Genomic DNA, 72089 nt, shown 5'->3' with positions numbered 1-72089 from the left:
GAAGAAATCAGAAATCTAAAAAATACTGTCAGGAATCTACAGGATACTCTTAAAAAACCCAACATTCGGGTTCTAGGAGTACCTGAAGGCATGGAGAGAGAGAAAGGATTAGAAGGCCTTTTTAGTGAGATACTAGCAGAAAATTTCCCAGGTTTGGAGAAAGACAGAGACATCCTAATACAGGAAGCTCATAGAACCCCTAATAAACATGACCAAAAGAGATCCTCACCACGACACGTCGTAATCAAACTCACCACAGTGAAACACAAAGAAAAGATCCTAAAATGTGCAAGAGAGAAACGCCAGATTACTCTCAGAGGATCTCCAATTAGACTCACAGCTGACTTCTCTTCAGAAACCCTGCAAGCTAGGAGAGAATGGCGAGACATAGCCCAGGTGCTAAGAGAGAAAAACTGCCAGCCCAGAATATTATATCCTGCAAAGCTCTCATTTATGAATGAAGGTGAAATAAAGACCTTTCAAAGCAAACAGAAACTGAAAGAATTTGTCGCCACTCGTCCAGCCCTGCAAAAGATGCTTAAAGATGTGTTACATACAGAAACACAGAAACACGGTCACCAATATGAAAGAAGGTAAAGGTAGGAAACCTCACACCAAAAGATCACAGGAATCTCAAACCATATATTAGAAAGTATCTTTGGCTAATGGCAGGGCAAAGTTACTCCTTCTCAATAGTCACATTGAATGTTAATGGCTTGAACTGTCCAGTTAAAAGACACCGATTGGCTGATTGGGTTAAGGAACAAAACCCATCCTTTTCCTGCTTACAAGAAACCCATCTATCCAACAATGATCCATACAGGCTGAGAGTGAAAGGCTGGAAAAAGATATACCACGCCAACAGAAATGAAAAGAGAGCGGGCGTAGCCATCTTAATATCGGACAACATAAACTTTACCACAAAAACTGTTAAGAAAGATAAAGAGGGGCACTATTTAATGATTAAGGGATCAATTCAACAGGAAGATATAACGATTATCAATGTATATGCACCTAATTACAGGGCACCAGCTTATTTAAAAGACTTGTTAAGGGACTTAAAGGGAGACTTAGACCCCAATACAGTAGTACTGGGGGATTTCAATACTCCACTCTCAGAGATAGACAGATCAACAGGACAGAAGATCAACAAGGAGACAGTAGATTTAAATGACACTATAGCCCAAATGGATCTAACAGATATCTACAGAACTTTTCATCCTACATCTAAGGACTTTACATTCTTCTCAGCAGTACATGGAACCCTCTCTAGGATTGACCACATACTAGGCCATAAAGCAAGTCTCAGCAAATTCAAAAGAATTAGAATCATACCATGCAGCTTCTCAGACCACAAAGGAATGAAATTGGAAATTGGCAACTCAGGAATCCCTAGAGCACGTGCAAACACATGGAGATTGAACAACATGCTCCTGAATGAACAATGGGTCATAGAAGAAATTAAAAGAGAAATCAAAAATTTTCTGGAAGTAAATGAGGATAACAGCACAACATACCAAAACCTATGGGATACAACAAAAGCAGTGTTAAGAGGAAAGTTTATATCAATAGGTGCCTACATCAAGAAATTGGAAAGGCACCAAATAGATGAGCTTTCAAGTCATCTCAAGGATCTAGAAAATCTGCAGCAAACCAAACCCAAACCCAGTAGGAGAAGAGAAATAATTAAAATCAGAGAAGAAATCAACAGGATTGAATCCAAAAAAACATTACAAAAAATCAGCCAAACGAGGAGCTGGTTTTTTGAAAAAATAAACAAAATTGACACCCCATTGGCCCAACTAACTAAAAAAAGAAGAGAAAAGACCCAAATCAATAGGATCAGAGATGAAATGGGAAACGTAACAACAGACGCCACAGAAATAAAAAGAATCATCAGAAATTACTACAAGGACTTGTATGCCAGCAAACAGGGAAATCTATCAGAAATGGACAGATTCTTGGACACATACAACCTCCCTAAATTGAGCCAGGAAGACATAGAAAACCTAAACAGACCCATAACTGACACAGAAATTGAAACAGTAATAGAGGTCCTCCCAACAAAGAAAAGCCCAGGGCCAGATGGATTCACTGCTGAGTTCTACCAGACATTTAGAGAAGAACTAACTCCAATTCTTCTCAAACTATTCAGAGCAATCGAAAAAGAGGGAATCCTCCCAAATTCTTTCTATGAAGCCAGCATCACCTTAATTCCTAAGCCAGAAAGAGACGCAACATTGAAAGAGAATTACAGACCAATATCCCTGACGAACATAGATGCAAAAATCCTCAATAAAATTCTGGCCAATAGATTGCAACAACACATCAGAAAGATCATCCACCCAGACCAAGTGGGATTCATCCCCGGTATGCAGGGATGGTTCAACATTCGCAAAACAATCAACGTAATACACTACATTAACAGACTGCAGAAGAAAAACCATATGATTCTCTCAATAGACGCAGAGAAAGCATTTGATAAAATACAACACCCTTTCATGATGAAAACTCTAAGCAAACTGGGTATGGAAGGAACATTCCTTAATACAATCAAAGCAATATATGAAAAACCCACGGCCAACATCCTATTGAATGGGGAAAAGTTGGAAGCATTTCCACTGAGATCTGGTACCAGACAGGGATGCCCTCTCTCACCACTGCTATTCGATATAGTTCTGGAAGTTTTGGCTAGAGCTATTAGGCAAGAAAAAGAAATTAAAGGGATACAAATTGGGAAGGAAGAACTCAAACTATCCCTCTTCGCAGATGATATGATTCTTTATTTAGGGGACCCAAAGAACTCTACTAAGAGACTGCTGGAACTCATCGAAGAGTTTGGCAAAGTAGCAGGATATAAAATCAATGCACAAAAATCAACAGCCTTTGTATACACAGGCAATGCCACGGCTGAGGAAGAACTTCTAAAATCAATCCCATTCACAATAGCTACAAAAACAATCAAATACCTTGGAATAAACTTAACCAAAGACGTTAAAGATCTCTACGATGAAAACTACAAAACCTTACAGAAAGAAATAGAAGAGGGTACCAAAAAATGGAGAAATCTTCCATGCTCATGGATTGGAAGAATCAATATCATCAAAATGTCTATTCTCCCAAAAGCAATTTATACATTCAATGCAATACCCATCAAGATCCCGAAGACCTTCTTCTCAGATATAGAAAAAATGATGCTGAAATTCATATGGAGACACAGAAGACCTCGAATAGCCAAAGCAATCCTGTACAACAAAAACAAAGCCGGAGGAATCACAATACCTGACTTTAGGACATACTACAGGGCAGTTGTTATCAAAACAGCATGGTACTGGTACAGAAACAGATGGATAGACCAATGGAACAGAATAGAAACACCAGAAATCAATCCAAACATCTACAGCCAACTTATATTTGACCAAAGATCCAAATCTAATCCCTGGAATAAGGACAGTCTATTCAATAAATGGTGCTGGGAAAATTGGATTTCCACGTGCAGAAGCTTGAAGCAAGACCCATACCTATCACCTTACACAAAAATTCACTCAACATGGATTAAAGACTTAAATCTACGACCCGAAACCATCAAATTATTAGAGAGCATTGGAGAAACCCTGCAAGATATAGGCACAGGCAAAGACTTCCTGGAAAATACTCCAACAGCACAGGCAGTCAAAACCAAAATTAACATTTGGGATTGCATCAAATTGAGAAGTTTCTGTACTTCAAAAGAAACAGTCAGGAAAGTGAAGAGGCAACCAACAGAATGGGAAAAAATATTCGCAAACTATACTACAGATAAAGGATTGATAACCAGAATCTACAAAGAAATCAAGAAAATCCACAACAACAAAACAAACAACCCACTTAAGAGATGGGCCAAGGACCTCAACAGACATTTTTCGAAAGAGGAAATCCAAATGGCCAACAGACACATGAAAAAATGTTCAAAATCACTAGCAATCAGAGAAATGCAAATCAAAACCACAATGAGGTTCCATCTCACCCCGGTGAGAATGGCTCACATTCAGAAATCGACCAACAACAGATGCTGGAGAGGATGTGGGGAAAAAGGGACACTAACCCACTGTTGGTGGGAATGCAAACTGGTTAAGCCACTATGGAAGTCAGTCTGGAGATTCCTCAGAAACCTGAACATAACCCTACCATACAACCCAGCCATTCCACTCCTTGGAATTTACCCAAAGGAAATTAATTTGGCAAATAAAAAAGCCATCTGCACATTAATGTTTATTGCAGCTCAATTCACAATAGCTAAGACCTGGAACCAACCCAAATGCCCATCAACAGTAGACTGGATAAAGAAATTATGGGACATGTACTCCATAGAATACTATACAGCAGTAAGAAACAACAAAACCCAGTCATTTGCAACAAGATGGAGCAATCTGGAAAACATCATGCTGAGTGAATTAAGCCAGTCCCAAAGAGAAAAATATCATTTGTTTTCCCTGATCGGTGACAACTGAGCGCCAAACGGGAAACCTGTTAAGTGAAATGGACACTATAAGCAACAATGAACTGATCAGCTCCTGTCCTGACTTTAAATGTACAATGTAATACTTTATCCTTTTTAGTATTTGTTGTTGTTGTTGTTGTTCTAGTACTATTGGTTGAACTCAGTAATTAACACACAATTATTCTTAGGTGTTTAAATTTTAACTGAAAAGTGATCCCTGTTAAATCTAAGAGTGGAAAAAGAGAGGGAGGAGACGAACAATTTGGAACATGCTCAATCGGACTGGCCGCAAATGGTGGAGTTAGAAATGTGCCAGGGGATTCCAACACAATCCCATCAAGATGGCATGTACCAATGCCATCGCACTAGTCCAAGTGATCAATTTCAGCTCACAATTGATAGTTCTGATAGGTCTAAGAGTCAAAGAGATCACACAAACAAGACAAGTATCTGCTAATACTAACTGATAGAATCAAAAAGGGAGAGAAAGATCCAACATGGGAAGTGGGATACACAGCAGACTCATAGGATGGCAGATGTCCTAAACAACACTCTGGCCTCAGAATCAGCCCTCAAGGCATTCAGATCTGGCTGAAGAGCCCATGAGAGTATAGCAGGCATGGAAAGCCAAGATATCATGGAAAAAAAAAAAGACCTAAATGAATGATCTCTGTGAGTGAGATCCCAGTGGAAAGAACGGGGCCATCAAAGAAGGAGGTACCCTTCTCCGAAGGGAGGAGAGAACTTCCACTTTGACTATGACCCTATCGGAATAAGATCGAAGTCAGCGAACTCTAAAGGCTTCCATAGCCCTGGCAACTCATGACTAGAGCCTAGGGAGATTACTGACGCCATGAACAGGAGTGTCAAATTGTTAAATCAGCAACAGGAGTCACTGTGTACTTACACCCCATGTGGGATCTGTCCCTAATGTGTCGTCTAAAGCGAAGTGATGCTATAACTAGTACTGAAACAGTATTTTTATACTTTGCGTTTCTGTGTGGGCACAAACTGATGAGGTCTTTACTAATTATATACTGAATTGATCTTCTGTATATAAAGAGAATTGGAAATGAAAAAAAAAACAACCTGGTGTTAAAATGGAAATGGCATAGAAAATTAATTAATTTGAAAAAAAAATTATGTAGGATCTCTGTCTTTAATGTGCTGTACATTGCTATTTAATGCTATAATTAGTAATCCAATGGTAGTTTTTTCACTTTGTGTTGCTATATGGGCAAAATGTTGAAATCTTTACCTAATATATACTAAACTGATCTTCTGTATACAAAAAAAAAAAAAGAAAGAAAAAAAAAATAAAACTAAAACACAACCGGTGAAGAGACAGACTCCTGAAGAAAGGCAAAAGCTTTACATTTTAGTATCTTTTATAGATTATTTATTTGAGGGGTAGAGTTACAGAGAGAGGAAGAGAGAGAGAGAGAGAGAGAGAGAGAGAGAGAGAGAGAGGTCTTCTATCCTCTGGTTCATTCCCCAAATGACCACAATGGCTGGACTTCAGCTGATCCGAAGCCAGGAGCCAGGAGCCAGGAGCTTCTTCCGAGTCTCCCACGTGGGTACAGGGGCCCAAGCACTTAAGCCATTCTCCACCGCTTTCCCAGGCACATTAGGAGGGAGCCGGATCAGAAGAGGAGCAACTGGGACTTGAACAGATGCCCATGCAGACGCTGGTGCCGCAGGCAGAGGCTTAGCCTGATACACCACAACATGAAAAGGTCACAGTAGATGGTCTTCCAAGGTAGTGGCTCAGGAAACCTGAATTCCAATTCTGCCTCTGTCACTGACTAGCTGACAGATCTCCAGAATGTTGCTTGCCCTTGGGGATGCTGTTTCCCCATCAGTGGACAGAGTATGTTCAATTACTCTAGCATTTTCAGAGTGTTCTTGAGCTTCTGGAGGGGTCCCCCAGGGAGAGAGAAGTGAGTTCTAGGACATGGGTACCTCATAGTGAAATAGAAATGCGATGAGGGCAAGAGATTTGACCTGGGTGGTAGACAGCTGAGAATTGTAAGGACAATGAAAGAAAAGATGTTCAGGTTCCCTGTGGGGTACACTGTCAACAACAAAAAACATCCAGGAAAATAGGTAATTCAGCTGGAAGCTGGTACCCGGCGGGGGGTGGGAGGGAGAGATTTTCTACCTTCCCTCCATTAGACAACAGGATGTAACAATGCCTGTTGAAGATAATGTACAGAAGAGTGAAGAAGGTCAGCTGTGGAAGACTTTTCACTCTGGTAATTTTTTTTTAACTTTTATTTAATGAATATAAATTTCCAGTGTACAGCTTATGGATTACAATGGCTTCCCCCCCCCCATAACTTCCCTCCCACCCGCAACCCTCCCCTCTCCCGCTCCCTCTCCCCTTCCATTTGCATCAAGATTCATTTTCAATTCTCTTTATATACAGAAGATCAATTTAGTATAAAGATTTCAACAGTTTGCAACCACATAGAAACACAAAGTGAAACATACTGTTTGAGTACTAGTCATAGCACCAAATCACAATGTACAGCACATTAAGGACAGAGATCCCACATGAGGAGCAAGTGCACAGTGGCTCCTGTTGTTGACCCAACAAATTGACACTCTAGTTTATGGCGCCAGTAACCACCCTAGGCTGTCGTCATGAGTTGCCAAGGCTATGGAAGCCTTCCAAGTTTGCCGACTCTGATCATATTTAGACAAGGTCATAAAAGACAGGTTGAGGATAGTAACCAATGATCCTAAGAGTGGCATTTACCAGGTTTGAACAATTATACAGCATTAAGTGGGGAAGAGGACCATCAGTACACACAGGTTGGGAGTAGAGCCATTGGTGGTAGAGTAGAGGTTATGATTACAAAGGAATGAGGCCCAAGTGCACTAGACAGGGCCTAGAACAAAGGACAGAGTCATATGTTTTTTTGAGTCTATACCAGCTAACTAGGCTGTATGCCAGATCCAGGGTGGAAGAAGGAAATTAACCACACGTTACTCCATCCCTCCATAGGGCTTTGGTCTAGGTGGACAAAATGGAAATTCAGAAAAAATGCACAGAATATTTCATTAGAAGCCATATCACATAACATTAAACTCGACATGCAAAGTGTAATGGGAAAACAGGATATGGATACACATTTCCCTCTGGAAATTAGTAAAAGTGCTTAGAAAAGAAGATGGAATTTAAGTTTGGGCTTAAACGTGAATGGGACTTAGAGAAGACATGGAGAAATTTACATACCATATTTGCGAATTGGGAATTTATCATCTAAGAAAAGAGAGACATGGAAAATTTTAAGCAATGTGAAGAGTAGGAGAGGGCTGAGGTTAGATCTACATTTAAACTATCATGGTGGTTTCATGGAGGAGTACAAAACTGTTTAACTAATCTTAGTAAGAAAGGCTTACTGCTTTGATTTGGGATGGTACCAAGGGAGAAACTAACTCCAGAGGAATTTGGGGAGAGAATTGAAAGGACTTGGCAATTGAACTCAGAGAGCTGTGGGAGAGACAAGTGTCAAGGATTGACTCATAGGTTTCAGGCTTAGAAAAGAGAAGTAGGGCTGGCATTGTGCTCCAGCTGGTTAAGCTGCCAACTGTGATGCTGACAATCCATATGAGTGCTGGTTTGAGTCCCAGTCACTTCATTTCCAATCCACCTCCCTGCTAAGGTGCCTGGGAAAGCAGCAGAAGATGGCCCAAGTGCTTGTGTCCCTGCCACCCACATTGGAGACCTGGTTGGAGTTTCAGGCTTCTGGCTGAGGCCTGGCCCAGTCCAGGCTGCGGTCATTTACAACGTGAACCAGAGGATGGAAGATTCTCTCTCTCTGTCTTTCTCTCAAGTAAATAAATGAATAAATCTTTAAAAAAAGAAAACTGAGTTGCCATTCACTTATGTGGGCCAGGGGAAGACGTGGAGCAGATTTAGAAGGGCTCAGCTTTTGAAAAGACAAGTTTGAAGTGCCCAAGCAATTACCAAGTGGAAATTCCAGCTGGTACCTGGAGAAAAGGTTCCAGAGCTCAAAGAGAATTGGTTTTCACATGGCTGCCATGTTATCCACAGGCCCTCCCTCATAACTAGGATTTAGGAGTTCTTAGAAGATGGCTCCTAAAACTACACAGTTGCCGGAACAAGAGACAGTAAAACTATCATTGGAACCCAAACATTGTGTCTGTCCTGTATGTAGATACCTACTACTTTCTGGTTTTCCTTGTTGCTTGAGCCAGTTTGATTATTTCTCCCCAACCATTTTTTTCTGGTTGCTTTCATATTTCTAGGCTTTAATTTCTTCATTTATAAAAGATACTAAGGTTTTGTATCCTTCAGGTTATAGGAGTATATGGTTTTATGTGTATGGATAGCTTTTTGTTCAATGTACTTTGACAAGATAGCAATATCCATGAACTCCATGCATTTTTAAAAATTATGAAGACTGGAGACAGACTAACAAATTAATTGGGGTTATACTTATACTTGTGTTGCCTGTTGGAGATATATTCAAGAATAGCAACAAACTAGGCCAAGAAATTGCACACAAAATAATTGTAGCTGCAATTCAGACCTGGAACTCCCACTAACCAAAGATATACTGTCCTTCACAAAAGATACTCAAACTCTAATTGGTGAACTTAATCTATTGCTTGACCGAGTATCACCCTAAGATTTTCCCCCTATAAATCTCAATAAATGCACATGAAGGGGCAGACACCTGACACAGTGGTTAAGATGCCAGTTGATTTACCTGCATCCCACATTAGAGTGCCTAGGTTTGAGTATCTGCTCTGCTTCTGATTCTAGCTTCCTGTTTATAAATACCCTGTGAGGTAGCAGATGAGGGATCAAGTGCTTGAGTCCCTGCCATCCTTATGAGAGACCCAGATTGAGTTTCTGGTTCCTGGCTTCAACTCAGCCCAGCCCCATTTGTTTTTGGGCATCTGGGGAGTGAAACAGCAGATGAAAGATTTCTGTCTTATCTCTTCCTCTCTGCCTTTCAAATAAGTTAAAATGTAAAGAGTAATAATTGCACCTGACAATTCATGTACACACTCACATTTTATAGACTTACAGCAGTAGTGGTGGTGCAGCATTTGGAGGATACACATTTAGGAGTTTCCTGAATCCTTATGAGATATATGGACTGAGCTTAATTCAGTTTATAAACACCAAGTAAATCCTTGCTGTATGTACATGCACAGTACAAAAGAGTTATTTTTTGTTCCAGTTGCAACCCATGTTCTCTTCTATAACTTACATTGTTTTCTAACTTTAGTTTCCACTTGGAATTATTTTAACTCATGACTAATATTACCATACAGGTGTACTATTGGAATTGACATATTTATACACACATACTTCCACATTTCCCTCTTAAGTATTTCTTACCAGGCAATTGTTTCAGAAAGTATGCATTATTTTGTCTAAATAATTTCCCCCATACTCTCTTACTGTTGATCTAAACAACTACAATATTCTATCAGTATCCATGGGGGACTGGTTGCAGAAACCCCCACGGATGCCAAGATCTGCAGATATTCAAGCCCCTTATATAAAATGGCAGAGGGTTTTCATGAACCCTCCCCACACCCTCCTATAATATTTTCAATCAATCATGTCTAGATAACTTATGATGCTTGATACAATATAAAGACTATGAAAATAGATGCTATACTGCATTGTTTATGGAGTAATGACAAGAAAAAGTCTGTACACATTTGGTGCAAATACAATTTTTTTCTTCCAAATCATTTTGGTCTGTGGTTGGTTGAACAGGAGGGTGCAGAACTTAAGGATCAATTGTATATCTAAACACTTTGACAGAGCAATCAAATTGTTTTTAGTAAGGCCTCCTTGGCAGTCAGGAAAAACATTGGATGACACTGTGAGCAAATTTTCATAGAACACGTTACATGATTGAGACTCACAATCGAAGATTAGGGACTGTTCCACAATGTTTTTTGTAGGGCTGCTTTGACTTCCTGGTTTCTCAAACTGTAGATGAGAGGATTTAACATGGGAATCACCATTGTATAAAACACCGAGACCATTTGATTTCCTGCCTGCAATCCATGTCGTGATGGCTGCAAATAAGTGTACATAGTTGTTCCATAGTACAGGCCAACAGCAGTCAGGTGGGAAGCACATGTGGAGAAGGCTTTCTGTTTTCCGGAAGTTGAAGGAATTCCCAGGATAGTTATGAGGATGGACATATAGGAAACAAGGATCACCACAATGGAGGTGACCAGGGTGAATCCCCCACACCCAACAACCAAAATCTGAGTGACCCAGGGATCGGAGCAAGCAAGTGCCAGCAGTGGAGGGATGTCACAGAAGAAGTGGAGGAGGACACGTGGTTGACAGAATGATAGTTGTGTGAGAGAAGCTGTAACGGCAACCATGTTAATTAACCCACCAAGGTAGCATCCTGCTACCAAGAAAAGACAACGAGCTTTTGACATGGTAACATGGTAAAGCAGTGGATGACAGATAGCAGTATAGCGATCAAAGGCCATGGAAGCCAAAAAATTGCATTCAGCAGAAGCAAAGATTATGAACAAACTCATTTGGGTCACACATTCAAGGAAAGAAACCTCCTGCAGCTTAGACAGCAAGTTTGCTAAAGCCTTTGGAGTTGTGATGGAAGAGAAACAAACATCAAGGAAGGACAGGTTTGAGAGAAAAAAGTACATGGGGGTGTGGAGGCGGGGGCTGATTTTGATAAGGACCAAAAGGCCTAGGTTCCCCAGCACTGTGATTACATAAATAATAAGGAAGAGTCCAAACAGCAGGGTCGCAAGTTGAGGGTTATCTGTCATGCCAAGAAGGATGAAGTCAGTCACTATAGATGAATTTTCCATTGATAAAAGTGAGAGTTATTCTTGACTAGTTCAAAATTCCTTAGACATTCTTTAAAGTGAGAATATAAGAGGAAACAGGATGAAATGGTAAAACAGTCCCACTCAAAACATTTTAGTCCATGACACTCTCCAACCCTTACCCTCATCTATATTCTCACTCTAGATCTCTTCCCAAATCATATCACTATTTCCCATGCATAACATTGAAGATGTGCAGGATGAAGAGGATAAAGGAAACTCAGAGAATAAAAGGAGATGATGTAGTAAATCGAGTAAAGAACTCTTGTTTAATTTATTAAAGGAATGAATAAGTGAGGGAAGAAAGAAAATAGGTGTCATTCAGAGCTGCTCTTTCATAAAGGACTATAAACTCTGAAAAAACATCAGTGCTATGGATTTCTATTTCACTTTCCCTCCCTTTTCCAAATCATGCCCAAGGAGTTATCAGAAATGAGGTAACCACAAGATAACCATGTCAACTGACAGTCCCTCTCCCTCACCTTCAGTATTTGGGGCATTGTCTCAGAAGCAGAAGTCACAAATATTCATGCTTCTCGTTGGTCGGTGGAGGATTTCCTGGGACCTTGATCATCTCTTCACTGTTAGTTTGTTGCAGAAACCAGAATGCCCCTAAATGATCATAAGAAATCAAGCTCAGGTTTGAAGTTGTCTTTTGGATCTTGTGAAAGAGCAACCAAAGAAGGGCAAAATAGCCTAAGAATCAAGCAGCTCCTGGCTGATCATCACCTGAATGATTCCTTTAGTCATTCTTGGGCAGAGGTAATGCAGCTGCAAAAGTTACTGTGACTTCCACAAGAACGTATGGAGCAGGCATGTCTGAGCAAAGGACCAGGTCACATAGTGTTTGGAGTCACATGGCCAAGTGCATGGCTTCCATCCCTCTCTCCTACAGGCTATTTCAGATACTGGCTTGCTGCCTCATGCAAATTTCAGCCTTTGCCTTGGGTAAAGCATGAGACAAGAGAAGGGATGAGTCCGTGTAGATCCTTTTCCATTTATAAAACCTAAACTAACTCAGAACTGCTATGGCTCACTGGATGGCCGTCAGCCAGTGGTGTCTGGAAGGGATTCCTATGTTTGGATAGAAACTGGACAAGGAGACTTACGTGGGCTCTCCCAACTTTGATTAAAAAGAAATCTGTGTCTGTTTCAATGCATCAGAAAACACAGATTCTTTCTTTGATGCTAAAATCTTTGATTCTGGAGCTATACAGATCTATTTGAACCTTGACTCAGGAGATTGACAGCTCTGAGACCTAGGATTTAATCTGTCTATGCTTTAGTTTACTAATGAAAGAGGGACATTAGTAGGACCCATGTCATGGGGCAACTGTGAAGATTAAATGAAATACTGGATGTAAAGCACTTGCTATTTATCATGTACTCACTGAACTCCCTTTTCTCCATTCCTTCATGAGCACTCCCATTTATGTAGGAAGAGACTTCAAAAGTTCAATGGAAATGTGTACTATGAAAAGCTACCTATAGATTACAAATATTTTTGCACTAAAATAAACTTATTCTCTTATTCCGTTTTCCATGAAATTTCAGAAGTTCCTTTATATTTGCCACTTTTTGTCTCCCTCTCTCTTTCACCAAATGGAAGCAGCAGAGGTGTTGTGTGTGGGCATTAATGTCATTTTAGATTGACAGAAGTGAACTCTAGAGGGATTAACTGAAGTGTAATCTTTACAATCTCCAAGCTCCCTTCTCTCTCTCTCTCTCTCTCTCTCACACACACACACACACACACACACGAGGTGTACTCAGCAGAGGTAAGAATGGTCTTTCAGTGATGGCATTAATTCACTCCTTTTTGCTCAGCCGAAACTGCTGGGGTTAACTCTTATTGTTGCTGCTGTCCAGCCCAGCCCAGCCCACACCCAGGGTAGTGTTGAGCAACTTATACCTCTAAGCGAGGAGATCAGAAGAGAAAACATTGAGCTGAATGAAGGTGATGGAAAGAGAACTGCTTTCAGAGACAGTCAGGAGTTCTAGTCCTGGCATTACCTTGCATTGTCATTCTGCTGTGGAAAAACCACTTCTCCTCTTTGAGCCTCATATTGTCATCTTGAAAACTGGAACACACAATACTCATTTACCTTTCTTTTAGGGTTGGCATGAGGATCAAATCAGATAATGAATGCAAAAGCATTCTGTAAACTCTGAAGGGTGATACAATACACATGGAATGGATCCCTATGATTATTCTCTCATGGGAGGTGGGAGAGGGAGGAGGAATATGTCAATCTGAGCATTTTCTGCTCCTTGCTCCCGCTTACAGAGCTCCACTCTTCGCTCTCCCACTCACCCCCTACACACATGTCATCTGCTCTGCCTCTCCACTGTGAAAGTTTTAACCTGTGAATCTTTAAACAAACAGCTCGAGGCTGTTCACATACTGTGTCACAAGAAAGACAGGTTTAGAATGTTAGCTTCACATTCTTGCATCATCCTTTAAATCTCCCATTTTATGATAACTCAATTTTTTGGCATCTGCATACATTGTAGGTATCAATAAAGAACACTTGATTGAGTAAGTGACTTTCTATTAGTCCTTAAAACATGCTGACATCTTTTTTTATTTAAAATAAGATGGAAATGCCTTTTCTTCCCAAAGGAAATAAACATATGAAATTAAGACTTTATTAAGGAAATTATTTGATACTGCCATCCACACATGCTGCTGCATTAACTAGTGACATGACAGCAAGCAGAACAGGTTTATTATTATCATGACTAGTGTGTCTTGGATATTTACTTCTTGGAAATAATCAAGCTCCTATTTGTTGAAGAACTGACCTTTCATACTTCTAAAAAATGCATTCATGCATTTGTCTCTAGAGGAATTTACATTTATATAGTATTGGTTCTTTTAAAATATTTACCTTCCCTTTTTAAAATTCTTTAGTTTACTGTGAGTCTTTTAAAATAGTCTAACATTTAGAATTTAAGTAAAGGTTCACTTAATTTCATATTAGATGAAATTTCTTGAATGTCTATTAAATGCAAGGCTTTCAAAATTCATGTATTCCAACCAATTCAATTGCAGACTAACACAAAGAAGTCCACAGGGATGAAGTGACTTGTCTAAGGTCTTACAGTGAATTACTGGCAGAGCTGATGTTGAAACTTGAACTGACCTGATTCAGTGACCTCTTCATAACACCATCTTGCTTGCTTCTGAACTAGTCTGCGGAAGTCACTCTGGAGGGAACTTTCACCTTTGGTGCCATTTGTTCTTCCAATAACAGGTGAAAGGTCATTGTTGACACTATATTTGAACTATATGATCTTGAGCAAATTACTTGCTCTTTCTGGGTCCTAGTTTCTTCATCACTAAAATAAAGTAGCTACACTAGGTGCTCTCTGAGGCTATTTCCAGGTTTGAGCTTTGATTTCCCACGGGTCGGTGAGTCAGACTCACACAGATCACTATTTGTTCTCAATATCTGATAGAGAAAACCTAGAAGAGCAAATGTCTGTGGTATCATGGGTCTATGTCAGACAAAACACTCCACCTTTCACTGCCCTTTCAGCCTTCATAGTGCCAGAAATGTCATATTATCATTTGGTGCCAGTACAAGGCACTGAAGACCATTGAGGCAAGAGCACGTGAAAGATGATTTTCAAATTTCTAACTACCCAAAGGCAAAAAGAATGTAATTAAAGATCTGGCCGATACATCCCGATAGCATGGCTGGGTAAATTGCTCCATTACTCTGCCATCAATTTCCTTATCTAAAATGGAAATGTTAGGGGACAGGCATAAGAACATTGTAGGTAAGACATTGCTTGGGATGCCTGAAATCAATATCAAAGTGTCTGGGTTTGAGTCCTAGCTCCAACTCCCAAGTCCAGCTTCTTGCTGATGCCCACTCTGGGAGCCAACAAGTGATGGCTCAAGTAGTTGGATTCCTGACACTCATGTGGAAGACCTAGATTGAGTTGACATTAATTTTTAAATTCTGTTTTAGGGAAGTTACTAAAACAAACTTTATGTATAAAGAAGCTCATCATTACAGTTCTTATCATGACATACTCTTCTACCCACTCCTGGCTCAAGCCCCTCCTGGGTCATTGGGGGTTATTTGGGAAACGAACCAGTGGCTGGAAGCTCTTGCTCTGTCTCTCTGTCTTTCTTCATCTCAAATACATAAATAAAATAACAAATGATTTATTTTTAATGTTTGTGCTTTGGTCTCTGAAAGCTATTATAAGAGAAAGAAAATGATCATGAACACCACCAACATCTTTGGAATAAGCTTAAAGCACCTCCAGTTGTCTAACTGAAGGGAACACAGCTGTTTTATATAAAGATTTATTTGTTTAATTTGAAAGTCAGTGTTACAGAGAGGAGAGACACAGACAGAGACAGATCTTCCAACCTCAGCTCTTGTGGTTATTTGGAGAATGAAGCAGTGGAAGAAGATCTATGTTTGCCTGTCTGTCTCTGTTTCTCTTTCAAATGAATAAAAATAAATAAAATAAATAGAATGGAAAATTACCTAACTTAAATGGCTGTTTCATAAATTAAATAAGAAAATATAGGTAAAGTACTTAATAAATTATTTAGGTGCTTACAAATGTTGCCTTTGCCTCTCCTTAAAAACTCACTTTTATTGTATGATTCAACTTATATGAAATGTCCAGAAATAGACACAGAAAGTAGATTAGTGGTTTCCAGCATCTTGAAGCATGGTGCAGGAGAGGGCTATATGGATTTCTTTTTTGGGTGAAGAAACTGATCTAAAGTTAATGATGGTGTTGGTTGTGCAACTCAGAATATATTAAACTCTGAAATTCTGCATTTCAGAATGTGTGAGTTTTATGGTACAAGAATTATACCTCAGAAAACTGTTACCCCCAAAATAATGATCAATACTGGAGAAAACTTGTCCATAATGTACCAGTCATCCTTGGCTGCATCTACATCCTTCTATTGACCTACAGCAGAGAGTCCTGGTAAGCACTGGATGACATCATCAATTTAAAAGTCTTTTTAAAAATTTAATGACAGCAAAATAAATGTATTCAAAGGAAATGATAAAATCATAGTTGGAGAAATAAAGAAAGACATGTATAAGTGGAAAGAGGCACCTTATGACTGACTGGCAAGGCTAAACTATAAGAAAGATGACATTCGTTAAGTTAATGCACAGATTTAATGCAATATCAATTAAAACTCTGAGGTATATTTTACAAAGCATAATAAATTTATAGGGAAATGTACTTCACAGAGTGAGAAGGCAAAAATACTGAAACATTATCTTTAAGTATGGTAGATAGGTTCTCATATTTTAAAGTTTATTACAAAGCCTTATATTTAAAAGATCTATTTGGCATTGTGTTAAAAACAAAGAATGAACAAGAAAATGGCCTGTTTTAGAGGAAGAAAGCCAAACTCTTAAAAAAAAATTCCTCTAGAACACACACACACACACACACACGGCATGATAAAATTTTTTTGAAAAAACTATTAGTAAGAAGAAAAGTGAATTTTGATGTGAACTCACTTCATAGCATTCAATCAATTCCAAATGTGTCAAAAAGTTAAACAGAAATATCTAAACTGTGAAATTAGGGGGCTGAACAGAACACTATTGTTTGTGTAGCTATCATGATCATTGAATAAATGAGGTATCATCAAAACCAGAAAGACATGCTCAGCAGCAGGATGACATGATCAAATATACAACTAAAAAATCTTTTGCATACTGTACTATAATGAAACGAACATCCACAAGGAAGTCATTAAAACAGAAATCTACACATTGAGCAGAAATTTTCAAACACATCAAAGCACAAAAAGAAATAATACGACATATGATATCAATATATGAACTCACTTGATACAATTTTGGTAAAAAGAATAGATACCATGCTCATTAGGAAACACATTGAGAATGTAATCACATGACAAAAATGTGACTTCAGCAAAATACACATTAAAACACAGGTTTACCTGACTTGGTATGTATGTATTCAATAAAGACCACTGTTAGGAAACAAGTCACCATGTAAATTGCTGGTGGCAATTATATTTCTGGAACATACTATGGCAATGTGTAACTGGTTTTTGCCTAAGCAATTCCATTTGCAGGAATATATCCCAAAAGGTATAATCTAAAATAATTGAAAATATGTAAAACTGTTAATTATATTGCTACATAAATATTCATCTACAGTATATGTATATCTGTAAATCATCATGCTTAAAGGACTCATTTACATGTAAGACCCAGTCCCTACCCTCAAGGAACCTTAATAGCACAGGGAAGGAAATTGTATGTGCAGCAACTTTCATAGAAATAAAGACAAAGAGCTATAGGAGCAAACAAGAAGAACTAATTTTATTTCAGCAGAGTTGAGAGGGCAGTTAGTGGGGAAAAGAAAGGTTTCAGGGAGAGGCGGAGAGTACTGAGCACAGACCTTGAAAGATAAGATGGGTTTAATGAAGGATAGGAATGGTTAAAAGGGGGAAAAAGGAATCTTATGGGAAAAAATTCAAATATCCAATAACTAGTGGATGGCTAAGCACACCATTGAATATTAGCAAGCTTGATGAGTATACAACCACTAGAAAAAAAGCAAAAGAAATATGTTTGTGAAAGAACTTCAGGCTACCTAAAACCATGACCGTACCTTACACAGGTAGACAGGCACTCAGAGTGCTGGCTACTCCACAGTGTTTGATTCAGTAATGTTACACGAGTCCTACGATTTAAAAAAAGCCAAAAATGCAATACAAAGGTGAGTGCTAAACCAAACCTACAAGCATTTGCTCTGATCCTTCTCTGGGACGAATATGTCAGGGTTGGAAGGGCTGTGAGCATTGGGTTCTCAGGGCGTCTTCAGGAAAGGAAGAGTGAGATTGGGTGTGGTTACTGCAGGGGGTTGGATTCTGTGTTTCCTCCACTCTGGGATCTCCTATGAACACAAGTCATCTGCTGATGTGCTACTCCCCCTCCCTGCAGCCTCTCTCCCCCTCAACCCTGGCTCACTAAATCCTCTTCTATTTCAACAAAGCAATCACAGTGCCTAGTCTCCAAAATCCCTGAGTAATGGGACAGGAGTTAGGAGGACTGAAACATCTGTCTTGTTTACTAAGTCTACTGACAGGGAAAAAGAAAAGCACCCGGGATTGGGAACCTTAGTTTATGTAAGCTTAGAATTCATCAGCTCTGACTTCTGCCTGCTACATTCTTACCCAAATTTATTGTGTGTTCCCTCTGCAGACATAAACTAGAAATGTGAAAAGCAATTTAGAGTTACTCAAAGAAAAACTTGTCTCTCTGCCTGAAGTTTTTCAAGTTATAGGCCCCAGGCAGTCACATCAAAATAGATCAGTTTTTATTGTATGGCCAAAATCAGTAGCTCTCAATGAAACGGCTTACCCCGTTTTTCACTCCCCTCCACTCTGTGTGATTTTGATAAAATGCACAAGGCCACTATACTCACCTACAATTTCTTGTTCTTTCCTTCGTTCTCTTTTTTTAAAGCACACCTTCAGCATTTCACTCATCTTGCCCACTTGTTTCTTCTGGAAAGATAGAGACATTTAGCTTCTTGCACTTCTCTCCATATAAATGGCCACTTGTGGGCCAACTGTGTGGTGTTTGACACAGCTAATCCACATAGTATGATACAGAATCATTCTCCCCTGAGGGACTCGGAGGCTAATTTGAAAGCTACTGTGTAAAGAGACTCTTTCCTTAGTGTCATAGATTTCTGCAAACACTAAAAACAAACAAAAATTCCTTCTACTATTTTTTTTCATCCAAATGCCACTCAATTCTTTTTCAACGTTTTTCTTGTCCTAAGACCCCCTTTGAGGCTAGTGGGCCAGTGATAGTGCACATTTATACATCTCTGCTGATTAGTATCAGGCCCTATTTTCAGGCTCTCTATTGGCAAAGAGCTATAAGCAGATTATCTGTGAGCTGGGTTCCGGCCTTAGCTCTGAGGCTAACTAGATGTCTCACTTTTGCCTAATAACACCGCTTTTCTGGTCTTCAGTTTCTTCATATGTAAAACAAACTATTAGTCAGACTATTTGCACAGGATTTTTTCCACTTCTAAGATTCAATGAGTCAAAGTCAAGTGACATGTTTCAGAAGCAGCCTGCGATGGGCAGAAGGCAGTGTTTTGAACCAGAAAATATATTCACTTTGCAGGGAGACAAAATTGGGAGTGAAACTTGAATTTAACAGTATCAGTGTTACTTTGACCAAGTTACCCTCTCAGAACCTCATCTTTACTACATAAAATGGAGAAAATAATGCCTCATATGGTTATTGTGATGATTATTTTCCTTTTTTTAACTTTTATTTAATGAATATAAATTTCCAAAGTACAGCTTATGGATTACAATGGCTTCCCCCTCCCATAACTTCCCTCCCACCTGCAATCCTCTCCTCTTCCGCTCCCTCTCCCCTTCCATTCACATCAAGATTCATTTTCAATTCTCTTTATATACAGAAGATCTATTTAGTATATATTAAGAAAAGATTTCAACAGTTTGCACCCATATAGCAACACAAAGTGAAACATACTGTTTGAGTACTAGTTATAGCATTAAATCAAAATGTACAGCACAGTGACTCCTGTTGTTGACCCAACAAATTGACACTCTAGTTTATGGTGCCAGTAACCACCCTAGGCTGTCATCATGAGTTGCCAAGGCTATGGAAGCCTTCCAAGTTCACCGACTCTGATCATATTTAGACAAGGTCATAAAAGACAGGGTGAGGATAGTAACCAATGTTCCTAAGAGTGGCATTAACCAAGACTGAACAATTATACAGCATTAAGTGGGGAAGAGGACCATCAGTACACACAGGTTGGGAGTAGAGCCATTGGTGGTAGAGTAGAGGTTATAATTACGAAGGAATGAGGCCCAAGTGCGCTAGACAGGGTCTAGAACAAAAGACAGAGTCATTATTAGAGGAGCTAAGAAAGGTGCTGTCTAAGCTACAATGAAGTTTTCTGATTGAGAGGCAAATAGAACCTGACAGAAGGGGCCTGGTAATAATCTGGTGGGCTTTAGGCCTTGTAAGTTAAGAGGCCCAGACCTATCTATCTCTTCACGTAGGGTACATCCTAAGGGAGGTGTGAACAACCTGAGGGAAGGCACCCTGTTGACTTTCATTACTTAGCTGGCCTGGGAGGAGAGCTGGCCAGGTAAAGGCAGGGGGCATCTCTAACAAGAAATTTACAGTTCTGCCTGCAATGTTGCTGACCCTACTTGACCATCCCCTCAGCTGCAGTGGTCACTTTGGAAGTTGGGCTGAGTGAAGGGCTTTTCAGCTTAGAGCCAATAAGATCTGTGGCTCTGACCTGGGCATCCTTCGACTCCAGGGCAGGTCCATTTCCAGTGATCCAACTCTTGGCAGAGCTGCCAGGGCGCTTCATAAGGTGACTTCTGCTGAAGCCCAGGCTTACCACATTGAAAGCCACTGCAGTGGACTGGCCTGTTGGGTCTGCTTGAGGGCAGATCACTGTACAGATCAGCCATTAATAGGCCTGCCACCCATTGCTTCTGATGCCGAGCTTTCTTTTCCTCCTGGTTTGTGTTAAAGCAGACCAGAGGATGCAAGTCAAAGGAGTGCCCGTGTCCCATCTCTAATCTTCGGTGGCCTGAACTACAAGTCTATAGTCACAGGCATGTTCTGTAGTAGTTTTTCTAAGGTAGACAATGCCCATGAGGAAAATTATATTCTCACTTTAAAACTTTCTTTCCCTTTGGTCTGAAAGGGAGGTTTTTTTCTACTTACTGTATACTTCACTGATGGCGAAGTGAATCTAGCTATGAGATTATTAGTTAAGTTCTTATTTTGGCTATGCTATTACAGAAAAATGTTAGCCATCTTTTTATACTGTGACTCTAGGATAAGTGGACTGGAGCCTTAGAGACTTGAAATGGGTGTGGCCTGAGAGCTCTGTTTGGTTCCTCAGGGTTGAGGGTGTGTCAAAGGTGACACTCCCAGGTTAGGCGTGGTAAATCTCTTTTTTTTTATTATTCAAAAGGGAAGTAATTCCGCACAGCTGAACGGAATTGGAAGTAGTTAGCAGGCGAATGATATACCCACAGGAGCCAGAGATCAGAAGCTCTTTCTCAAGGACCACACAGGGAATCTGTGCTGCCCTCAGTGTGGGCTCCAATTCTCCTTCAGACTCCCACAGGGTTGCCAAGGTTACTGAATTCTAGCGTCTCTGGAGAGTACTCACGTGAATTCCATGAGTTCTCTCCCCCACCGTCTCTTTTTTCACAGTCTCAGTTCATTAGCACCACACATTCATTAAATCCTAATCTCCTGTTATTTCACCCCCCCAGAGTCAGGTTTTTCTGCTAGGCTCAGGGCCGGTGCAGACCTGAGGTCACTCTGCTTATGTCCAAAATGGCGCCTGCTCTTTGTCTTGCTCGCCTTTGAGGGGTGAGCGGAGAGAGAGAAACTCGTATCCGTATCGGTCACTCTTTTTTTTTCCCCTCTCTTCTAGTTTGCCTGGTGAACTTTTCCCCACAGGGTTTCAAGCCTCGTTCCCTCTAGTCTCCTCTTTCCACTTTCCCACTGGTGTCTCGGGCTATTGAGGTTCGGCTCACCTCGCGTTCCAGCACTGGTGTGTTGATTCTGCCACTGGTGTCCCAAACTTGGGCTCCCACGCTCTCCACGCAGGTCCCCTATGAATCACTAGTTCCAGAAGAGTTTCCTTTGCTGTTTTTTTCCCCTACTCTTCCTTGAACCTGCAGTATCTCCACTTTTATTAAACTGTCTCTCCCCGGACTATCAATGTGCTCCCTTCCTATTCCACCATCTTGCTGCTCTCTATTGTGATGATTAAATAAGAAACATGGGTAAAGCAAATGACACATGATCAAATCTCATAAATGGTATTGCTGTTAGTTGCTTTATAAGCCAATACACTGTTAGCTTCTCTTGAGAATATATAGATCTCAAAATAAACATGGATCTTCTCCACTTTCTCAATCTGAATAGATTAATAAGAGTGTGATTACTACATTAGCAGCCTGATTTTACATATAAGGAAATTTAACTTATATGACCATTCCAAAGACATACAGTGAGGTAATGACAGAGCTGAGTCTAAAATGCAGGTCATTTCATACACCAGGTCAGTAGATTATACCCATCCAGCTGATTTTTTTAGACTAGGCTATACTCCTATTAACTGTGATGTCAGACAAAATTAATAGTGATTTTATTCACTTCATTGCTTAGCTAAATCTATTAAGAAGAGAAAAATGTAAATTTTGAGAAAGAATAGCAATTTTAAAAGTTTATTTAGAAGAATTACAGAGAGAGAGAGAGGGACAGACAGACAGACACACACACACACACACAGAATCTTCCATCTGCTGGTTTGCTCTCCAGAGGGCTGCAACAGCCAGAACTGGGCTGATCTGAAGCCAGGAGCCAGGGGTTTCTTTCGGGTCTCCCAGGTGAGTGTAGGGGCCCAAGCATTTGGACCATAGTGTTTTCCCAGACACATTAGCAGGGAGCTGGATTGAAAGTTAAGCAAACAGGACTTGAACTGGTGCCCATATGGGATGCTGGCCGACACTGCAGATGAGGCTTAACCTACTTCACTACAGCACTGGTCCCAGAAAATAGCAATTTAAAACAATTGGGCAGTTGAGGAAGCCTAAGCGCAAATTAATGTCACGATTTGTCTCTCCATGCCTAGTCTTGTCTCCCTTCAAGTTGGTCTGAACCTCTAAATATGTCACTGTCCACCTAGCCAGAAACCTGAGTCATCCTTAGCATCCTAAGGCTTCCTGTTTTTATCATCTCTTCCCTTAACAGAAGGTAACAAAGTCCTTCTAACTCCATGTTCAAAATTCCTCTTGATTCTGGTCTGCTAAGGTTTGATCGTCTCCTCTAAAACTCATGTTGAAATTGCCATTATGAATGATGGACCTATATGAGGTGATTAGGTTAAGAGAGACCTATCCTCATGAGTGGGTTATTGCCATGTTCTTGGGAGTGGGCTAGTTATTGTAGGAGTGGCTTCCTGATGTAAAGGATGAGTTTAGCCCCATTTTACTCACTCTAGCTCAGGCATGCTCTCTTGCCCTTCTGCAATTACTCAGCAAAGGGGGTTCTCACTAGATGTAAGCTCTTTGTCTTGCACTTCTCACCCCCCAGAATCATAAGCCAAATAAACAATGCTTAGAATTTATCCAGCCTTTGGAATTCTGTTATAGCAGCAGGAAACAGAGTCAGTTCTTCCTACCCCCTCTTACAGGTCATAACTTTTTCTCACCTGGGCTACTACAGCAATCTGTTAACTTATCTCCATTTGGCTTTTCTTACTCCCCTAGAATGAATTTACTATGTATATCTAATTGATTTGTTAAGTTAAAAATGTCAAGATTGAAATTTTGTGTACTATTTTTATGTATCTTGTGTACTATTTATGTATCTTTGTGTACTATTTATGTATCTTTGTACTATATTTTTGTATCTTGTCTAGTATATTTTTCCATCACTAATGACTTCATTTATATTTGACTAATTCACTATCTATTCATTTTTGTTTTTCCCCACAAATGCTATGACATGTATGACTACAAATATAAGTTTTTCTAAATAATAAAATGTACATGATTAATTTATTAATCAATTATTTACTGACTGTTTATTATGTCCTAGGCATCAGGGAAGCATGATGAACAACACAATGTCTCTATTCTTGTAGGTACGCATACCAGTGCACAGAGACAGACAATAAATAAATATATAATGGAATGAAAGTGCTGGAATAAGCATATTAGCTTTCATGATGAGAAATAAATAAGGGTCTTCAGTTAAAAAGAGGAGTTTAGAGACATGTTTATCTACAAATAACATTTTGGAGGCATAAACTAGTGAATAAAAAGAAAAACAGAGGACAGCAACATTTTAGGGATAGGAAAATAGAAGAGAAAATATTAGCTGATTCCGTGACCCAAGCAAGCTGAACCCTAAAACAGTACTGAGGCAGTGAACAACACTATTTGCACCAGTGAATTCTCAAAAGGCTCAGAAATTGGCAGCATCTGGTACCTTTGTGAGAATGAAAATGGAGCTGAAAATACAGGCAATGTTGAAAGAGAATTTGTGGACCTCCACCCCCTCTTCATTCTTCACAGCTGGGTAATTACTCTACATAACTTCCCACTCACAGATGACTGGAGATTTATTCTTTGAGAGCCACAATATTGTTTGGGCTGGATGTCTCATATAAAATTGACCATGAAGGGCCGGCACTGTGGCGTAGCGGGCTAGGCCTCTGCCTGCAGTGCCAGCATCACATATGGACGCCAGTTTGAGTCCCAGCTGCTCCACTTCCAATCTGGCTCTCTGCTATGGCCTGGGAAAGCAGTAGAAATGGCCCAAGTCCTTGGGCCCCTGCACCCATGTGGGAGACCTGGAAGAAGCTCCTGGCTCCTGGCTTTGGATCGGCACAGCTCCAGCCATTGTGGCCAATTGGGGAGTGAACCAGGGGATGGAAGACCTTCCTCTCTCTCTCTCTCTCTCTCTCTCTTTCTGCCTCTCCTCTCTCTGTATAACTCTGACTTTCAAATAAATAAATAAATCTTTAATAAAATAAAATAAAATAAAATTGTCTATGAGATTAAGTGAAAATCTAGCTATATACTACATGTTGAGACCACAGACCCTCCTCTCCTATGTGGCTCCCAGAAACCTATAGTCAAGGCTTATACACCTTCTATGGAATATTGGAAAATTATTTTCTTGGAAAATTGGACTAAAGTTATGGAAAGTTGTCTAATAATAATTTCAAGTTCACTAAAGGAAAGGATTTCTTCATATAATGAGGTTCATCATGACAAAAAGTCCAATAAATATAATGAATTATTTTGTGTCCCATTCAAATATGAATATAATGAAACATTCAAAGATCCTGAAACAAATGTTTTTTAAACACTTTTTTCACAGCAGTAGAAAATCAAAACAAAACAAAACTCTGAAAAAGAGATTTCTGATCAGAAATCTAAGAGAAGGTATTACATTCTTTTGCAGCACTAGAAAAAAAAATCCCAAAATTTATATGGAAACACAAAACACTCAAAATAGCCAAAGCAACCTTGAACAATAAAAACCAAGTTGGAGGCATTGCAATACCAAATTTCAAGACATATTACAAGACTTTTATAACCCAAACAGTATGGTACTGGGATAAAAATAGACACATAGATAATGAAACAGAATAGGAACACCAGAAATAAATCCAATCATCTACAACTACCTTCTCTTTAACAAATGTCTTAAAAACATTCCCTGGAGAAATACGGCCTCTTCAATACATTGTTTTGGGAAAATTGGATTTTCACAGGCAAAAGTTTGAAACAAGACAACTACTTTGTGCCCTATACAAAAATAAACTCAAAATGGATAAAGGATTTAAAGTTAAACCTGAAATTATCAAATTACTAGAGGAAAACATAGGGTAAACACTCAAAGCATTGGCAGAAGCAATGAATGTTTGGATAAAACCCTCAAAGCACAGGCAAAACTAGGGAAATGGCATTATATAAATCTATGAAGCTTCTTCATAGTAAAGGAAACAATTATCAAGTTGAAAAATGAACTGCCTGAATAGAACAAAATAATTGTAAGCTATGTATCCCGTTAAGTATTACTATCTAGAATACATAAAGAGTTGAAGAGATTCAGCAACAGCAAAACAATCAAGTTAAGAAATAGGTAAAAGTTATAAATAGATAGTTTTCAAAAGAAGAAAAAGTAATGGTCAACAGAAACATAAAAAAATACTGAGGATCACTAGCCTTCAGGGAGATGCAATAAAAACCCCAATGAGGTACCATTTCACTCCACTTAGGATGGCTATTATCCAAAAGTTTAAAATTACAAATGCTGGTAAAATTGTGAAGAAAAGGTAACCCTAATACACTGATGGTGGGAATGCAAATTAGCATAACCATTATGGAAAAAGTATGGAGAGTTCTCAGAAAACTAAAAATACATCTATTGTATGACCAAGCTATCCTACTTCTGGGGCATATTCAAAAGAAATGAAATCAGCCTACGAAAGAGATACCCAAACTTCCATATTTCCTGCAGCCAAATACACATTAGCAAAGATATGAAAGCCACCTAGGTGCCTATAATATGATGACTGGATAAAGAAAATGTGTTTTATATATATTTGATGGAATATTACTCAGCCATGAAAAAAGAGTGAAATCTTGACATTTGAAACAAATGGATGGAAATGGAGATCATTACACTAAGCCAAATAATGCAGACACAGAATGACAAATTCTATGTGCTTTATCTCATATGTAAATGATAGTACATATAGATATTATAATAAATATGTGGCATATAGATAATTATAAATATTGTCATCACAGAAATATACCTATATATAATAATATACCCTTCTTTCCCCCACTTTATGATCCTTGACATGAATCCCACATTATGTGATATTAATATTCCTACTTTAAAGAAAAGTAGTAGGGGGGCCATCACTTTGCATAGCAGATAAAGCTGTTGCCTGCAGTGCCAGCATCCCATATGGGTGTCGGTTCAAATTCTGGCTGCTCAACTTCTGATCCATCTCTCTGCGATGGCCTGGGAGGGCAGTGGAAGATGACCCAGGTCTTTGGTCCCCTGCACCTGCGTGGGAGACCTGAAAGAAGCTCCTGGCTCCTGGCTTCAGATGGGCACAGCTCCGGCTGTTGCTGCCATCTAGGAGAGTAAACCAGCAGTTGGAAGCCCCCCCCCCTCTCTCTCTGCCTCTGCCTCTCTGCAATTCTGCCTTTCAAATAAATAATCTCTTTTTTTAAAAAAAAGAATAGTATGGGAAAGGAGCTCCAAGATGGTGGAATAGGGAGGGAATGCACTGATAGTCCGGGAAAAGATAGTTTAATAAAAGCGGAGATACTGTAGTTTCAGGGAAGAGTTAGGGAAAAAACTACAGAGGAAACTCTTCCAGAACTAGTGGGACACAGTGAACCTACGTGGAGGGCACGGGCGCCCACAGTCAGGACCCCAGCCGCTGAGTCTACACACCAGCACTGGAAAGGGAGGTAAGGAGAAACCTTAGTAGCCTGAGACACTGGCAGAAAAGCAGCAGGAAGAGTCGAGAGGGAACAAGGCTTGAAGCTCCATGGATGAAAGTACACCAGCCTAACTAGAGGAGAAAAAAAAATAAAAGGGACCGGTATGGACACAATTCTCTCTCTCCACTCACCTTACTAAGGCTAGCAAGACAATAGAGCAGGAGCCATTTAGGATGTACATAACAGCTGCGCCAGCTCAGGGCTGCAGCCATGATCAACCAAACAAAAAACCTGACTCTGGTGGGAGAAATAACAGGAGATTAAGACCTAGTGAATGTGTGACGCTTATGAACTGGGACTGTGAAAATAAAAAAAAAAAAACTGAGGGTGTGTGGGAGAACTCATGGTGTGGCTGAGACGTGAGTAGTCTCGGTGGATTTGCCACAAATTCAGGCGGCTTTGGCTACGCAGTGAGAGACATTGCAGGAGAATCTGAGCTTACACTGCGGTGTGCACAGATCCTTTTTGTGGTCCTTGGGACAGAGCAGACAAATATTATAACCACTGGGGCTAGCACTCAGGCACTGATTGCCATCAAGGAGAAGAGCTCAGCTGAGTGGAATTACTTCCCTTCTGAAGAAAAAAAAGAGAGAGAGAGAGAGAGAGAGATATTTACCATGCCAAACCTGGGTGTATCACATTTGGCACACCCTTAACCCTGAAGAACTGAACAGAGCTCTCTGGCCATGCTCATCACAAGCCTCTAGAGATTCACCAAAAGCAGACAGTCCATTTAATCTACAGTCATAGTATAAAGAGAAAAGCCACCACAGCAAGAAAATAAAAAAAGAAACCAAAGAATAGCTCCAAAATGCCAAACAACAAGAGGGAATCCTCCCAAATTCTTTCTATGAAGCCAGCATCAACTTAATTCCTAAACCTGGAAAAGATACAGCATTGAAAGAGAATTACAGACCAATTTCGCTGATGAACATTGACGCAAAAATTCTCAATAAAATTCTGGCCAATAGAATGCAACAACACATCAGAAAGATCATCCACCCATACCAAGTGGTATTTATCCCTGGTATGCAGGGATGGTTCAATGTTCGCAAATCAATCAATGTGATACACCACATTAACAGACTGCAGAAGAAAAACCATTTGATTATCTCAATAGACGCAGAGAAAGCATTTGATAAAATATAACACCCTTTCATGATGAAAACTCTAAGCAAATTGGGTGTAGAAGGAACATTCCTCAATACAATCAAAGCAATTTATGAAAAATCCATGGCCAACATCCTATTGAATGGGGGAAAGTTGGAAGCATTTCCACTGAGATCTGGTACCAGACAGGGATGGCCACTCTCACCACTGCTATTCAACATAGTTCTGGAAGTTTTAGCCAGAGCTATTAGGCAAGAAAAAGAAATTAAAGGGATACAAATTGGGAAGGAAGAAGTCAAACTATCCTTCTTTGCAGATGATATGATTATTTATTTAGGGGATCCAAAGAACTCTACTAAGAGACTATTGGAACTCATCGAAGAGTTTGGCAAAGTAGCAGTATATAAAATCAATGCACAAAAATCAACAGCCTTTGTATACACAGACAATGCCACGGCTGAGAAAGAACTTCTAAGATCAATCCCGTTCATAATAGCTACAAAAATATCAAATACCTTGGAATAAACATAACATAAAAGATCTCTTGATGAGAATTACAAAATCTTAAAGAAAGATACCAAAGAGGATACCAAAAAATGGAAAAATCTTCCATGTTCATGGATTGGAAGAATCAATATCATCAAAATGTCCATTCTCCCAAAAGCAATTTATAGATTCAATGTGATATCAATCAAAATACCAAAGACATTCTTCTCAGATCTGGAAAAAAATGATGCTGAAATTCACATGGAGGCACAGGAGACCTCAAATAGCTAAAGCAATCTTATACAACAAATACAAAGACGGAGGCTTCACAATACCAGATTTCAGGACATACTACAGGACAGCTATAATCAAAACAGCAGAGCACTGGTACAGAAACAGATGAATAGACAAATGGGACACAATAGAAACACCAGAAATCAATCCAAACTTCTACAGCCAACTTATATTTGATCAAGGATGTAAAACCAATTCCTGGAGCAAGGGCAGTCTGTTCAACAAATGGCGCTTGGAAAACTGTATTTCCACTTGCAGAAGCATGAAGCAAGACCCCAATCTTACACCTTAAACAAAAATTCACTCAACATGGATTAAAAAATTAAATCTACGACCTGACACCATCAAATTATTAGAGAGCATTGGAGAAACCCTGCAAGATATAGGCACAGGCAAAGACTTTTTGGAAAAGACCCTGGAGGCACAGGCAGTCAAAGCCAAAATTAACAATTGGGATTGCATCAAATTGAGAAGTTTCTGTACTTCAAAAGAAACAGTCAGGAAAGTGAAGAGGCAACCAACAGAATGGGAAAAAATATTTGCAAACTATGCAACAGATATAGGATTAATAACCAGAATCTACAAAGAGTTCAAGAAACTCCACAACAACAAAACAAACAACCCACTTAAGAGATGGGCCAAGGACCTCAATAGACATTTTTCAAAAGAGGAAATCCAGATGGCCTACAGACACACGAAAAAATGTTCAGGATCACTAGCAATCAGGGAAATGCAAATCAAAACCACAATGAGGTTTCACCTTACCCTGGTGAGAATGGCTCACATTCAGAAATCTACCAACAATAGATGCTGGCAAGGATGTGGGGAAAAAGGGACACTAACCCACTGTTGGTGGGAATGAAAACTGGTTAAGCCACTCTGGAAGTCAGTCTGGAGATTCCTCAGAAACCTGAATGTAACCTCACCATATAACTCAGCCATCCCACTCCTTGGAATTTACCCAAAGGAAATTAAATTGGCAAATAAAAAAGCTGTCTGCACCTCAATGTTTATTGTAGCTCAATTCACAATAGCTAAGACATGGAATCAACCTAAATCAACAGTAGGCTGAATAAAGTAATTATGGAATATGTACTCTATAGAATACTATACAGCAGTAAAAAAGATGAAATCTGGTCATTTGCAACAAAATGGAGGAATCTTGAAAACATCATGCTGAATGAAATAGGCCAGTCCCAAAGGGACAAATGTCATATGTTCTCCCTGATTGGTGACAACTAACTGAGCACCAAAAAGGAAATCTGTTGAAGTGAAATGGACACTATGAGTAACAATGACTTGATCAGCACTTGTCCTCACTGTTGAGGAACAACTTACTACTTTATTTCTTTTAGTATTTTTCTGTTCTACTTAATACTATTGGTTGAGCTCTTTAATTAACACACAATTATTCTTAGGTGTTTAAATTTAACTGAAAAGTGATCCCTGTATTTAACACCTGTATTTAACATACGAGTGGGAATAAGAGAGGGAAGAGATGTACAGTTTGGGACATGCTCAATCAGAATTGTCCCAAATGGTAGAGTTAGAAATGTGCCAGGGGATTCCAATTCAGTCCCATCAAGGTGGCATGTACCTATGCCATCTCACTAGTGAAAGTGATCAGTTTCAGTTCAAAATTGTTCATAATGATAGGATTTAGAGTCAAAGGGACCACATAAACAAGACTAGTGTCTGCTAATACTAACTGATAGAATTAAAAAGGAGAGAACAATCCAACATGGGATGCGGGATACACAGCAGACTCATAGAATGGTAGATGACCTAAATAGCACTCTGGCCTCAGAATCAGCCCTTAAGGCATCTGGATCTGGCTAAAAAGCCCATGAGAGTATTTCAGGCATGGAAAGCCAAGACACTGTGGCAAAAAAGTACCTAAATGAAAGATCTCTGCGAGTCAGATCCCAGTGGAAATAACTTGCCATCAAAGAAGGAGGTACCTTTCTCTGAAGGGTGGAGAGAACTTCCACTTTGACTATGGCCTTGTCTAAATAAGATCTGAGTCGGCGAACTCAAAATGCTTCCATAGCCTTGGCAACTCATTACAAGAGCCTCGGGTGATTCCTGATGCCATAAATAAGAGTGTGAATTGTTTAATCAACAGCAGGAGTCACTGTGCACTTACTCTTCATGTAGGATCTCTGTCCTTAATATGTTGTACTATGTGAATTAATGGTATAACTAGTACTCAAATAGTACTTTACACTTTGTGTTTCTGTGTGGGTGCTAACTGTCGAAATCTTTACTTAGTATATAATAAATTGATCTTTTGTATTAAAGATAATTGAAAATGAATTTTGATGGAAGAGGGAGTGGGAGATGGGATGGTTGTGGGTGGGAGGGAGGTTATGAGGTTAAAAAGCCACTGTAATCCAAAAGCTGTACTTTGGAAATTTATATTTATTAAATAAAGTTTAAGAAAATAAAAAAATAAAAAGAATAGTATGTATGTATATATAATATGTAAATATAAAGTGAATATAGCAAAATGTTAAAAATTGTTAAATTTTAAAAAGTAAATAAATATATAAAAATAAATAAGTAAAAGAAGACATTGTAGTCATTTAAAAAGAAAAATATATTATTAAAATGATCTCTAAATAACATAGCTTTCAAATATTTTTAAAGACAGAAGAAATAAAGTTGGAATACCTGTAGTGTAAAATTAAGTTGAGAAAGTCTTGGAAAAGTTGAACAAAAAACACAGACAGATAATAAGAAAGAAAACATTTTAATACATTGATTGTATTTATTTGAAAGAGTTACACCGAGAGAGGGAGAGAAAAGATCTTCCATCCACTGGTTTACTCCCCAAGCGGTTGCAATGTCCAGGGCTTAACCAGGCTGAAGCTAGGATCCAAGAGCCAGGAACTAGGAGCCAGTAGCCAGGAGTTTCATCTGGGTCTCTCACAAGGATGGCAGGGACCCATGCACTTGGGCCATCTTCTGCTGCTTTTCTCAGGTGATTAGCAGGGAGCTGGATTGGAAGTGGAGCAGTGGGGACATGAACTGGCATGCATATGAGATTGGAGGTGGAGGCTTTACCTGCTCCACCACAAAGTCAACCCTTAAAGAAAAAATTTTTTTTTAATTGGAAGCTCATGGAATAGGCATTTAGCCTGGCAGTTAAGATGTCCATGTCTCAAACTGAAGTACCTGAGTTGGATTCTTAGCTCTAGCTCCTGACTCCAGATCCTTGATAATACAAACCCTGGGAGGAAGTGGTGATGATTCGAATGATTAAGCTCCTGCCACTGAAGTAGGAGACATGGATTGCATTTCTAGGTTCCCAGAATCACCCTGCGCTTATCTCTGGTCATTGCAGGCATTTAAGGGAGTGAAACAGTGGAAAGGAACTCTCCATCATCTCTCTGTCTGTCTGTGTCTGTGTGTCTGTATCTCATTTCTCTCTCTCTCTCTCTCTCTCTCTCTCTCTCTCTCTCTCTCTCTCCCTCTCTGTTTCTTCCTTTCTCACTCTTTCCCAAATAAATAACTTACAAATAAAATTAGATGATTGAACAGAGAGTGTATCTTAACCTAGGAGTAACAGGTTTTCTTGAAAGCAAACAGATAAAACGGAAGTGGGGGTAATAATCAAACAAATAATTCAAGGAAAATTCCCAGAGCTGATGAAATAGTTTTCAGATTAAAAGGAACAATTGAGTTTCTAACAAAATTAATAAAAGTAGGCGCACACTAAAGTACACCATGTTGAAATTTAAGAACACTGGAGACCAAGAGATTATATTTGAATAATGGAAGCTGAGTAGAAAAGCAAAGGTGAGGAAGAGCCACAGAGTGACCCTAATTATGTGACAACGTGCATCACTAGTATAGCCAACCCATCAAATTCTCCCTTTTCTACCCTAAAGGGACATCTAGTGTCTGAGGACTTCTTTCTATCTCTACTGTAACATTTTTGTTCAATCCACTATGAGAGTACTTCAAATAGTCCGTAGAAACAAGGAAAAAAAAGAGAATTGGCATTTTCTGTGAACTTTTTGAAGACCCCCTCAAATAATCTTTCTTCTGGAGTAGTGCAGTTGCCTATTTATAACGGAGATCTCTGCTTGTGGTCTGACCCTCTGTAGCCCATTCTCCAGGCAATACCCAGAAGCATCTTTGCAAAGTGTAAATCAGACCCATTCTCTCCCCATACTGATCCCAATGGCTTTTCATTACATCCAAAATTAAATCTAGACTGCCCACCATAGCCTCCTGGACTACCCATAATATAGCCTCTGACTATCTTTTGACATCATCATCTGTCTCATTATGACTACTTTAATCCACATTGGTCTACTTTACATTTTCTATATATGAAGGGTCTTCCAAAAGTTTTTTTCAGAAACTTACTGCAGTACTCTTGTATACCCAACACAGTTCTGGCAGCTTTGGCACTTGTAATTCTCTTCCTTAAGATATTTGCACAGCTAGCTCTTTTTCCACCACTTAGGTCTCAGCTCATTTGTCACTTCTTTGATGAAAAATTTCCTAAACCCTTTTTCTAAAGTAGCCAATGACCCAGCAATTTTCTGGTATATCTTATTCATAACAATTATTACCAGCTAAAATTGTGTTTTAAACTTCTTTTGCTTATACATTTAATGTCTTCTGTAATTATGACATAAGCACTGTAAGGGAGAAAAACAAATTCATGATTTCATATTCATCATTGTATCTCAGCATCTAAAATAGAGACTTGCATGCTGTAGGTGCTTGATATATATATATATTGGTTGAATTAATACATCAATGGATTATCTGCCAAGAGTTTGGCGTTCTTAAAGAATACCATAACAGAATGCAGTTATAAGATACACATGGTGACTTTGTGGCCATATGTTAGGGAATTCAAAAGGCAGTATATTACTGATGAGAAAATGGGAAATGATTGCACTCAAAAAGAAGGCAATAGTTTTGAACTCTGCTATAATGTCCTCCAGCCGCTGTGTTTCTATGATTCAAGAGAAGTAAATGTGGAAAAAAGGCAAATTATTGAAAAGGAAATATAGAAATGGAATGTTTGTGTGTGTGTGTGTGTGTGCACGCAGAAGGGAGGTGGTTAATACAGAGGAAGGTAATTAATACCATTTCCAAGGTATATGGAAAAAGTTACCTGGATTGCACCCCCAAGAGGCCCCTGAAGAGACAGCCTCTGCTAGGTTGTCAAGAACGTGCATTTAAATTGATAATGTTCAATTTCCTTTTCTTGTCACATGACAGGCCTTGTTTAGGAGATAGTGATTGTCTTAGTCTACTTGGGCTGCCATAACAAAATATCAAATCTAGGTAGGTTCAACAACGGAAATTTATTTTCTTAAAGTTCTGAAGACTGGAAGTCCAAGAACAGGTTGCTAGTATGCTTGGTTTCTTGCGAGGGTTGTCTTCTTGGCTTGCAGATGCCTACCTTCTCACTGTGTTCTCAGTTGGTGTGGGGTGGGAGTTGGGGAATGCTCTGGTGTCTCTTCATAAAAGGGCATTAATATCACCATGAAGGGTCCACCCTCATGACCTCACCTAACCATAATTACTTTGCAAAAGTCCCAATATCCAAATGTTGTCATATGCTGGGGACTGAGGTCTAGGGATTCATCATATGAATTGGGAGGGGGTGGAAACACAATAAATTCACAGCAGTAATAAAAAAGAGGAAAGAGACAAAGTGGAAGGCCAAACTACTAGTGATTTCAGTTGAGTGGCTACAGTTCATAATCACTTGCCTTTTCATATGAGTGAGCTTCAAACATTTTGTGGACAATGGAATTACTTGAGTACAAAATATTTTGAAACCTGTAGTTTTTAAAATAATGTGTATTTTCCATTAACCTTTTGGAAACCTCTTGTATTTATGTGTTCAGCACTCACCTTTCCATCTTACTACTCTTCTGAACTATTCATTATGTGACAAATACAAAGATTGTCATATTCTAAAGTCATCCTTAGGTAAGTAAGGAAGACCATTTTATTTAATAGATAAGAAATCAAATATGCATATTAGAGAAGTTATACATTCAAAGTCACAATGAAAATAGATTTCAAGCCATATTTGGAACACATTACTCTTGTCTTCCATCATAAGGCTTTTCCCTCTGAGGATTTGGTTATTATCCCAATAGACTCAGACCTTAGGTTGGTCCTTAGGGAATTCAACAGAGATTTAAGGCCTGCTAAAATGCTAGGTCACTGTGACCCTCACTGTGTACTGTTGAATTACATCTTTCTAGACATTCTATGAAAGAAACTAAAAATCAGGAAGACCCCCCCCTTCTCCACCAACCTTCAAATCTCATTAGTGAAGGAGTACAGTGTGTACTTGTTCCCTTGGCACTTCAGGTAGCAAAATTTCATCCTTTCTCAAGCCAATTATAAGCTTGTAAGCACCTTGTTCAGTTGCCAGCTGTCTTTAAGGACAGTGCGCTCCTTAAGAGCCACATGGCAATAAATATTACTTAACATAGAACAATAATTCCATGCCATAATTGAAAAATATCAAGATTAGTACTGAGATTGAAACACTGACTAGAAAACAATCCCAATAATCTGATTGTGGAACAATTATGGGGGTGGGAGCTGTCTCCTTTCCAAATATTAAGCCCACCAGGAAGTATGTTTTTATTTATTTGAAAGGCAGAGTTACAGAGAGGGAGAAGCAGGGGTTGGGAGGGGGGAGAAAGAGATACAGAGAGAGAGGGAGAGAGAAAAGAAGACAGACCTTCCATCTGCTGGTTCACTTTCCAGATACTACAACAGCCAGGAAGCTGAAACTCCAGCAGAAGCCAGGAGCCTGGAATTCCATCCAAGTCTCCCACATAGGTAATAGGGACCCAGCCAAGCGCTGAGGCCATCCTCCACTGCTTTTCCAGGTGTGCTAGCTGGGAGTTAGATAGGAAGCTGAGCAACCAGGACTTCAACCAGCTCTCATACGGTGGCTTAATTCACAACACCACAGTGCCAGCTCCTACAGGAAGTATGTTTGTGATTAGAACCCACCCAACTCTGACTACCATTGCTCCACAACAGTAGTCATTCATTTGCTTGCCTTTGTTCAGTTGTTGTTGTGAAAACACTATTGTGGGACACAAAGTCATAAATGTCCATATGCATACTCTCCCTGACTTTTTTGTTCTACATAGCTGTTGTTAGCTATGGTCTTGACCACCTGTGCTTTGTGTGTTATAACTTTCTCCTTCCTGCACCTCTTTCCACTGATGGAATAATGCAGACTTGTAAGAAAGCATAAGATTAAGGTTTGCAGAAATATGGCTCACACATCAAATATAACATGCTTAATAGTAAAATGTGACACCATATGCTATTAAGTATTTTAGCTTGGATGCTCAAATATGCCTTCTGACACCACCTTTCAACAGTATCCATATTTTCTGGTGCTTGCCCTATGTAGCTATCAATCAAACCTTGATAAAGCTGATCACTATAGAGTTGCTTGAGAGTGACAGAAAATCTGATTCTTCTCAAGGACATCAACATGTTAAAAGTCTTCTATAGGGTATGATGAGCAGTAAACTTTGTGCCTTGGTTTGGGTAGAGCAGGAATTCTGTAGGTAATCTGGTCCTTTCCCTCCCACACTGTCCTAGAGTTTCCTTTTTCTTTTTTCTGTACTGTTAAGGGTGCTTCTGGGAGAGGAAGAGAAGGTAAGAAGGGGAATCATTGTGTCCTTTGGCTCTCCCTGCCAACTGAGAATTGAAGGTGAGAAAAGACCAAAGGAGTGCTGTTCTCACTTCATTTCCTCTTCCCTAATCCAAAAGAGCAGCTTCAGTAGTGCCTACTTCTTCTATTAATGGAGCAACGAATAATCATTCTGGTGGTCTATCTCAAAGAAATATCTAATGAGGGTATAAGGAGAGACTTGCTCTGGTTTAGTTGACAAGCTGATAACTGTTCTGTTCCTAGTGTTTTTCACAAACTCCTATTGAGCAGATTACTGAAAGCTATTTTATCCCTTTTCTCCATATTCTCACATTTCCTTATCTCAAACAGGAGCTACCTCCACCACCACCTCCAGTTGACCCCTCTTAGCTAACACACTCTTCTGTAATAAGTCATCTACCCACACACAACATAGGTGAACTGATTAGGCAGAATGTAATTTTATTGTCAAGAACTCTCTCAAAGCTGGAATTTGGGAAACTTCATGCATTATACATCAACACACACACATAAAACCCACTGTTTTGGTTGAAAAGAAATTGTACCATTTCTACTACCCACCTTCTAGTCACAGAAGATCACATCTTCACCACAACACACAAGAACGTATCCAATTAGAAATCATAGAATTGTCAAATGTCAGTGTGAAGGGAGTGTAGAGACAATTTAGTCTAAGCCTCTCATTTTACAGAAGTTGTGAAGCTAATACCCAGAGAGAGGCCACAGGACATTCCCAAGGTCACTCAAATGTGAGACATAAAACCATGGGCAAGTTTATAATCCTCTGTGTCAAAACAATCACATATTCAACCCAAAACTTAAGTGTATATGGCTCCATCCTTGACATGAAGAAACACCAATCTCTTTTCAAAGCAAAAATGACCCCATTCATCATATCTGAATGCCCCTGATCTTTTCTGAGCTGCTTTGCTGCTTGTTGTCAATTCCCAGGACATTTTCCTTCCCTTGCCTCTGAAAAGCTCCCACGAATAAGCAATTGTTAAATGCATTTGCTATGACGTATGCAAAGGCAGCCATTCGGAGAAAAGGTCAGTGTCACTGTCCTCTGTTTACAAAAATGCATCTTAAAAAATGAGACATTACAATACTGAATACCAATTGCCTAAAGACTTACAAATCTCTTCCAGGAAGCCCAAGACTCCTGAAGAAATGGTAAATCCAACGAAAGTTATAATATGATTTACCAAACCAAAAAAGGACCACAAAAGGGGCATAAAGAAACACCATTTTTCTACTGGCCTGGAGAATTGTGCTGATGGGACCACATGAGCAAAACATGGCTCCTCAATCATCTGTCCTTAAATTTTGTTTCTCTAGTGCCTTAGAAAGTCACTTAGGTCTAAGACATGCTCTCTGGTCACTAAAAATTGGGAGTCAAGTCTCTAGGGAGCCACAGAACAGGGAAGTGGAGCTATACAGGAAAAATCAATTACTTGTAGCCATTTTGCTTTTTAGTTTATGATGTTAGTCCTTTCCTGGTACTGATCAGTCTGTTCTGAACTCTGAATTTTCCACAACATAAAAATCACACTTACTGTTTTTCTTATGCACTGCCATGCATTATTAATCAGAGGGTACACACAAAGACCTTCCCATAATGCCTGATCCACACTGCTAGTCTCACTTTTGCTACAGGCATAGTAGACAACTCAAAGTTCTTGCACACATCTTGTCCTTGGAACCCTCTTTACAAGTAGAATTTTGAATTTTACAATGTGTCTCCATTCTTCTTTTAATTATTCAAGTTTCAATTCAAAAGTCACTTTCTTCTTAGTAAGAAATTCTTCCATAATCCCTACCACCATACCAAATTATTTCTTCTGTATGCTCTTATTAATTAAATCATTCACAGATTATTGAACCCTAGCTATTTTTCAGGCACTGTGCTAAGCATTGGTACTATAACAGAATAGACATGTGGTCTATGTCCTTATTAAATTTATAGAATAGGAAAGAGAAATAATTGCAATAAATAGTATTTATAGGATATGGGTAGATAGAAACAGGATGTTACTGTAAGGAATCTAACCTATTCTTAAAAGAAGAGGTCATAGGAAGTTTATTTGAAGAAAGAGCATTTGAATTGGGATCTGAAATCAGAACATGAATTAGCCAAATGAAGAGGTTACTTCCTTTCGTAGAATACAGGCATAGGGAAAAACAACAAGGCGGGAAGTAACGGGGCTTTCAGAAAAAGTGAAAGTAAGGGAGAGTAGGTACAACATAAGAAATCAGAAGAAGGTCAGGCAGGATAGTCCACTTTAACAATTTTAGATCTTAAGCTAAATAGGAAGTCATTATAATACATTAGTGAGGAACCTCTTTGGAAGTAACAACAAAAATACACATAGAGCCATGAGGATAGCTTGGAATGGAGGGATGGATATAAGCAAACACTTTTGAGAGAAATTAAAGGTGGGGGATTTTTGCAGGACTTAAATCATTGGATCTTAAGAAAGAGAGATGGGTAGAGAATGTTCTAATTTACTGAGATAAGGAAAAATGGAAGAGGGCCAAGATTGGCTTCAGACAGTGAGGTTGGCAGACAGAATGAATATACAAGTGGAGATAACGAATAGTATGTTTACTCTATGGTTTTGTGGCTCAGAAGAGATAATTGAACCAGTGATAAGAAAAAGTATTCTCAGCGTAAAGATGGAAATTGAAGTCCTGAACATGGATAATTATGTTCTAGGGTGATAGTAGAGTGAACAACGAAAGTTCTATGACATTACAACACACACTTAAATGTTACATGGAAGAACCATACAAAGAGATGGAGAAAGAAGGGTCAGAGAGGTAGAAGGAAAACCAGAGGAGTGAGTATCTCAAAATCCAAGGAATGAAGATATATTAAGATGAAAGTCAACCATCTGAGGTGAATGCTATTGACTTGCCAAGAAGAGTGATAGGGTCATGGTGACTTTAAAAGAGCTATTTCAAAGGAACTGTGTGGGGCAGAAGACAGATTGGAGTCAGTTGAGATGAAGAAATACAGACAGAAACATAGACAACTCAAGAAATGTTTGTTTAATGGTGGGAGTGAGATTGTTCAGTAACTGAAGAGGCCAGAAGATCCCGGGGTTGGGGGGGGGTTGTCTGTTTCTTTAAACACCGGAGAGACCAAAACATGTTTTAAAGACAAAGACAGAATCCAGTAGATAAGGATTTGTTAAAGTTATAGGTAAGCAAGCAGTTAACTGATGGCATAATTTCCTGGGAAGAGAGGGGGATAGACTCCAGGGTTTAGGTAGAAGGATTGCCCTTTAATGGAAGGAAAGATATGCCTCTAAGACAACCTGAGGGGAGAAAAGAGTAATTGAAATGCGTATAGTCACCAGGTTTGGAGATTGTGTCTTTTCTAGATTTAGTGCTAGAGTATTGGAGGCAAAGTTGAATAGGTGGTGAGGACATTTGCTGGGATTAGAGGGAAAGAGAATAATATGTAGAAAATTTGATAAGATAACTTTTGGCCAAGTTCTCTGCATGCTATTGCTTTTCCATTCCCCTAGAGGTTTCTCATGCCTATTAAGAAATGGTGAAATACAGTGGGTAAGAACATGGGATCTGAAGCAGAGTAATGTGGTATGAACCTTGTCCCCCCCCCATTGCCTGGTTGTATAACTTGGGATAAATCACTCAATTTTTCTGTCCCCAGTTTCTTCATCTGTGAAAAAAATGGTTGCAATTTTACCTATCTCATGATTTTACTTGAAGACTAGTTAAACGAATTAACACACATGGAGGGCTTAGAACAATACCTGACAAATTGCAAGCACTAAATATCACCTGAGTCAATTTACTATTGGATTATGTGGAGATGCAATGACAACTGCTCAATATGAAAGAGGGTGAACTTTTCTCCAAAAGTTGATGTTATAGTTTTCTAATTAGAGTAAGTATACAACAGGGACATATGGCTTGTTTCTATTCTCAGTGGTATATCTATATTTTTTATGTTCCAGGAAATCAATGAATACAAATATATCCCAGTAGAGAGGCTGTGGTCCATAGAGGATGGGATTCAGAGTGGTTTCTAACAAGGAGGCTTGAGGCTGTGTCCTGAGCCTTAGGGCAATCCTTAAAACCAGAAGCACAGACAAAACAATCAGAGATTTCTATTCCAGTCCTGTTTCCTGTCTTCTTCTATATTAGGAAGAGGAAAGGTTCATATGTTGGCGGGAAAAATCAACTACTTTTTCAGTGAAGTGAAGCCGTTGCTTTCTGGAATAGCTTTGGAAATAGCCACATAACATCTGGGTAAGTTCCATGAGAGGGTCAGCCTCAACTTGCAAATGAACATTTGCTCCCCACATTCACTGCAAAGGTGCTGTACTAACATAATGACTTGAATATGAAAGGCAAAAGCCTGCAGATAGATATACATCTGGTTGTAAAAGATGATGACTTGTTGGAGAGAGATGAAAACAGGTGAATGAAGCTAGCTGGTATGATGCCTTGAGGGTCAAATCAGGAATGTGGGCTGTCTAACTTTGCTAATACAATTTGCATTAATAAAAAGCCTGGATTACATGAACATAATAATATGCCAGTTTTTTGTTTTCAGCACATTCTGTACATATGAAATGGCGCAGGGTTGCCTAGCAGAGGTCCCACCAGATCCAATCCTGCCTGATTTATAATTAGCACATTTATTTGTTGATATGCAAATTAGTCCAGTAAATACTGTGTTATTAAATGAATGCAACATTCTTCCCACAATCTTGCTCCAACTATTCATTAATGCTACTGAACTTTTTCATCATAGAAGGTACAAAGTTAAACAGGAAAACAGCAAAAGTAAGTAAATTTATACAGTGGAAGTTTTGTTAGATTGGGAAGATAGTACGAAGACATGGCAGATCTTTGAGTAAGTAGCAAATACATAAAATGGATCTCATAAGAGTACAAAGAACAGTTTGTAAAAAGTGCACATTGGAATAAGCAAAGATAAAGCTTCCTATTTTTAAGCACATTTCCTCTTATTTAGATTTACGTAAGTATGAGACAAACCTTTTGGAGTCAAAATTCAAAGCCTAACTCTATTACTTACTAGCTCTGTGACTAACTGAGCAAGCTCTTACATGCCTAGAATATAGATGATGCTCAACAAATATTAATTGTTGACCCTATCCTTCAAATAAATTGATATAAGCAATGTAGTGGCAATATAGCACAGTGTTTAAGTAAGAAGGCTCTGAGGTCAGACTGATGAAGCTCGAAATCCTGAATCCATCTTATTCGACCTCTTTAATTTTTTATTTCCTCACTTGTAAACTGGTCCTCTTAGTAGTTCTACTTAACTCACAAGGTTGTGGTGAATATTTGATAAGATAATCCATGTAATGTGCTTCACACAGTACCTGCAACATAGTAATCCCTCAATGAACTCAGGCTCTTAAAGTGTTAGCTTTATTTTTTCTTCCTTTTGACTCCTACTCAACCATTATTAATGGTCTTGTTTGGGATTCTAAACATGACCTCTGTTGTTTAATTTAGTGGACAGTCTTACATGACTTCTCTGAAGTAATGCAAATGAATGCTTTCTCCTTGTTGATATGTGACAAGAGGGATGAATTCAGAAAGATTTGAAGAAGAGAATTATTTAGTGGATAAAATTTTGAATCAGATGCCAGAATGAGACTGTGGAGTCTCTGGAGCACTAAAAAATTATCAGCTCCAGGAGTAGGAAACATCCAACCTACTGGCTATATAAGGCCCTCAAAATCATTTGGTCTGGCCCTGCCAAGACAACTGCAGGCAGGACTTGAAATTCAATGAATCTGTGGCAGGCTGATTTTTAAGTTGATGATTCTGTATGGCCCTCAGATGATGTTATAAATATCCAAATGACCCTTGGCAGAATAAAGGTTCCCCACCCCTGCCCCTGAATCATCACATGTACGTTGGATACTCACCTGTCCAAAGGCAGGAGTTGGTTTAGACCTAATCTGGAGGTTCCCTTTTGCCTTTACAGTTGTGATCTTTTCAAATTAATGAATATTTGTGTAACAATAGCTAAAACCTCACATTTAACATGGGTCCTTGCAAACCTCATAGCCCCAAATTTAAAGTAGGTACTCTTTGTAGTTTAAAGATGATGAAAAATCTTAGAAAAGCTCAGAAAACATTATCATACAGATAGATAGAAACCCATAATATTCACTTTTTCATTCATTCATTCATTCACTCTTGTTTAAATGCAACTGATATTTATTGGTCACCGTACTTTGCACCAGGCACTTGTATTTAGCAATGATGTACAGCCCTGAACGTAGAAGATAAAATCCATCCCCCCTGTGAAATTTGTTTTTCAATAGGAGAATAATATGATCAAGACCTGGCTCATTCCAAGGCCTGATTCTACTCTATAACGTGGTGCACCAATGGGCTGTTGTGTCATGTTACCGTCTTATAGTGAAGTTGAATTCTTCCCTTTTTAGATGCGGCAGAACCATGCACAAAGAAAATCAGAGTACTATCTCTGAATTCTTCCTCCTGGGACTCATGGTGGGATCTGAAAAGCAGCAGCTCATTTTCATGATATTTCTGTGCATGTATCTGGTCACCATGGTGGGAAACATACTTATCATTCTGGCTATTATCAGTGATGCTCACCTCCATAGCCCCATGTACTTCTTCCTTGCCAATCTCTCCTTCACCGACATCTGCTTCACAACCACTGCAGTCCCCAAAATGCTAGCAGATATGAGAAGCCAAAGCCCAAGCATCTCCTTTGCAGGATGTCTTGCACAAATGTATTTTTTTATGCTCCTGGTGGACCTAGATAATTTCCTCTTGGCAGCCATGGCCTATGACCGGTACATTGCCATCTGTCGCCCGCTACATTATGCTGCATTACTGAATCCCAAGCACTGTGCCCTGTTGGTTGTGACTCCATGGGTTATCTCCAACCTTGTCTCAGTGTTGCATCTCAGTCTGCTGAGCCACATGACTTTCTGTGATCAGAGGGCAATCCCACACTTCTTCTGTGACCTGGAACCCATTTTAAGACTTGCTTGCTCGGACACCCAAATCAACAACCTGCTAATTCTAATCATTGGTGGAGTGGTTATCTTCATCCCCTTCACCTTTATTCTTGTCTCCTATGCGCTTATTGGCAGCACTGTGCTTGGGGTTCCGTCAGTCAAGGGGAAGTGGAAAACATTCTCTACATGTGGCTCCCATCTCTCTGCTGTGTCTCTCTTCTATGGATCCATCATTGGGGTCTACTTTCTCCCCTCTTCTACTTACTCAGCACAGAGGGATAATGTGGCTGCTGTCATGTATACAATTGTAACCCCCATGATGAACCCCTTCATCTATAGTCTAAGGAACAAGGACATGAAAGGAGCACTGAGGAGACTACTCAGCAGACAAAGCTTATTCTGGAGTCCATGAGCCCTACTGAAAGAGGCACCTGCATCAACTTCTTCCTTAGGACAAGCGTGTAGAGGATCTGGAGCCTCAGGCTACTGTGCTCTCTTAGTAGTTGCCTGCCTATAAATTCTTGCACCAAATCCTGGCCCAAGACCCTAGATCATACCCATCTCCTCGCGAAAAAACAACAAACAAAACAGAAAACCCACAAAAAAACCACTTCTTTGTTCCAAAGTGTTCATTCACAACTTACAGGCAGAGTTTTCTGTGAAAATTCGTAATTGTATAGTCAGTGCTTAATAATTGTTCCTAATTTTTGGTTTATGTCTCTTTTCTCCCTCTATCAAACCTTACATGTTAGATCATAGGGAAGGAAGGAAGGAAGGAAGGAAGGAAAGAAGGAAGGAAGGAAGGAAGGAAGGAAGGAAGGAAGGAAGGAAGAAAAGAAAGAAGGAACTGATGATAGTACCTCAAAATCTTCTTCAAGGGTGTTTCAAATATTCCATAGTAAATGGTCTTTTTTAACTTTTATTTAATAAATATAAATTTCCAAAGTACAGCTTTTGGATTAAAGTGGCTCCCCCCCCATAACTTACCTCCCACCCGCAACCCTCCCATCTCCCGCTCCCTCTCCCCTTCCATTCACATAAAGATTCATTTTCAATTCTCTTTATATACAGAAGATCAATTTAGTATATATTAAGTAAACATTTCAACAGTTTGCACCCACACATTGAAACACAAAGTGTAAAGTACTGTTTGAGTACTAGTTATAGCATTAATTCACGTTGTACAACACATTAAGGACAGAGATCCTACATGGGGAGTAAGTGCACAGTGACTCCTGTTGTTGACTTAACAATTGACACTCTTGTTTATGGCGTCAGTAATCACCCTAGGCTCTTGTAATGAGTTGCCAAGGCTATGGAAGCATTTTGAGTTCGCCGACTCAGATCTTGTTTAGACAAGGTCATAGTCAAAGTGGAAGTTGAAAGGTACCTCCTTCTTTGATGGCCCATTCTTTCCACTGGGATCTCACTCGCAGAGATCTTTCATTTAGGTCACTTTTTTTTTGGCCAGAGTGTCTTGGCTTTCCATGCCTACAATACTCTCATGGGCTCTTCAGCCAGATCCGCATGCCTTAAGGGCTGATTCTGAGGCCAGAGTGCCACTTAGGACATCTGCCATTCTATGAGTCTGCTGTGTATCCTGCTTCCCATGTTGGATTGTTCTTTCCTTTTTGATTCTATCAGTTAGTATTAGCAGACACTAGTCTTGTTTGTGTGATCCCTTTGACTCTTAATCCTATCATTATCAACAATTTTGAACTGAAACTGATCACTTGGACTAGTGAGATGGCATTGGTACATGCCACCTTGATGGGATTGAATTGGAATCCCCTGGCACATTTCTAACTCTACCATTTGGGACAATTCTGATTGTGCATGTCCCAAATTGTACATCTCCTCCCTCTCTTATTCCTACTCTTATATTTAACAGGGATCACTTTTTAGTTAAATTTAAACAACTAAGAATAATTGTGTGTTAATTAAAGAGTTCAACCAATAGTATTAAGTAGAACAAAAAATACTAAAGGGGATAAAGTAGGAAGTTGTTCATCAACAGTCAGGACTAGGGCTGATCAAGTCACTGTTTCTCATAGTGTCCATTTTAGTTCAAAAGGTTTCCTTTTTGGTGCTTGGTTAGTTGTCACCGATCAGGGAGAACATATGATATTTGTCCCTTTGGGACTGGCTTATTTCACTCAGCATGATGTGTTCCATATTCCTCCATTTTGTTGCAAATGACCAGATTTCATTTTTTTACTGCTGTATAGTATTCTATAGAGTAAATATTCCATAATTACTTTATTCAGCCTACTGTTGATTTAAGTTGATTCCATGTCTTAGCTATTGTGAATTGAGCTACAATAAACATCGAGGTGCAGACAGCTCTTTTATTTGCCAATTTAATTTCCTTTGGGTAAATTCCAAGGAGTGGGATGGCTGAGTTATATGGTGAGGTTATATTCAGGTTTCTGAGGAATCTCCAGACTGACTTCCAGAGTGGCTTACCCAATTTTCATTCCCACCAACAGTGGGTTAGTGTCCCTTTTTCCCCACATCCTCGCCAGCATCTGTTGTTGGTAGATTTCTGAAAGTGAGCTATTCTAACCAGGGTGAGGTGAAACCTCATTGTGGTTTTGATTTGCATTTCCCTGATTGCTAGTGATCCTCAACATTTTTTCGTGTGTCTGTAGGCCATCTGGATTTCCTCTTTTGAAAAATGTCTATTGAGGTCCTTGGCCCATCTCTTAAGTGGGTTGTTTGTTTTGTTGTTGTGGAGTTTCTTGAACTCTTTGTAGATTCTGGTTATTAATCCTATATCTGTTGCATAGTTTGCAAATATTTTTTCCCATTCTGTTGGTTGCCTCTTCACTTTCCTGACTGTTTCTTTTGCCATACAGAAACTTCTTAAGCTGATGCAGTCCCAATTGTTAATTTTGGCTTTGACTGCCTGTGCCTCCAGGGACTTTTCCAAGAAGTCTTTGCCTGTGCCTATATCTAGCAGGGTTTCTCCAATGGGTAAATGGTCTTAGAAGATGCTTATTGGGGCCAGTGTTGTGGCATAGTGGGTAAAGCTGCTAATTACAACACTGGCATTCCAATTTGGGTGTCAGTTTGTGTCACAGCTGCTCCATTCTCAAATCCAGTTCCCTGCTAATAGCCTGGGAAAAGCACTGCATGATGGTCTAAGTCTTTGGACACTGAAACCCACATGGGAGATCCAGATGAGCCTCCTGGCTCCTGGATTTGGCCTAACCCAGCAGCCATCTGAGGAGTAAGCCAGCAGATGGAAGATCTCTCTCTCTCTCTCTCTCTCTGCCTCTTCCTTTCCCTCTCTCTCTCTATCTCTCACTTTCAAAATAAATCTTTACAAAAAGAAAAATATTTATTTTGGTGCCAATAGGTTATAATTACCAAGATTTTGTTGATGTTATTCAGGATACCTTGAGCTCTTTGGGTGACTCTTAAAGTCTCAATAACACTCCCCACACATACATACATAGTCTCTCTCTCTCTCTCCCTCTCCTTCCCCCCCCCCCTCTCTCTCACACACACACACACACTCACAAACACCTTTAACATTTTATTTTTCAGAATATTCTATTTTTACTTACTCCATGTCGACGTATATGCCTTTGCTAAACTTAGGATATAATGTCAAACCCTTTCTTTGACTATAGGTCAACTGAGTTCACTGCAATCATTCTTATATGAACCTTATCAACATAGCATCATTTTTGAATTCTAATTTCATTTTTTAAGTAAAAACTTAAAGACACGCAGAAACCAAGCCAAATGTATCATTTTCCTTTGGTAGTTTTCAATTTTGTCCTCAATCTTTTTATTTCTGATTCAACAACAGCATATTTAGTGATCTGCCTTTATTGAGTCTTTTCAATGCATGCAACTTCATTTTATAGAACCAACTTTCTTTTGCCCTCATTCTGCATTGGTTCATATAATTCTAATTAGACTTAAATTAAGTTTAATTAAAATTATAATTGCATAAACAAGTGCAACTCACACAAACAGGTTTTGGGAAAAACACAATTGACTCTTGGGATAAGACTTAATACTTTAGACATAGTAGGGAATTGCCAACTCACTACAAGTATTCATTAGGGCATGGACATTGGCCAGAAAGTTTTGTACAGGGAATGGATAGTGTCCTTAATTCAGAGAGTTTACGTCATGATCAATTAAGAGTGTATTTTAAAAAGATACAAGCAGAGACACCCTGATTAAAGCTGAGGCAGGGGACTTGAGGGCTTGCCTTATCAGCCTATACTCCTCACTTCATCTTAGGTCATATATGGAAATTTGGTCTCCAAAAGGAAACAATAATTTATGCTATTGGCTGGCTATGTGTTACCCATGCCCTGAGAAATGCGTTCTCTCCTCCCTTGCCCCTTCTAAACCGCCCATGGCTCTTGTTACAGGATAATTTCTCTCCACTTCATAGACACAATGACCAAGTTAATGAGAGACGAGCAAAAATTATGATACACAAGAAAGAAGGTTATCGTGTGTAACAGTGGCCACACTAACAAAATGAGAATTCAGTTCTCAGATACACCATCAGGGGCCATAGTGGATCAGAAGGAGCTAGAGCAGACCATGTACATCCTAATAGATGTTGTGTAAATGACAGATAACCCTCTCCTGTGGTGCCTTAATTGAAAATGAGATTGCCAAAGAAAAAGCTGTACCCCAGTGTTTTTGTTTTTGCCATTTGAGAGGAAGAGGGGCATTTTGGAACATGTAGCTTCCAGAAGGCAGATATGCTATGTCTTCTTCATTTCTAAGGCCCTCCTTTCCACTTTGGTGCCACTCATGGAGAAGCAGATAAAATTGTTAAATAAATGAGCAAAAAGATCTTGGGCACAATTTTGACTGTGTCTGATTTGATGTAAATGAATCACCTTATCAGAAAACCTGATTGCATACTCCATGTCCCCAACAAATTCACTTGTAAAATCAATCAGGGCCTATAGGTTATAATTTGAAAAGCCTCAAAAATATAAAAAAGAGGTATGCATGACCTCCTGATCCAGTTGCAAATAAAGAAATAATTGCCTTATTATACTAATATATATTATATATCAGTATGTAATATAAATATAATATAAATATATAAATACAACTATGCTTTCAATGGCACATAGAGGAGAATGACTCCTGTCCCTACAGTCTAAGACAAGCAACCTTGGTGCAGAACAGTCAACAACACAGAAAAATATATATATATATAAATTCAATTGTGAACTGAAGTTGATCACTTGGACTAGTGAGATGGCATTGGTACATGCCACCTTGATGGGATTGTATTGGAATCCCCTGGCACGTTTCTAACTCCACAATCTGGGGCAAGTCCAATTGAGCATGTCCCAAATTGTACATCTCCTCCCTCTCTTTTTCCCACTCTTACATTTAACAGGGATCACTTTTCAGTTAAAATTTAAACACCTAAGAATAATTGTGTGTTAATTACAGAGTTCAAACAATAGTACTAGAACAAAAAAATACTATAATGGAAAAAGTATTGCATTGTACATCAACAGTCAGGACAAGAGCTGATCAAGTCATTGTTTCTCATAGTGTCCATTTCACTTCCGCAGGTTTCCCCTTTGGTGCTCAGTTAGTTGTCGCCGATCAGGGAGAGCATATGATATTTGTCCCTTTGGGACTGGCTTAATTCACTCAGCATGATGTTTTCCAGATTCCTCCATCTTGTTGCAAATGACTGGGTTTCATTGTTTTTGACTGCTGTATAGTATTCTATAGAGTACATGTCCCATAATTTCTTTATCTAGTCTACTGTTGATGGGCATTTGGGTTGGTTCCAGGTCTTAGCTATTGTGAATTGAGCTGCAATAAACATTAATGTGCAGACAGTTCACAATTGATCACACTGATAGGTCTAAGAGTCAAAGGGAGCACACAAACAAGACTGGTGTCTGCTAATACTAACTGATAGAATCAAAAAGGGAGAGAACGATCCAACATGGGAAGTGGAAGATACAGCAGACTCATAGAATAGCAGATGTCCTAAATAGCACTCTGGCCTCAGAATCAGCCCTTAAGGCATTCGGATCTGGCTGAAGAGCCCATGAGAGTATTGTAGGCATGGAAAGCCAAGATACCATGGAAAAGAAAAAAAAAGAAGACCTAAATGAAAGATCTCTGCGAGTGAGATCCCAGTGGAAAGAACGGGGCCATCAAAGAAGGAGGTACCTTTCTCTGAAGGGAGGAGGGAACTTCCACTTTGACTATGACCCTATCGGAATAAGATCGAAGTCGGTGAACTCTAAAGGCTTCCATAGTCTTGGCAACTCATGACTAGAGCCTAGGGAGATTACTGATGCCATAAACGAGAGTGTCAAATTGTTAAGTCAGCAACAGGAGTCACTGTGTACTTACATCTCATGTGGGTCTGTCCTTAATGTGTTGTCCAATGTGAAGTAGTGCTATAACTTGTACTGAAACAGTATTTTTACACTATGTGTTTCTGTGTGGGTGCAAACTGATGAAATCTTTACTTAGTATATACTGAATCGATCTTCTGTATATAAAGATAATTGAAAATGAAAAAAAAATCTTGGTTTTTAATTGGAAATTGCATAGAAAATTAACCAATTTTTAAAAAATATCATGTAGGATCTCTGTCCTTAATGTGCTGTACATTGTGATTTAATGCTATAACTACTACTCAAACAGTATTTTTCACTTTGTGTTGAAATCTTTACTTAGTATATACTAAACTGATCTTCTGTATAGAAAGAGAATTGAAAATGAATCTTGATGTGAATGGAAGGGGAGAGGGAGTGGGAAAGGGGAGGGCTGTGGGTGGGAAGGAAGTTATGGGGGGAGGAAGCCATTGTAATCCATAAGCTCTACTTTGGAAATTTATATTCATTAATAAAAGTTTTTTAAAAATTCAATATGCCATTAAATGAATAATGCTTTTACACTTTGAACAAGCCAAAAATGACATACCTACTGGAAATTATGGTGTAGGAATATTTTTTAGAATAAAACAATGGACGCAGAATCAGATAGACCTGGCTTTGATTCCTGGCTCTCCAATTCCTAGTTGTAGGACCTTGGGAAAATCATTTCACTTATTCAGTCCTCAATTTCTACATGTGAAAAATGAAGTTGATAGTTATTATAGTTGATTATATATAATTATTTACTTCAAAGATTGAATAAAATATCTGATATAAAGAGCATAGCACATAATATGTGATTATTAAATGTGAATCTCTCTGTTTCATCCTTCCTTACATACTTAGATCTTGCTAGCCAAAAGTGACAGTAACTACATTTCAGGTCATCTGGAAGTTTGACTTAAGGAGGACAGGTATTTAAAATGCTTCCCCAAAAGAACAAAATAATATAATTGAAAAGAGAAATAAATTTGAAGAAAAAAATAGAAGAGAGTTATATGAGGGCTCAAAGGAAAGCTTCAGTTCAAGGTAATATAATTATGTATCAAACATTAAGAAAAATAAGAATATACTTAAGCATCTTCTTTTCCAGATGGGTTTTGAACCTTATGAAAGAGCCTTTTCAAAAAATACATCACTTCCATCTTTCTCATACACTAGATAATGAGTTCAACAAAGGGTTTATTACCATGCAGAAGATGAATGCAACCTAGTCTGGGTCTAGAGAATAGTTGGAACCATATCTCATCAATATAATTGTCACATAGAAGAAAATTACAGTAATTAGGTATGAGAAAAAGTGGAAAATGCTTTGGGTTTGACTGCATTTTAGAGGATCCTCAAAAAAGGAGTAAAGATCACCAGTGGGTAGTTCATCTGGGTGAGGCTCCCACTGAAAAGTAACAAATAATTTACTGTGTGAGTGTATGAGCAGGACAGGACCAAGAGTGGGGATGTGTCACAAAAGAAATTGTTGATGATTTGGACTCACAGAAGCCAAACACAAAGGTTGAACTTCCTAAAAAGCCAGTGTGGATAACTCCACATTGGTAATATGCAAGGAACGTGGTGAGAGGATAGAGGAAAGGATATCTGATTGCCATGTAAAATTCCTAGGCCAGAGAGGTTCCAAGAAACATGGAACAGTCACAAAGAGCAAGTACATTAGCATTTGGATCATACAACAGGAGAAGGAATAGTCTTTTCTGTCAACAAATTCACCAGCACTTTGCAGAATGTGGCCAGGGACAAATATAAATACATGAAAGATAAGTTTCATGAGAATAAGTAACTGGAGATTGGAAAAAGGATCAATATTGATAAGCATCAGCAAGACAAAGTTTCTCCCAAAAGAAACTACACACCAAAGAGAACACGTGAATTTAGAGATTCTATGTGATGCCAGATTTAAAAAAAAAAAACTGTCACAAAATTTTGTCAACAAAATAACAAAATTTTGTGTATCACAACCACAAGTGCTGCATCTTAATAGCTCAGCAGAAGAATGTTACATTGGTAGAAGTAATAAAACATCTACACACAGTACACAGAGTAGTTGATGAGGTTATGGAAATATTGCCTTGGAATATAGGCTATGGCAATATATGTGAATGGAGGTCTTTATTTCTGGAGGTCTGCAACATAGGCCTTCCTACAGATCTCACCTGGGATACAAGTTGGTATGTTATGTCAACCACATCACTCCCTTGTCTCAATACATTATCTCTGTGGCTTCTCAGTACATTATCTCTGTAGCTTCTCATCTCTCCTATATCGAATATAGTCTGGTACTTTGTGTGCAGTAGATGCTGTGATAAATTTTGATAATACAATCCAACTTTGGGGAAAACAATTGGAAAATAACCCACAAGAAGGAAGCAGTGTTTAATACAAAGGTATTAATTATGAAAAGTCAGTGCGTTTTCTAACTCATTTGTATTTTGCATGTTCAAACATGCAGTTATGAATACTTAGCTTCCAAAGATTGTTAACTTTCTCCATGTACATTTATAGTTCATGCAATGTTTTATGAGCTGACATCACTGTTTTGAAATATACAACTCCTGCACTGAAGAAGCTCACATGTTAGAGGTAAAGGTAGTCACAATATAGTGTAACGCATGCAGGTAGGGAACTACATGAGCACTGAGTCTAGATACACAGTGACTCCATCTTCAGCCCTAATGTGGGGCTTTTGGAGCTAGTAACTTAAGACACTCCAGGATCTCAAATCCCTACTGCCACTTTTTTAGAATGATAGCACTCTGAGGTAAAGTATCTACCAATTCAGGAGGACCACGGTACTGAAATACTCAATGTTTGCTAAGACCCTGTCACACAATGCTTTTGTACACAGTACCCTACTTACTTCTGCCAAATTCTTATATTTTCTGATGATTCATATTTGCTTAAAATTACACAGTTCTCGAATATCCAAGGGAAATGTTCTTCATGCACTCAGCATACACTTGAATATATTCTGTATAATAGACACAGTGATAGTAACATGAAGCAGTGGAGAAAATCTAAAATGGTGAAATAGCAGGGGAACACAAAGCTAAGAGGAAAAGAAAAGATGTGCTCAGGTAGCATTTCAGAATGGTCAGAGAAGTCTTTGCTAACATTTTCATGGTAGGTCAATTAATTTAAACATGTTTCTGATAATAATGTTTATGACATTATTATAAATGTGGAAAATAGAATTGCTTGATTTGAAATCTCACAGGCCAATTAAAGAGAGCTCACCTTAGTTTCTAGTATCTAGATGAAGGATACTTAACTGTGATGATACCCATTGAAGTGAAATGGACACTATGAGAGACAATGACAGGATCAGCCCTTGTCTTGACTGTTGAGGAACAACTTGCTATTTTATTCCTTTTAGTATTTTTGTTGTTGTGGTTGTTGTTGTTGTTGCTCTGTTTGTTCTACATAAGACCACTGGTTGAACTCTGTAATCAATGCACAATCATTCTTAGGTGTTTAAAATTAACAGAAAAGTGATCTGTGTTGAACATGGGAGTGGGAATAAGAGAGGGAGGAGATATATAGGTTGGCACATGCTCACTCGGACTTACCTCCAATGGTGGAACTAGAAATGTGCCAGGGGATTTCAACTCAATCTTACCAAGGAGGCAGGTACCAATGCCAGCGCACTTGGTAAAGTGATAAGTATAAATACACAACCGATCAAAAAGATAGGGTATGTGTCGAAGAGATTTCACAACTAAGACCAGTGTAAGCAAATGATGAAGGATAGAATTAAAAGGGAGAGAATGATCCTGCGAGGGAAGCAGGACACACAGCAGACTCATAGAATGGCAAATGCCCAAAACAGCACTCCTGCCTCAGAATCAACCCTTGGGACATTCGGATGTGGCTAAAAGGTCCATGAGAGTCTCACAGGCATGGAAAGCCATGACACGGTGGCAAAAAACAATCTAAACGAAAGACCCTGCTGAACAAGACCCCAGCAGAAGGAACAGGCCATCAAGGAGAGAGGCGCCTTTCTCTGAAGGGAGGAAGGAACCTCCACTGTGACACAGCCTTGACTAAACAAGTTCAGAGTCGGTGAACTCAAGGGACTTCCACAGCCTAGACAGCTCATAGCAAGAGTCTTGGGTGATTGCTGACATCATAAATAAGAGTGCCAATTGTTAAATCAACAACGGGAGTCACTGGGTACATGCTCCCCACGTAGGATCTCTGTCCTTAATGTGTTTTACTATGAAACTTAAAAACACTACTAGTGGAACAATACCCTATACCTTGTGCGGTTGTGTGAATGCAGCCTGTTGAAATCCTTGCTTAGTATATACTAAGTTGATCTTCAGTATATGAAGGTAATTGAAAATGAAACTCGATAAAGGGCGGGATGGGAGAGGGAGAGGGGAGGACCACGGGAGGGAGGGAGGTTGGGGGGAAGCCACAACAATACAAAAGTTGCACTTAGTAAATTCACATTTATGAAATAAAAAATAAAAAAAGAATACTTCACTGTGACTACTAATCAGGGCCCAATGTGTTGATAGGAGGATCCATTCTAGATTTACTTATCAAGAATCTCTATATTTGTCATTACATGTTTTTTGGTTTGTGGAATAAACAACTTCATTGAGATATAATTTTCACCCAAAAATTCATCCAATTTAGTGAATAATTCAAAGAGTGGGGGAAAAGATATGCACATATGTAATTCCAAAATTAAAGAATATTATATTTCTAATACCCTAAAAATGATATCCATCACAGTTCATTCATCCTATTGGTGGCCCTCGTTAAAGAGCTTAAGTGCTACAAGCACATGTTTATTTAAACTGAGATTTGAAAAAAAATCACCCTTATACAATTTATATGCTTCAATATGAAGGCCATTAAAAATTAACGGATGATATGGGCGCTGAATTGAGTTCTGGCTGCTCCACTTTCGACCCAGCTCCCTGCTAGTGTGCCTAGGAACACAGTGGAGGATGGCCTAAGTCACTGGGCCTCTGTGCCAGTGTGGGAGACCTGGAGGAAGCTCCTAGTTCCTGGATTCAGATTGGCTCAGCTCCAGCCACTTGGGGAATGAACCAGTGGATGGAAGACCTCTTTCTCCCTCTGTCTCTACCTCTCTATTTCTAACTGTTTCAAATAAATAAAATAAATATTTTTTAAAATGAATGGATGAAGATTTAGATTTATAGTGAATTACATTTTGGAAACCTATAGCATGTCACTTACTACATAGTCAAATGAATCACCTATCCCTCAGATTGATTGTCAAGTACAAAATCAACCCCCTCTTTTAAATTCTGCCTCAAAGATAAGCCAGCCAAATACCAAAGCACATTATTTAGCAGTAGTGGAACAAGAAAGAAACTCGAATTTACAGATATATTTTAATAGACACAGCCATGAGCACCATAATAGGATTCACTGGCATGAGCTGAATCAATAATATGTGCATAAGGCCAATTACTCGTTGTCATGGAGCAATGATCTGAACTCTGACACTATCTCCGTGGGTATCTTTTTCTCTTTATTCTCAAGATTTCCCCATTTACCAAATAAGGGGATTAGACTACATGCTTTCAAAGGTTGTTTTTTTTTTTTAACCTCAACATCCTGGGATTCTTTTAGTAAATTTCCTGATAAAAATATTGCCTTAACACCAATGCTTAATATTGGTTTACAGTATTCATAAGAAAATCAAAATCTCATTAGAAGCATTTGCAACTTCAAGTTATCCCAGCTCCAAGGGTGGCCACAGCACTCGTGTCAGGAATAACACCTTAATGTGGGTTCTTGTTCCTTGGAGCTAAATGTGTTCTTTGAACATTACATAGCACTGTATATTATTTTTAATATTCCTTTAGGAATCATACAGAAAGCCAAATAAGATGTCAAACTTTATTTGAAGAAATTAAACAATCATAGAGTTGCCTTGGCTTTACATATTTTCCTTATTACAATGCAAGAAAGGAAAGGTCTACAGAAATAATATTAGTTCCAAGTTTTGAACTTGAACAGGCAAGTGCATTTTTCTTTCTTCTCCCTAGTGAAGAAGAGTTTTATGACCTACTCACAGAACAGACATTGGAAATCTAAATCCAAGTTAATTCGATAGAGATCTTCTGGGAGTATCCACATATACAAGAAAGTCTATGTAACCCACAAAACTGTGCCTGTATTCATATATTCAATTCACAGTGTGTCTTCAGAGTAAAAGAAAAATGATGAAGTGTAGATATGGGTTAGTTTAGATTTAAAAACCCCATATATACTTAACTCAAAAGGTAAAAATTGTACACATCAAATTATACAGATATTATAATATTTAACTCAATTCATACTGATGAGAATACCTCATGACAATGAAGAAACCAAAAGGATGCTTTGTGGAATGCATCCCAATGAATATTTTGCAAAAGAACAAATAAATGTTTAATTAGAAATACAAAACATATGTAAAAATCCAACCTTCTAAATGTCAAATACCAAAAAATAAATAAATAAAAGAAAGAAAAAGAGGAGGACTTACAAAACGGTTTGTGAAAAAAACAGTCTGAAGTAAAAGCATATAAAAAAAATACAAGGTTCATTATAAATGTGATCTCCTAAATGCATGGAATGTGAGCCAGAGGGAAGGTTAAGGACAGCTTCCATCTATGTTATAAAGAGAAAGGCAGGAATTCCAGCTTCAAAAGCACCCCAAGGCCGGCGCCATGGCTCACTTGGCTAATCCTCCACCTGCGGTGCCGGCATCTTACATGGGTGCCGGGTCCTAGTCCCAGCTGCCCCTCTTCCAGTCCAGCTCTCTGCTGTGGCCCAGGAGGGCAGTGGAGGATGGCCCAAGTGCTTTGGTCCTGCACCCGCATGAGAGACCTGGAGGAAGCACCTGGCTCCTGGCTTTGGATTGGTGTAGCGTCGGCCATAGCGGTCATTAGGGGAGTGAACCAATGGAAGGAAGACCTTTCTCTCTGTCTCTCTCTCACTGTCTATAACTCTCTCTCTCTCTCTCTCTCTCTCTCTCTCTCTCTCTCACTGTCTAAATTTGCCTGGCCAAAAAAACAACAACAACAACAACAACAACAAAAATGTACAGTGACAGTTGGAAAAAAAAAAAAAAAAACAGGTGTCCATGAAGGAAAATAAGGCCCTTAAGGGAACCAAGGCAAGAAAACTCAAGTGCTCAGTGCCCCACAAGGGAGCCTTCTGACTCTGGGCAGGTGGCCATTGTCAGCTGGCTACCCATTGACGTCTGACCTGTCTCCCTGTCCATAAGCACAGGGTCTCTCTCTAGGGAAGCCTGCTCACGGGGGACAGTCTCCAGATGACGTTCACTGCAGGGTAGACTCACGCCAGAGACCTGGGACGCCTGGGAGTGGCTGGAGGTGGGGAGGGCAGGAATGAGGGGCTGAAGAGGAGGCAGTGGCTGGTGCGCATTGAGCCAGACCACAGCCGTGGACTCAGCTGATGGCGCTGGTACCTCCAGAAGAGGCAGGGGCAGGATGTCTGCCCTCGGTGCCTGCAGCCGAGTGGGGCTGTGCCTGGTGATGGCCGCTCTCAGCAAAATGTCTGGGTGCGATCAAGCGCCAATTTCCTTGCTGTGATAACAAGAGGGAAGTGACGCCCTGGACACAGCAAGGATGCTGTTTCTGCTCAATGTCTCTCTTCGACAACGGTAATTTGCCACATCAACTTACCTTCCCAGACACGAAGCATCAGAGGATTAGCTATTAAAAGAAAGACATTTGCTCGCTCATTACAGCCTGCAATGTAAAACGTCCAGAGATGCAAGGAGCCCTGTTTTCACCATTAAAATAGAAATTATTTCCGGCGGCTTTGGGAGAAAATGCAATTATTGTCCTTCCTGTCACCGTGTTTCCACACTCACCTAGAGATGAGAGCACCCCATTAAAACGGACTTGTCTTCCTTGGAATGGTGCCAACGAGTGATCTTGCCCATCCCAAAGGTGGGGGCTGGCCCCTGAGGCCTCGGCCCTTGGGATTCATGGTCAGCAAGGCAGAGGTAATTAGACAGCACTGAGTCACAGCCACTCTCATGCTCTCCGCAGGAAGAGGAAACTTTGCAGCCAAGCAAGTGAAGGGCTGGGGCATTCATTGCCCAGCCCCTTTGGCCGAGGGCCAGACCCATTCCGGCCAAGTGGCTGCATCTCCAGCCCGGCCATCTTTGAACACCCAGCCAGGGGTGGGCGTTTGGCCTAGAGGTGAAGTCACTCATTAGGATAGGCACTTGAGTCCCAGCCCTAGCGTCTAATCCCAGCTTCCTGCTGAGGTGCATCCTGGGAGGCTGTGGTGATGGCTCACATAGTTGGGTCCCTGCTCTGCCCCCAGGAAACCTCACCTTTGCATCTGTCTACACACAGGTCTTTTGCCACTTGCCTGCCCCCTCAGGGAAGGAGACACACCTGCAGCTGCACCTACACTGCTACTGGCCTCCTGGCTTTTGGCGGATCACTTAGCCCATGTGGCTGTTAAGCAACGTTGGGCAGGGTGGCGAGTGACCTCCCTGCGCTATGACCGAGGCTTTGTTCTGGCCACTGGGCTGGTCGCAGTCTCAGCTGCTCTCCCAGGCCCTCTTCGTCTCTGTTAACAAAGAGGAGCCCAGGGAGGTGGTGTCTACCTCTCAGTGCAATCTCATCCCTACAAATTCAGGATCAACCTTGTGAACGTGATTCATGCAGACCATCTGGCATCACAAACAATCATATCACCACCCAAGATGAGTGTCCAGAAGAGATCCGTAAGTAGAGCCCACACCTCCGAAACACATTCCATGTTTGTACTTCAGAGTTTTTTCTATATTGCAATGTGAATCCACTGTTATGATATAGGCATAGCAGCGATGTATTCTGATTATGGTTTTTAAAAGATCATTCTTTTTATGAAGTCCAAAATAGATTTAAAGGGAATAAAAGGGAAAAATTAAAACTCAAATTGTTGGGGTCTATGATACAGTGAGAGAGGCTTTAAGGGAACACAGAGATATGATTGGATCCAAGATGCATTTATGCATCATTACACAGCATTCATGGGTGAATTTCAAATTGACAATAAAAGTAAAGGACGATAAAAGGATGATTACCAGTTCTCTGGCTTGAATATACGATTTTGGGGGGGAGAGTTTTACTACTGAATACCGAAGTCTATGCTTGAGAGAACAGGTTGTGGGGTAAAAACTGGTAGTTCCATCAGTGTTCTAGATTTCTGTCCATTTCTCTCAAATCTCAGAAATCGAATCTGCCAAGTCAACCCCATCTTGGAAAGGCTAGCCAACCACGACCCAGTGTTCACAAAGTGTGGTACTGAATTCTCATTTTTATGTGGATCCATCATATACTGTGAAGAAAATAAGTCACCATAGATGCAACACATATACAATGACAAATATTTTGATCCAAAATTGAATCTACCATCCAGAAGTTTCCAATGAAAAAAAAAAAACACAGATATGTAAGTCAAATGTTTAGATATTTGAGATCTTATTTTTTTATCCAGATATTTTGTATCTTGTAGACCATATCTTGAGCATGCCTATGAAAATGAGGGACCACGTGGTCATCCTAAAGACCACTCAGGATAACAAGTTTTCTTCCTGGAACATTCATATAGTGAAGGATCACAGTTGTTTGACCATCTACATCACCAATGACGCAATTGCCACAACCTCAGGCATCTGGGCACATTATTACACTTTTCTTTGTCAAGGGAAGATTTGTTGAGGCTGTCATTCTTGAAGACATGTAATAAAAATGTCATGATCTGCTTCCTTCTTAAGGCAGATGCAAAGCCTAGGTTTCCATGACATCAAACAATTTAATAAAAAGTAGAAAATTCAATCAATCCATCAATCAGTCAATCCTTCCATTTCCAGAAGCATCAAACCACTTACGAGGCATAATATGACCTATTCTTTTATTGTCTTTAGGGAGAACCAGAACCTTTTTACCAACTTTCACTATGATGATACAAATAATTAAAGCAAATATCCTTCAAGTTTCCTATTTAACTGGATATTTACAACAAAAATGTTTCTGTTGCAGAATTGAATTGATGAATGTTCTGAAACCCCCATATCACTTGACGACTCTGAACAATTTAAGTTATCTTCATATTTCAAGTACCTAATACTAATAAAAATAAAGCCTGTAATAAGAGAGTAACTTTCAGCATATAAAAGTCCAGATTCTCATGATAGATTAACAGGATATGTAGGACATGTATGTATGTTGAAACTTGCATAATGTAGTGTCATTGCACTGAGCCACCCACAGACTCTTATTCTTACCCCTTTAGGGCAATAGTGTGAATTTTTGAAATTTTATTTATGGAATAACAGTCAATTTGTGGTTGATGTGATGGATCTCTCTGATGCCATGGCCTGGATCTGCTTATCTACCTATCATCTCTATCCAAATCAGTGTAACTATCAATGAAAAAACTAGAGGCAGATAACCGAGTGAAACATAAATACAAGATACACATAAAAACGTGAGGAAGGCTAATGTGATATATATATATATATATATATGATATATTTATAGTAGTTGCTGTGCAATGGTACAAAAAGACCCACAAATTTAGCTTTCACAGCCACAGATGGAAAAACAGAGGCAAATCCAATCAGCTACAAGAGTCTTGATGTTCACAAGAGCATTATGGAAATAAAATTTGCATGAGTAACTGTTTTCTTGGTGTTGAGTCCAGATTTGTGCTATGGGTCTTTATAAAATTGGAAAATATATTATAGAGAATAATGTCATCAAAAGCATCATGGCAGTGAAGTATAATAAGTAGGTAGTTGCTCAATACTTTTATTTTTGTGATGATATACTTCAATGCAGGCTGATAGTGGTAGGTCAAAGGATATTTTCATTAAGATAATTCTACAAAAAGAAAATAATATGGTCTAAATATACATCTCTCTGATGGTTAGTTTGGTTATTAAAATACAAATCTGAAGAAATGAATATATTTCATGTAAGCTATTATATATATATATATATCATTTTCCCTCTCACAACTCAGTTCTAGATAAGATGCAAGCAGCAAAAAATAAGATTATACTCTCTCATGACTAATTGGAGGTAACAGTTTTCCAGGTTGCTAATTAAGGAGCAAGTCTTAAGATTTGATGGTTTCCTAACTACCCTTGAAGTAGTTATCACATCATGAAAATTACTCGGTTTACTTAATCATTTCTGAACGTATGGCCAAATGTGAATATCATGTATTCTCCAAAATATAAGCAGATGGGCTGACAAGGTCCCAAAGTTCTGTATTTATTTCCATATTTTAAAATGCACTTGTTCAACTTAGTGTTTTAAAATATATTCACAAAGTTGAGCAACTACCACCAATTATCTAATTTTAGAACATTTTCATCACCCCTAGTAGCCCCTAACGCCAGGCACATTAGCAATCATTCTGTATTTTCCCGTCCCCACCCCAGCTACTATTCTACTTTGTGTCTTTATGATTTGCCTATTCTGTGTATTTCTTATTATACAACATGTGGCTTTTTGTGACTGGCTTCATGTGCATAGTATAATGTCTTCAAGGTTCACCTATGTATCAGTAATTCATTCCTGTTTATCACTAAATATATTCTGTTGCATTAATTTACCACATTCTGTTGATGTATTCATAAACTGATAGGCATTTTGGTGATTTCCCATGTCTGAGCTTACAATTAACACCAATATGAACTTTGATGCACACTGTTTTTGAGCACATGTTTTCAATTGTCTTGGGTATTTACCTAAAAGTGTAATTGCTGAGCCATAAAATAACATTATGTTTAATTTGGGGAGATGGTGTTCTGGTGCAATGGGTTAAACAACCCCTTGGGATGCCCCCAATTCCATATTGGAGTGCTGGTTGAGTCCTGGCCACTTCACTTCTTATCCAGTTTTCTGTAATGTGCCTGGGAAGGCAGCAGGAGATGGCCTAACTACTTGGGTTCCTACCACCCAGGTGGAAGACCGAGTTTGAGTTCCTGATCCAGGTATTTATACCATCTTCCACTGTCTTCCCAGGCACATTAGCAAAAAAAAAAAAAAATGGAGTACATCAGCACTCCAATATAGAATGGGGGACTCTTTGTCTTTTGAAACATGGGATTACAATGGAAATAACTGCATGTCTCAGATTTTATTTAAAAAGTCTCTAGGGAAACCCAAAGATAATAGGGAAGGGATGCATAAAAACAAGGACACCAGAGGAAATTCTAATGTCCAACCCATACAGATCCAGCAGTTAATATAGCCTGACTACTAGGAAAATAAACACAAAAGTTCACACTAGAGGCCAATATACTCCAGCTCCTTTTAACTAGTAGAGTATGTTTACCATTCAACAAAAAATTATAAGGCATACAAAGAAATAAAATATGAGGAATGAAGACAGCAATAATACATCAGAAGCAGACTGAATTTTATAAAGAAATCAAAATTATTAGACATGAGATTTTAAACATATTGGTTAATATGTTATCCAGAGGGAACACTTCTTACCTATAAGAACAATACTCTCCCAATAACAAATCTAGAAAAAATATTACAAGAAAGGAAAAATAAAAACCATGAACAAAGATTCAAAAATTAACAAAATATTAATAAATTGAATCCAAAAATGTATAAAACAATGATACTACAAGACTAAGTGAGATTTATTCTGAGTGTTTAAGCCTGATTCAATATTCAAAAATCAATATAATCTACCACATGAATAGGTTAGACAACAAAAATCATATGATCATATCAATAGATATAAAAAAAAACATTCGATAAAATCCAACTCAGAGTCATCACAAAAACTCTCAGAAAGCTAAGAATAAAGGGAACATCTTCAACTTGAAAACACTACAGCAAATATCAGACTTAATGACAAACTAGATGCTTTATCACTCTTATCAGGAACAAGTCAAGTATGTTCCCTCTCAGCACTCCTATTCAATGCTGTTCTCAAATTCCAAGCTAATGTAATAAGACCAGAAAAGGAAATAAAAGGTACAGAGGGAAGCAAGAAATAGAGTTCTTTTTGTTTGCAGATGACATGTTTGTCTATATATAAAGCCCCCCAAAATTCAACAAAAATCTCCCAGAAATAATAAGCTATTATAGCAAGGCTGCAGAATACATGGTTAAAATACAAAAGTCAATTGCTTTCTTATATATCAGCAATAAAAATTTGGAATTTGGAATTTAAAACACAATATCAGAGGCAGACTTTTGGTCTAGAAGTCTAGGTGCTGGTTCATAAGCAAGCCTTATTCTAATGCCTGGGTTTGATACCTGCCTCCAGCTCTTGACTCCAGCTTTCTGCTAATGTGGACCCTAGGAGGCAGCAGTGATTGCTCAAGTCATTGGGTTCCTGTCACCATGTAGAAGACCTGAATTGCTGGATTGAGTTCTTAATTCCTGACTTCAGCCTCAGCCTAGCCCTAGCTATCATGAGCATTTAGGGAGTGATCTAGTAAGCTGGAACTCTCTCTCTCTCTTTTTCTATCTCTCTGCCTATCAGTTTTTTAAAACACACACACAAACACACAATGTTACATACATTAGCACAAAATAATGAAATACTTAGGTGTAATTTTAACAAAATCTGCACAAGGTCTATATGGAGAAAACTACAAAAGTGATGAAAGCAACCAAACAAAATCTAAGTAGAGATATTACCTGTGCACAGAGCTCAAGGATAAATAGTCAAAATTTCAATTCTTCCCAAATGGATCTGTAGATTCAAATGTCATTCCAAGCAAAATCCCAGGAAGTTATTTTATGAGTATTAACAAACTGATTTTTAAATTTTATATGGAAATGGAAAAGACCCAGAATAGTGAACACAATATTAAAGTCAGAAGACCAACATTACCTTACTTCAAAATTTAGTATAAAGCCACAGTACCAAAGATGTTGAGGCATTAGAAAAAGAATAGAAAATTCATCAATAGAACAGAATAGTTCTGAAATAGAACTACATAAATATGGTAAACTGGTCTTTGACAAAGCAGAAAAGGCAATTCAATGGAGAAAAAGTAGGTAGTTAGAGTAAATGGTGTTAGAACAAATATTTCAGAAAAATAACTCAAAATGAATCATAGGGGCAGGGGTTTGGTGGAACAGGTAAGACCCCCAAATGGGATACCCACCCATGTTCCAAATTAAAGTGCCTGGGTTCAAGTCTTAGTTCCATTTCCAATTCCAGCTTCCAGCCAACACAATCTTTGTTGGCAGCAAGTGGTGGCTCAAGTACTTGGATCCCTGACACCCATGTGGGAGATCCAGGTTGAGTTTTCTGCTCCTGTCATCAGCCTGGCCCATTCCTTTCTGTTGTAAGCATTTAAAGATTAAATCAACAGATGGGAGACATATTTCTCTCTCACTCTCTCTCTCCCTCTCTTCCTCTCTCCCTCTCTCCTTCCCTTTCTCTCTGTCCCTCCCTACCTTTCAAACAATTTTTTAATTAAACTTTTATTTAATGAATATAAGTTTCCAAAGTACAGCTTAAGAGTTACAATGGCTTCCCCCTCCCAAAACTTCCCTCCCACCCGCAACTTCCCCTTTCCCGCTCCCTCTCCCCTTCCAATCACATCATGATTCATTTTCAATTCTCTTTATATACAGAAGATCAGTTTAGCATATATTAAGCAACGATTTCAACAGTTTGCCCCCATATAGCAACACAAAGTGAAAAAAAATACTGTTGGAGTACTAGTTATAGCATTAAATAAGAGTGTACAGCACATTAAAGACAGAGATCATACATAATATTTTTTTAAAAAAATTAATTAATTTTCTATGCCATTTCCAATTTAACACCAGGTTTTTTTAAAAGATCACATCAGTTTGTACCCACGCAGAAACACAAAGTGTAAATATACTGTTTCAGTACTAGTTATAGCATCACTGCACATTAGACAACACATTAAGGACAGATCCCACATGGGATGTAAGCACACAGTGACTCTTGTTGCTGACTCAACAATTTGACACTCCTGTTTAGGGTGTCAGTAATCTCCCTAGGCTCTAGTCATGAGTTGCCAGGGCTATGGAAGCCTTTAGAGTTCACCGACTTCGATCTTATTCCGATAGGGTCATAGTCAAAGTGGAACTTCCCTCCTCCCTTCAGAGAAAGGTACCTCCTTCTTTGATGGCCCCGTTCTTTCCACTGGGATCTCACTCGCAGAAATCTTTCATTTAGGTCTTTTCTTCTTTTTTTTTTTTCTTTTCCATGGTATCTTGGCTTTCCATGCCTACAATACTCTCATGGGCTCTTCAGCCAGATCCGAATGCCTTAAGGGCTGATTCTGAGGCCAGAGTGTTGTTTAGGACGTCTGCCATTCTATGAGTCTGCTGTGTATCCCACTTCCCATGTTGGATCTTTCTCCCCCTTTTTGATTCTATCAGTTAGTATTAGCAGACACTTGTCTTGTTTGTGTGATCCCTTTGATTCTTAGACCTATCAGAGCCATCGTTTGTGAACTGAAATTGATCACTTGGACTAGTGAGATGGCATTGGTACCTGCCACCTTGATGGGATTGTATTGGAATCCCCTGGCACATTTCTAACTCCATCATTTGGGGCAAGTCTGATTGTGCATGTCCCAAATTGTACATCTCCTCCCTCTCTTTTTCCACTCTTAAATTTAACAGGGATCACTTTTCAGTTAAAATTTAAACATCTAAGGCCGGCGCCGCGGCTCACTAGGCTAATCCTCCGCCTTGCGGCGCCGGCACACCAGGTTCTAGTCCTGGTCGGGGCACCGATCCTGTCCCGGTTGCCCCTCTTCCAGGCCAGCTCTCTGCTGTGGCCAGGAAGTGCAGTGGAGGATGGCCCAAGTGCTTGGGCCCTGCACCCCATGGGAGACCAGGAGAAGCACCTGGCTCCTGCCATCGGAACAGCGCGGTGTGCTGGCCGCAGCGCGCTACCGCGGCGGCCATTGGAGGGTGAACCAACAGCAAAAGGAAGACCTTTCTCTCTGTCTCTCTCTCTCACTGTCCACTCTGCCTGTCAAAAAAAATTTTAAAAAAATAAAAAATAAATTTAAACACCTAAGAATAATTGTGTGTTAATTACAGAGTTCAACCACTAGTACTAGAACAACAATAACAACAACAACAAGTACGAAAAAGGATAAAGTATTACATTGTAAATCTAGAGTCAGGACAAGAGCTGATCAGGTCATTGTTTCTTATAGTGTCCATTTCACTTCAACAGGTTACCCTTTGGTGCTCAGTTGTCGCCGATCAGGGAAAACAAATGAAATTTGTCTCTTTGGGACTGGCTTAATTCACTCAGCATGATGTTTTCCAGATTCCTCCATCTTGTTGCAAATGACTGGGTTTCATTGTTTCTTACTGCTGTATAGTATTCTATGGAGTACATGTCCCATAACTTCTTTATCCAGTCTACTGTTGATGGGCATTTGGGTTGGTTCCAGGTCTTAGCTATTGTGAATTGAGCTGCAATAAACATTAATGTGCAGATGGCTTTTTTATTAGCCAAATTAATTTCCTTTGGGTAAATTCCAAGGAGTGGGATGGCTGGGTTGTATGGTAGGGTTATGTTCAGGTTTCTGAGGAATCTCCAGACTGACTTCCATAGTGGCTGAACCAGTTTGATTTCCAACAAACGGTGGGTTAGTGTCCCTTTTTCCCCACATCCTCTCCAGCATCTATTGTTGGTAGATTTCTGAATGTGAGCCATTCTAACCGGGATGAGGTGAAACCTCATTGTGGTTTTGATTTGCATTGCTCTGATTGCTAGTGATCTTGAACACTTTTTCATGTGTCTGTTGGCCATTTGGATTTCCTCTTTTGAAAAATGTCTATTGAGGTCCTTGGCCCATCTCTTAAGTGGGTTGTTTGTTTTGTTGTTGTGGAGTTTCTTGATTTCTTTGTAGATTCTGGTTATCAACCCTTTACCTGTAGTATAGTTTGCAAATATTTTTTCCCATTCTGTCAGTTGCCTCTTCACTTTCCTGACTGTTTCTTTTGAAGTACAGAAACTTCTCAATTTGATGCAATCCCAATTGTGAATTTTGGTTTTGACTGCCTGTGCTCCTGGGGTCTTTTCCAAGAAGTCTTTGCCTGTGCCTATATCTTGCAGGGTTTCTCCAATGCTCTCTAATAATTTGATGGTTTCAGGTCGTAGATTTAAGTCTTTAATCCATGTTGAGTGAATTTTTGTGTAAGGTGAAAGGTAGGGGCCTTGCTTCAGGCTTCTGCATGTGGAAATCCAATTTTCCCAGCACCATTTATTGAATAGGCTGTCCTTATTCCAGGGATTAGTTTTGGATCTTTGATCAAACATAAGTTGGCTGTATATGTTTGGATTGATTTCTGGTGTTTCTATTCTGTTTCATTGATCTATCCAACTGTTTCTGTACCAGTACCATACTGTTTTGATAACTACTGCCCTGTAGTATGTCCTGAAATCTGGTATTGTGATGCCTCCGGCTTTGTTTTTGTTGTATAAGATTGCTTTGGCTATTCGAGGTCTTCTGTGTCTCCATATGAATTTCAGCATCATTTTTTCCAGATCTGAGAAGAAGGTCTTCGGTATCTTGATTGGTATTGCATTGAATGTATAAATTGCTTTTGGGAGAATAGACATTTTGGTGATATTGATTCTTCCAATCCATGAGCATGGAAGATTTCTCCATTTTTTGGTATCCTCTTCTATTTCTTTCTTTAAGGTTTTGTAATTTTCATCGTAGAGATCTTTAACGTCCTTGGTTAAGTTTATTCCAAGGTATTTGATGTTTTTGTAGCTATTGTGAATGGGATTGATCTTAGAAGTTCTTCCTCAGCCGTGGCATTGCCTGTGTATACAAAGGCTGTTGATTTTTGTGGATTGATTTTATATCCTGCTACTTTGCCAAACTCTTCGATGAGTTCCAGCAGTCTCTTAGTAGAGTTCTTTGGGTCCCCTAAATAAAGAATCATATCATCTGCAAAGAGGGATAGTTTGAGTTCGTCCTTCCCGATTTGTATCCCTTTAATTTCTTTTTCTTGCCTAATAGCTCTGGCCAAAACTTCCAGAACTATATTGAATAGCAGTGGTGAGAGAGGGCATCCCTGTCTGGTACCAGATTTCAGTGGAAATGCTTCCAACTTTTCCCCATTCAATAGAATGTTGGCCGTGGGTTTTTCATATATTGCTTTGATTGTATTGAGGAATGTTCCTTCCATACCCAGTTTGCTTAGAGTTTTCATCATGAAAGGGTGTTGTATTTTATCAAATGCTTTCTCTGCTTCTATTGAGAGAATCATATGGTTTTTCTTCTGCAGTCTGTTAATGTAGTGTATTACGTTGATTGTTTTGCGAACGTTGAACCATCCCTACATACCAGGGATAAATCCCACTTGGTATGGGTGGATGATCTTTCTGATGTGTTGTTGCATTCTATTGGCCAGAATTTTATTGAGGATTTTTGCATCTATGTTCATCAGGGATATTGGTCTGTAATTTTCTTTCAATGCTGCATCTTTTTCCGGCTTAGGAATTAAGGTGATTCTGGCTTCATAGAAAGAATTTGGGAGGATTCCCTCTTTTTCGATTGTTTTGAATAGTTTGAGAAGAATTGGAGTTAGTTCTTCTCTAAATGTCTGGTAGAACTCAGCAGTGAATCCATCTGGTCCTGGGCTTTTCTTTGTTGGGAGGGCCTTTATTACTGTTTCAATTTCTGTGTCAGTTATGGGTCTGTTTAGGTCTTCTATGTCTTCCTGGCTCAATTTAGGTAGGTTGTATGTGTCCAAGAATCTGTCCGTTTCTGATAGATTTCCCTGTTTGCTGGCATACAAGTCCTTGTAGTAATTTCTGATGATTCTTTTTATTTCTGTGGTGTCTGTTGTTACGTTTCCCTTTTCATCGCTGATCCTATTGATTTGGGTCTTTTCTCTTCTTTTTTTAGTTAGTTGGGCCAATGGGGTGTCAATTTTGTTTATTTTTTCAAAAAACCAGCTCCTCGTTTGGCTGATTTTTTGTAATGTTTTTTTGGATTCAATCCTATTGATTTCTTCTTTGATTTTAATTATTTCCCTTCTCCTACTGGGTTTGGGTTTGGTTTGCTGCTGATTTTCTAGATCCTTGAGATGACTTCAAAGCTCATCTATTTGGTGCCTTTCCAATTTCTTGATGTAGGCACCTATTGATATAAACTTTCCTCTTAACACTGCTTTTGTTGTATCCCATAGGTTTTGGTATGTTGTGCTTTTATCCTCATTTACTTCCAGAAAAATTTTGATTTCTCTTTTAATTTCTTCTATGACCCATTGTTCATTCAGGAGCATATTGTTCAATCTCCATGTGTTTGCACGTGTTCTAGGGATTCCCGAGTTGCTAATTTCCAATTTCATTCCTTTGTGGTCTGAGAAGCTTCATGGTATGATTCTAATTCTTTTGAATTTGCTGAGACTTGCTTTATGGCCTAGTATGTGGTCAATCCTAGAGAAGGTTCCATGTACTGCTGAGAAGAATGTAAAGTCCTTAGATGTAGGATGAAATGTTCTGTAGATAACTGTTAGTTCCATTTGGGCTATAGTGTCACTTAAATCTACTGTCTCCTTGTTGATCTTCTGTCCTGTTGATCTGTCTATCTCTGAGAGTGGAGTATTGAAGTCCCCCAGTACTATTGTATTGGGGTCTAAGTCTCCCTTTAAGTCCCTTAACAAGTCTTTTAAATAAGCTGGCGCCCTGTAATTAGGTGCATATACACTGATAATAGTTATATCTTCCTGTTGAATGGATTCCCTTAATCATTAAGTAGTGCCCCTCTTTGTGTCTCCTAACAGTTTTTGTGGTAAAGTTTATGTTGTCCGATATTCAGATGGATACGCCCGCTCTTTTTTCATTTCTGTTGGCATGGTATATCTTTTTCCAGCCTTTCACTTTCAGTCTGTATGGATCATTGTTGGAAAGATGAGTTTCTTGTAAGCAGCAAAAAGATTGGTTTTGTTCCTTAAGCCAATCAGCCAATCGGTGTCTTTTAACTGGACAGTTCAAGCCATTAACATTCAATGCGATTATTGAGAAGGAGTAACTTTGCCCTGTCATTTGCCAAAGATATTTTCTAATATATGGTTTGAGACTCCTGTGATCTTTTGCTGTGAGGTTTCCTTCCTTTATCTTCTTTCATATTGGTGACCATGTTTCTGTGTTTCTGTATGTAAGACATCTTTAAGCATCTTTTGCAGGGCTGGACGAGTGGCAACAAATTCTTTCAATTTCTGTTTGCTGTGAAAGGTCTTTATTTCACCTTCATTCATAAATGAGAGCTTTGCAGGATATAATATTCTGGGCTGGCAGTTTTTCTCTCTTAGTACCTGGGCTATATCTCGCCATTCCCTCCTAGCCTGTAGGGTTTCTGATGAGAAGTCAGCTGTGAGTCTAATTGGAGATCCTCTGAGAGTAATCTGGCATTTCTCTCTTGCACATTTTAGGATCTTTTCTTTGTGTTTCACTGTGCTGAGTTTGATTACGACGTGTCGTGGTGAGGATCTCTTTTGATCATGTTTATTAGGGGTTCTATGAGCTTCCTGTACTAGGATGTCTCTGTCCTTCTCCAAACCTGTGAAATTTTCTGCTAGTATCTCACTAAAAATGCCTTCTAATCCTTTCTCCCTCTCCATGCCTTCAGGAACTCTTAGAACCCGAATGTTGGTTTTTTTAATAGTATCCTGTAGATTCCCGACAATATTTTTTAGATTTCTAATTTCTTCCTCTTTTCTTAGGTTTGCCTGTTTCCTTTCCTGTTCTCTGTCTTCTAAGTGTGATATTCTCTCTTCTGCTTCGCCCATTCTGTTTTTAAGGCTCTCTAACGTGTTTGTCATTTGATCTATTGAGTTCTTCATTTCATTGTGGTTTTTTGTCACTATCACAGTTTCTTGTTCTACTAGTTGTTTCATTTCATTTTGATTTCTCCTTAATATTTCATTTTCACGAGAGAGATTTTCTATCTTGTCCATTAAGGATTTCTGTAGTTCAAGAATTTGTTTTTGAGAACTTCTTAATGTTCTTATCAATTGTTTGAGATCCGCTTCTTGCATTTCTTCTATCTCTTCATCTTCCTAATCTTGCTTGGGGTGTCTTGTTCATTTGTCGGCATCATAGTGTCTTCCTTGCTCTTGTTACCTCGGCTTCTACATTTGTTGTTTGGCATGTTGGAGATAATTTATGTTTTTTTTTTTTTTTTGCTGTGGTGTTTTTTCTCGTTATACTATGCCTCTAAGTGGGCTGTCTGCTTTGATGGATCCTTAGGGGCTGTGATGGGTGTGGCCAGAGAGCTATGCTTGATTCTTCAGGTTTAAGGCTGTGCAAAAAGCGACTCACCCAGATTGTTCAATCCCTTGCTCCTTGCTGGATTGCTCTCTCTCTCTCTCTCTCTCTCTCTCTCTTTTTTGACTCAGTTGGGAAGTAATTCAGCACCGGTGAGTGGAATTGAGAGTAGTTGAAATCTGGCCTCTGTGAGTATTCGTTTGATCTACCCCTGGGACCACACAAAGAGTTTATGCAACCCTCAATGTGTTCTCAAGTTTCACCAAAGTTCCAAAGTTACTGAGTTTGTTGTGGCGCTTTAGATATGTAAAATGGTCCCTGCTCT

General features: G+C 39.1%; 2 protein-coding genes across 2 annotated transcripts; one reads left to right on the top strand and one right to left on the bottom strand.

The window, feature by feature from the left end:
• Nucleotides 1–10411: 10411 nt before the first annotated feature.
• Nucleotides 10412–11335, bottom strand: LOC133752519 (olfactory receptor 5J3-like). The gene has a single exon (XM_062183014.1). The coding sequence runs from the start codon at nt 11333–11335 to the stop codon at nt 10412–10414; it is 924 nt and encodes a 307-aa protein (XP_062038998.1).
• Nucleotides 11336–43478: 32143 nt separating this feature from the next.
• Nucleotides 43479–44478, top strand: LOC133752518 (olfactory receptor 1468-like). The gene is given in 2 exon segments (XM_062183013.1): nt 43479–43508; nt 43510–44478. Coding segments are annotated over 2 exon segments (999 nt in total).
• Nucleotides 44479–72089: the final 27611 nt, after the last annotated feature.

This window comes from Lepus europaeus, chromosome X (assembly GCF_033115175.1).
Source record: "Lepus europaeus isolate LE1 chromosome X, mLepTim1.pri, whole genome shotgun sequence".
NCBI classification, from domain to species: domain Eukaryota; kingdom Metazoa; phylum Chordata; class Mammalia; order Lagomorpha; family Leporidae; genus Lepus; species Lepus europaeus.
This window is presented reverse-complemented; position numbering and strand designations above follow the sequence as displayed.

What these genes read in the sequence shown, in the direction of transcription:
- LOC133752519 (XM_062183014.1), bottom strand. Translation starts at nt 11,335, where the DNA reads ATGGAAAATTCATCTATAGTGACTGACTTCATCCTTCTTGGCATGACA.